Genomic DNA, 72,089 nt, shown 5'->3' on the forward strand with positions numbered 1-72,089 from the left:
CTAGAACCTCACGGCCACACCGGGCGGCAGTGTGTGTGTGTGTGTGTGTGTGTGTGTGTGTGTGTTGCGACCATAGTGGTGACGCGGTGCCAGACTGAAGCGCCTAGAACTGCACGGCCACACCGGCCAGCTGTGTGTGTGTGTGTGTGTGTGTGTGTGTGTGTGTGTGTGTGTGTGTGTGTGTGTGTTGCGACCATAGCGGTCACGCGGTTCCAGACTGAAGCGCCTAGAACCGCACGGCCACACCGGCCGGGTGTGTGTGTGTGTGTGTGTGTGTGTGTGTGTTGCGAACGTAGCGGTTACGCGGTTCCAGACTGAAGCGCCTAGAACCTCACGGCCACACCGGCCGGCTGTGTGTGTGTGTGTGTGTGTGTGTGTGTGTGTGTTGCGACCATAGTGGTGACGCGGTGCCAGACTGAAGCGCCTAGAACTGCACGGCCACACCGGCCAGCTGTGTGTGTGTGTGTGTGTGTGTGTGTGTGTGTGTGTGTGTGTGTGTGTGTTGCGACCATAGCGGTCACGCGGTTCCAGACTGAAGCGCCTAGAACCGCACGGCCACACCGGCCGGCTGTGTGTGTGTGTGTTTGTGTGTGTGTGTGTGTGTGTGTGTTGCGAACGTAGCAGTTACGCGGTTCCAGACTGAAGCGCCTAGAACCTCACGGCCACACAGGCCGGCTGTGTGTGTGTGTGTGTGTGTGTGTGTGTGTGTGTGTTGCGAACGTAGCGGTTACGCGGTTCCAGACTGAAGCGCCTAGAACCTCACGGCCACACCGGCCGGCTGTGTGTGTGTGTGTGTGTGTGTGTGTGTGTGTGTGTGTGTGTGTTGCGTCCATAGTGGTGACGCGGTGCCAGACTGAAGCGCCTAGAACCGCACGGCCACACCGGCCGGCTGTGTGTGTGTGTGTGTGTGTGTGTGTGTGTGTGTGTGTGTGTGTGTGTGTGTGTGTGTGTTTGGTGCTTATGTGCGCACAGTTGTAACTACAAAGGCTCTAAGTGAAGAGCACAGGAAAATGTCACAGGCTGATGACAGTCGTTGTAGTTGGATTAGGGCATCCTAGATATTTTGAATTACTTTGCGTGCTGGCTACAACCGTTGGACAGCATGAAGGGCAATCAGAGAATCGAAACAGACAAGAAATTTAGTACTGGAAGAACGGCTCATCTACTCCACCTCCCACAAGGCCGCAAATAATTCTGCGTCCAATACGTAAATTCTTGAGGATATCGGACCTTGAGGATACGATCCGGGAAAATGACAGAGGAACCCCCTACTTAGACCCATCTGTAAAGAGAGATACATACTTGTGGGCCACATATAAAAATATAGCTTTAAAAAAAGACGCAGGAGTGCAAGCTCGACCGTGCTGCACTAAATCTAACATTACGGTGGGCTGCTGCTGTAATCAGGGTGGCAGACGATTAAAACCCTGGATTTGGGGTTGTACCTGCTCTTCACTGACTCCAGTACATGCTGCATACGGATCCCAAATGGCATTGTGGCATCTGGACGGTTGGAGAAAAAGAATGTCAGTGGAGGATGAGCAACAGTGTGGTATGCAGGAGACGTCGGGGCTGCGAGGAGTTTACAGCCTGACACACCACACTGCGGGCGGATGGTGAATGCCAGTTCCCTGGCCTCAGTGCACAGACTGTGTGTGGGACTGGTCCTATAAGCGTCCATGGCCAGCCGAATCCCCTCATAGTGGACAGCGTCAATAGTCTTTAAATAAGAAGGCCTCACCGATCTGTGCACGGTGCATCCAGCCGCAAACTCACAAAGGCCCTATAAAACAGGAGTAGACTAGTCCTGTCTGCTCCCCAAGACACTTCCTTCATGGTTCTCGCTTTTAGGTCTCTCATGTGTTGCAACAACGACAATTTCGGCTCATAAATGGGACCTAGAAACTTCACTGAGTTTCGAAAATGTGGGATGGTGTCCGTCATACGCAAGGCGGACGAGAACGATTCAAATGAGCACACTCACTTATCTGGACAAAACTGGAACTCTATCCCTATAGCCCACTCTTCCTACCTTCGCAATGTAAGTTGCTGCTGATGACTTGCTGTTGCAAAACTGGAGGAGGAACAGAAAATAGAAAAATCATTCACAAGTAAGGAAAACTGTTCCTGACTGCTCACAGTAGGGATGGTACTGTTTTTGGCTATGGCAAGGAGGGTAACATTCAAAATTTTGCCCTCATTGACACTATTCTCCTGATCAAAAAGGTCTGACAGCGTGTCACCAGATCGGTTCCTAAAATGCTGATGAGACAACAAAGACCGTAATAAGGTGAACAGGTGGCCACGAAGTTGTGCGACAATACTGTGTCTCAAATTAGTGTCACATGCCTTACAGATATAAGAGAAAATGCTAATACACTGACATTTGCGTAGGAAAGCCTGCTGAATAGCCGCCTCTTACATGGGCAAGTTGTCGACAGTGGACAGAAGTCTCCGGAATCCACACTGAGAGCAGCAAAGGAGATGAAATTTCCTGGCAGATTAAAACTGTGTGACCGACCGAGACTCGAACTCGGGACCTTTGCCTTTCGCGGGCAAGTGCTCTACCATCTGAGCTACCGAAGCACGACTTACGCCCGGTACTCACAGCTTTACTTCTGCCAGTATCTCGCCTCCTACCTTCCAAGCTTTACAGAAGCTCTTCTGCGAACCTTGCAGAACTAGCACTCCTGAAAGAAAGGATACAGCGGAGACATGGCTTAGCCACAGCCTGGGGGATGTTTCCAGAATGAGATTTTCACTCTGCACCGGAGTGTGCGCTGATATGAAACTTCCTGGCAGATTAAAACTGTGTGCCCGACCGAGACTCGAACTCGGGACCTTTGCCTTTCGCGCGCAAGTGCTCTACCATCTGAGCTACCGAAGCACGACTCACTCCCGGTACTCACAGCTTTACTTCTGCCAGTATCTCGCTCTCCAAGCATCCATGTCCGCAACTCGTGGTCTAGTGGCTATCGTTGCTACCTCTGGATCGCGAGTTCCCAGGTTCGATTCCCGGCCGGGTGAGGATTTTCTCCGCCCGGGGATTGGATGTTTGCGTTGTCCTTATGATCTCATCATCATTCGGGAAGTGGCGAGATTGGAACTGTAAAGATTGGTAACATGTATGGGTGCTGTTGACCTCGATGTTGAGAGCTCCACAAACCAACAATCATCATAATGAGAGTGACTCATGAGTTGTACTTCGGTCGCTCTGATGGTAGGGCACTTTCCTGCGAAAGGCAAAGGTCTCGAGTTCGAGTCTCGGTCGGGCACACAGTTTTAATCTGCCAGGAAGTTTCATATCAGCGCACACTCCGCTGCAGAGTGAAAATCTCATTCTGGAAACATCCCCCAGGCTGTGGCTAAGCCATGTCTCCGCTGTATCCTTTCTTTCAGGAGTGCTAGTTCTGCAAGGTTCGCAGAAGAGCTTCTGTAAAGTTTGGAAGGTAGGAGGGGAGATACTGGCAGAAGTAAAGCTGTGAGTACCGGGCGTGAGTCGTGCTTCGGTAGCTCAGATGGTAGAGCACTTGCCCGCGAAAGGCAAAGGTCCCGAGTTCGTGTCTCGGTCGGGCACACAGTTTTAATCTGCCAGGAAGTTTCATATCAGCGCACACTCCGTTGCAGAGTGAAAATCTCATTCTGGAGCAAAGGAGATGTCTGGTCTCTGACAACCGACCAGACGACGGATAACCTTTCGCTTAGGCTCTTTCGTACACAGAACGTAAAGGTGGTACTCCTGTAACTACTGGAAGGTGTGCTGTCCTTTCCTGGTTTGAGGAGAGGGATCACTACCTCTCCCCACGAGTTGGGGAAGTTGCCAGTCTGCCAGATAAGCTCAAAACGTGCGAGGATCATTTCCTTTAACACTGCCGGCAAATGTCGAACCATTCAGTACCGGTTATGGTCGTGACCAGATGCAGTGTCATGAATCTCGGACAGTGTCGATTCCAACTCCCCCATGGAGAATGGACAGCTATAAAACTCAAAATTGTGGGTCCGAAGCCCAACTTGCCGTCGCACAGTAGCGATGAATTGCCGGGTGCTGACTTGCATCGGCAGTAGTTTTAGCAAAATGCTCTGCCAAGGTGTTGTTTGGAGACAGCCCTGCTTCTGTACCGCCACACCCATGGCCGTGACTGTTGCAACACTGGACAATATACTAGACGGAACGTTTAGAGGGGCAGGAAGCTCCACAATGTCAGCAACCACAGCTTTTTCTGAAGTTCTTGGGGGAAAGACAGGCTTCGAGCCGGCCGCTGTGGCTGAGCGGTTCTAGGCGCTTCTGTCTGTAACCGCGCGATCGCTACGTTTGCAGTTTTGAATCCTGCCTCGGAAATGGATATGTGTGATGTCGTTAAGTTGGTTAGATTTAAGTAGTTCTAAGTTCTAGGGGACTGATGCCCTGAGACGTTAAGTCCCATAGTACTCAGAGCAGGTTTCGAAATAACAGCAACAGCACAAGTGCATGGACAAACGCAGCTACAAGTGCGGACACCAACAACCTCCTATTGTGTGGATACATCGGCTTTCCACACTGGTTAGTTAACAACTGAAGTGAAGGAGGTAGCGAACATTGGGGGGCAGCAAGGTTTTATACATTTTTATGACCTCATTATCTCGAATTATCTTCCATTCTTCCAGGTACACTCTGCAATCCCAATGCCGTTTACTCGCAGAATGTGCGCGTAAAAATTACCTTTGTAATCAATGGGCGAAACAATATGGTATTTCTTAATCAGTAGCTTCCGTCGACGGAACGTTTTGTTGTTTGAATAATTATAAAGAGGCAACATTTGGCAGTTGTAACCTGAAATATTAATTCGGAAAAGCAATACAGAAGTGTCAGATTTTAATCTTTAGAAGGAATCCGTGTACGTTTTAGTACATGGCTGGGTCTAAAAACTGTTAGGAAGTATATCACTTGCCAAACGTCAATAAACGAAGTATAATCATCTCTGCTGTTATCTAGTCAAATGAACACTTTTTCACCTAAACGTTTGAAGAACTTAATTATTATTAAATAAGGAGAAACATATTCGCTTTAGCAAACACGGTTATATTTCGCAATAAAGCATGTTCACTTTGTTAACCATTCGCACACCTATTCTGCGATCGCTACGAATTAATATAAAAGAAGGTAAGGGGAAGGTTACACATTTTCTGACGACTGTTTCTGCGTGTTCTATCTGTACTTACAGGTGGCTTGGATTTTCAACCTGCGATCGGTCGCGAAATGGAAACCACAGTGAAAATGAAAAATTTTTATTTGGAATATTTAGTTACAACTTCCAGATACTTCCGTACATGGTTGTCACTCTGTCGTACACATTTGTCGTTGAGTTCTGCCAACTTTCCAGTACCCATTTCCTCCAAATTTCTATGCCAGTCTGCAGCTCGTTGTTTGTGCCAAAAGTTGCCTCCATAGTCAGCTGTTCATATGAGCAGAGAGGTGAAAATCAGAGGAAGCCATGTCCGGGTTTTATGGTGGGTGATCAAACACGTCCCATCGAATACGCTGGAAGGGCGTCTTCGTTGCATCTGCAGTATGCTCCCGAGAACTGTCATGAAGAAGGAAGCACATGATAGTTACGTAACGTGGGTTGCATGAAATCAGGCGAAACCCCTCAGCAGGATTCACACTTGACAATAGAGTATATTTTCTAGGCATCTTTGCGTGGTCACTGTGCACTCTGAACTGACAAATGCGATGTGACGCGATAGACGGGCGTGCTAGACACACTACGCAACACTTATGTACAAAGCTTCTCTAGATATTTAGCGCGGTTTCTAATTTCGCACCCCGTCAGAAGCTGCAAAAGAAATAACCCTCATACGTCACAGCTCGTAGTTAGTGTGTGACAATATCTGTAAGTGTAGTGTTAAATGATTTATTATTATATGTGCATCTGTGTCATTAAATTGCCACTTTTCTATTTTTGCTATACATTTTGTTGTTCGCTTATGTATTATTCAAGTGCCGAGTATAATCTAGTTGTATCTTCTGTTATATATTTGTTACTAAGTTGTCCAGTGCGTTCCACGGCTACTTGATTCTATCACAGTCAGATAAGCGTCCAGTGTATGTTTCCTTACATATACAATATGCTCAAATACTATGTGAAAACAACATACCGATCTAAAAGACAAAGGCATAGGTACATGACACCTGCGATCGAGCGAATCATGAAACTGAAGCTAGTAGACTGATACCAACATACTAATTCTCAGGTTAGTTTTATTTGTGTGTTTTTAACTCATACTATGATGACTCAGTTCTTCATATTAAAAGAAAATAATACAGAGAATGGACTACAATCACATTCCTATGACTTTGATTAACTATTACAAAGTACGTCATTCGTGAAGAAACAACGAAGGTAAGCAGCTAGTACTCTCACAGGTCCTGTTTTTTTTTCAGTACGATCTTTGTGGTCGTACGTCTAAATCACCTTGGTCCGACAGTGCTTATTTTGATTGTTTACCATGTTTCATGTTTCAAGTAAGAGATTATGGTCACAGTATTGCATTAGGCCCTCTTGAGGGTATTGACTTTCACTAGCTGTCAAAGTGGACACTTTGTCGTCAACTTTTTAAATTATATTTTTTTATCCATTATAACCAGAGGGACGACGTTTCGGTCTCAACATTTATTACATCAGATAAAATGTGCAAAATTGGAATAGCAGAAAAATATTGCACTGGAGTGCTTCAAGGAAAATGTTGTGCACTAAAATTTACTGTTACGGAACTGCCCCTGGGTACATGCTGTGTGCGACTTAATCACGCACTATCTTATATAAAATCCTTGAACTCCAGCAAGCACATTCACATGACTAAGACTGTGGCCTATTCAAGTTTGAACTGAGTCAAACACCTAGATAAATATTTGTGTTTTCCTGCTACCAGTCACATATACTTATATTAATTCGACACACGGCATCGCATGGCGAGGTTTATTTTCTTTATCGTCAGGCAACAAATCTGACTTAAAGATAAAATGTTTTCGGCTAGTTTTGTTCACTTGATGTAGGGGTGTGCCTCAGTATTGTGGTTCGCATACAGCAATCTGGAGCACCACATATGAAGGTCTCGCTATATGGTGGTACGACATGCAATGTGTGGTTTTCATGAGCAATAAAAAAGGCGAAAATGATGTTTATGTTGATGTCTGTTCCAATTTTCTGTACAGGTTTCGGAACTCTCGGAACCGAGGTGATGTAAAACTATTTTGATGTGTGTATTAGGACATGTTTTAAAACAGTTATGCCTCGTCATATTTCAAGAGCATGTTTTCCGCATGTACGTCACTTATATATTTTTTATTATAGCCTACTGTACTGTTTTAAGATTTAGGCAGTTCACTATTTGTGTTTGATTTTTTTCCTATGTTTTGCTGCAGATGTAAAGATGGCGGTCGCTGACCGAAACTGATAGCCTAAGGTCTTAACAATTTTCTGATTATAGTCGGAAATAAAAGAAATTTGTTCTACAGTTTCTGGATCACTATTCTATTCGCCACCACGTCGCAGCTTGTGAATCTCATTTAGTTAACAAGTAGTAACTTGATAGGATTCAAGCGAAAATGATGGTAAGGGACTTGTTAAAGATTATAGTACTATTTCCTATAAATTGAAACTATAACATTTCCATAAAACAGTCACCACATTTTCATTTTCAAATGTCTGTCTCCCGTACAAGGATACCAATTACGAAATCAGTAGCTTTCTTCTAGAAGCAGCTAAGTATTCTGCGAATATGCATATGCGTCTCGTATTAAGTAGACAGACAAAGCACCTAATATTGTCTACGTCTTTGGACCATTCTTGACGTAACTGAGGCTTAGTTATTGTAGCCTGCCTGGAAATATTTTCATTCAAGACTTCGACTTATACGAGACCCCTTGCTGCTGCCACACATGCTAATTGTTGCCTGGCTCCAAAAATTGCACCATTTTTAAGCAAACAGATCGAATTCTTGCAGGACACACCATTATGTAACTTTACTCATTCGCTGTCTGTTAGTTATTCCGCCCAACGCTGCTTGCGATCTGCACTCCTTGCTCAGAGAGTAGGGATTTCTAGAGAAGTGCAAAAGACGTGGCCAAAGGCGAAACCTGTAGTGACGGTACCCGCTTGGGTCAACCCACTGCACACTTCACCCAAAGGAAAGTTCTTCCAGGTACGGAAACGAGGGAAAAAGTGTAGTAGTGAAATTCGTAAGGGCTTCTATATTTTGGTGGTTGTATAACACAGTTTTCTTTACGATTAATTATTCTTTCCTCGGGAAGAGAATAGACGTTCATAATTTTGAGTGTTGCAAATATATTTAGCTAATTGCCAAATATTTATACAACAATCTTGTGACATCCTAATAATAAGAAATATGGTCCGTAGTAATGTAGACGTTTATTCATTAAATCGAGAGATTAGCTGATTTCGATGAATAGTTATTTTCAGGCACCTTGGTATCACCTTCTTTTGCAGACAGTTTTTACGGAACCGTATACATCCGTTTAACTTCAGCATCTCTGTCCTAATACCCTTTTATTTAATACAGTATACCACGCCGAGCTAAGCAAAGTTCTTAAAATTTTGTTTTTTAGGTATCCACAACCTCTAAATGGTTAATAAAAGAAAACATGGTCAAATGACAAGTCATCGAAAGTAGCTAGATGCACAGTTTAAATTACAGCCTACTACGGGCAATGCTTTCATTTATCAAGCAATTAGAGGGTGTTGCGCCCCACAGAAAATTAAATAAATCGTGTGGCATCTCTTTCAATATACCAAAAACTCTGAAGTTATCGTTAATAAAGCATTGATTTTACTAAAAACGCATTACAAAAAAATAAATGTAACGCTGTTCGGTTGAGCAGTGAAGCACATACTGTAGGAAAACTGGAAAAGAAGAGAATCTAAGCGTGTGAGATGTGGTGCTATTGAAGGATGTAGAAAATCACGTGGACTGATAAAGAACGAGAAAGTGCTCCCTAGAATCGGCGAAGGAGGAACGCACGAGAAACAAAATGAAGGGACAGGATGATAGGACACAGGTTAAGACATCACGTAATAATTTACTTGGTACCAGAGGGAGCTGCAGACTGTAGAGGGAAAAAGTTGTAAGAGAAGTCAGAAATTGGAATACATCCAAGGAATAATCGAGGGGGTATTGTGCAAGTGCTACTCTGAGACGAAGAATTTGACATGAAGAGGTTGGCACAAGAGAGGAATTTATTTCGTGCTGAATCAAACCAATCAGAAGACCGATGACTGAAAACAACAGAAATTAAAGCGAAATGCAATAACGGTTTTAAGACCGTTCTAGTTCTTTCAGATGGGTATTGAGACTGGCATTCATAGATGAAGGACTGTTCCTTTCTTCACATTCAACGTATTTGAATGAGTTTCATTTCTGTAGATGCTAGGTGGTTTTTTTAAACCTAGGAGTGGAAACTAAAATTGATGAAATACACTCCTGGAAATTGAAATAAGAACACCGTGAATTCATTATCCCAGGAAGGGGAAACTTTATTGACACATTCCTGGGGTCAGATACATCACATGATCACACTGACAGAACCACAGGCACATAGACACAGGCAACAGAGCATGCACAATGTCGGCACTAGTACAGTGTATATCCACCTTTCGCAGCAATGCAGGCTGCTATTCTCCCATGCAGACGATCGTAGAGATGCTGGATGTAGTCCTGTGGAACGGCTTGCCATGCCATTTCCACCTGGCGCCTCAGTTGGACCAGCGTTCGTGCTGGACGTGCAGACCGCGTGAGACGACGCTTCATCCAGTCCCAAACATGCTCAATGGGGGACAGATCCGGAGATCTTGCTGGCCAGGGTAGTTGACTTACACCTTCTAGAGCACGTTGGGTGGCACGGGATACATGTGGACGTGCATTGTCCTGTTGGAACAGCAAGTTCCCTTGCCGGTCTAGGAATGGTAGAACAATGGGTTCGATGACGGTTTGGATGTACCGTGCACTATACAGTGTCCCCTCGACGATCACCAGAGGTGTACGGCCAGTGTAGGAGATCGCTCCCCACACCATGATGCCGGGTGTTGGCCCTGTGTGCCTCGGTCGTATGCAGTCCTGATTGTGGCGCTCACCTGCACGGCGCCAAACACGCATACGACCATCTTTGGCACCAAGGCAGAAGCGACTCTCATCGCTGAAGATGACACGTCTCCATTCGTCCCTCCATTCACGCCTGTCGCGACACCACTGGAGGCGGGCTGCACGATGTTGGGGCATGAGCGGAAGACGGCCTAACGGTGTGCGGGATCGTAGCCCAGCTTCATGGAGACGGTTGCGAATGGTCCTCGCCGATACCCCAGGAGCAACAGTGTCCCTAATTTGCTGGGAAAAGGCGGTGCGGTCCCCTACGGCACTGCGTAGGATCCTACGGTCTTGGCGTGCATCCGTGTGTTGCTGCGGTCCGGTCCCAGATCGACGGGCACGTGCACCTTCCGCCGACCACTGGCGACAACATCGATGTACTGTGGAGACCTCAAGCCCCACGTGTTTACCAATTCGGCGGTACGTCCACCCGGCCACCCGCATGCCCACTATACGCCATCGCTCAAAGTCCGTCAACTGCACATACGGTTCACGTCCACGCTGTCGCGGCATGCTACCAGTGTTAAAGACTGCGATGGAGCTCCGTATGCCATGGCAAACTGGCTGACACTGACGGCGGCGGTGCACAAATGCTGCGCAGCTAGCGCCATTCGACGGCCAACACCGCGGTTCCTGGTGTGTCCGCTGTGCCGTGCGTGTGATCATTGCTTGTACAGCCCTCTAGCAGTGTCCGGAGCAAGTATGGTGGGTCTGACACACCGGTGTCAATGTGTTCTTTTTTCCATTTCCAGCAGTGTATTAGTACCGTTTTGTGGTAGGTGCAAATTTCTCCTAAGAAGCCAGACAAATACGGTCTCAAAATTACGTGCCTTTGTGATGCGCTAACATTCTATTTATGCATTGCATTTTCCTACACAGTTAAAGGGACAAATGGAAGCACATTATCAATCTCAACGTAGGATATTTTAAAATAATAACACCAACTGAGGGGAGCAGTAAATGGAAATGATCGTTTGGCGTCATTGGCTGGGAGTCCCCTTACATTTGACGCCACATTGGGCGACCTGCCCGCCGGATGGGGATGAAATGATGAGGAAGATAACACAACAGCCAGTCCCTGTTCTGAGAAAATCCCCGACCCAGCCAGGAACCAAACTCGGGCCCCTTTGTACGGCAGTCCGTCACGCTGACCAGTCAGCTATCGGGGCGGACAGGGAAGCAGCAGACAATAGGGAATTGGTTCATGTCACTTGAATTCTGTGATTACATGAAAACAAAACCTTGGCTGCCTTAGGTTCTCTGGAGCTAAATAAACTGCAGATGTCGGAAGAATTCAAATCAAACAGAAAGTGTCCAATATAATCTTCATTATTTGGGCATAACGAAGGATAGACGGTGAATTGTTCATATGCTCCTTGGCAAGGTCGAGCTGTTTTGTTTCTTTCATTTATCCATACTATCAGAAACTTAGTACTCTAAAGAAAAAACTTGAAATGATAATTGATTACAATGTCACAAACGTAGGAGTGAATTCAGTGGACCAAATGTGTGCCAGCTATTCTGTAGCACAGCAAACATGTAGATGGCCTTGTATGTACTTTATGCCATTTTCAACGTAGTAGGAGTCAGTGCTGCTATTTTACTTCGGGGCACCAAAATAATTGATCAGATTGATGATTTAAAAAGAAGAGAATTGCTACAGAGGCTCGGAATGGATTTAGTAAGGCTCATATACAACATCGAAATGTCCAACCCCTTTTCGTGAACTGAGAGATGTTGTTTTTAAACTTGGTGGTACTCTTAGTGCCTCAACATTTTTTGATCGAGAGCCGATGAGGAAGGCAAGATGATACATGTGTGCAAGAGATACAGGCATAGAAAACCAAAATGGTCCGAAATAGTGTGTGAGAAATGCTCAAAACTTGTTTGTCCAGATCAGAAACTTTCAGGTCCGCCTGCTTAGCTGGGTGATAACGTGTTCGCCTCCCAAGCAAGCTGGCCAGGTTCGATTCCTGGCCGGGTTGGAGATTTTCTCCGCTTGGTTACTGGGTGTTGTGTTGTGCTCATCAATATTTCATCCTCATTACCCGATGTGGGGTCGACTGAAATTAGACTTGTCCTTGTTGGCCGAACTTCCCCGGATAGTGGCCACTCGGCCAGAGATACCATACCCTCATTTCCATTTTTACAGACTTTCGCTATGCTAATGAGGAGGTATTGAATAGAATTGGGGAGAAGAGGAGTTTGTGGCACAACTTGACAAGAAGAAGGGATCGTTTGGTAGGACATGTTCTGAGGCATCAAGGGATCACAAATTTAGTATTGTAGGGCAGACTGGAGGGTAAAAATCGTAGAGGGAGACCAAGAGGTGAGTACACTAAGCAGATTCAGAAGGGCGTAAGTTGCAGTAAGTACTGGGAGATGAAGAAGCTTCCACAGGATAGAGTAGCATGGAGAGCTGCATCAAACCAGTCTCAGGACTGAAGACCACAACAACAACAACAACAACAACAACAACATAATTATTTTAGTCGTATCTATAATGTGGAAAAATGTTTACAATGCTCAGTTATAGAAGTGCAGCTTGAAATAAAATTACGTAAAATTATAATTTCTTTTTACTTATTGGGGTACTCCAAGACCCCACTAAAATTGTCAATGGTTAAAGGTGAAAGGTTGACTTGTCCACCTGCACCCAGTTTCAAGGGAACCTATCGTTGCCAGACGGCCCTTAGGGATCGCGGATACAACGTACACGGGGCAGACCTGTCCGTGCTGCGACGAGGATGTGCGGGTTCGCCAGCCAGCCCGCCGCCGGAGCATAAAGCGCAGAGTTAATGTCGCGGAGACGGCGCGCCAGATAAAACGCCGCGAAGACAGTTTTCCGGCCAATTAAACAGCGCGGCGGGACTTCCCCGGGCCCGGCTGCGCTGCGCTGCGCTGCGCTGCGCCTGCGCGGGCCATACTTCTCCTGGCCTTCCGTAACCTGCTCAGTGAAACCCCCCCCCCCCCCCTCCCTCTCCCGTGGGGGCCGGCGCGCCGAGGCGGACAACGCCAGTTTAACGTACTGGCGAGGCAAACACACCGATATCTAAACGGCAACAATAGCAGGCGAGCGTCCGTGGAGAATCGCCCAGAGGCGCCAGGCGGCAAAGAACTTATTACGCTGCCGCAAATTTCTCCTCTGTAGCCAGTCGAACGTAGTGGTACACGTGTTGCATCAGCGCAGTGAAGCGGCACGTAAGCGTCAAGTTTAGTTACAAATTCCGAGAAGCGTCGGCGCAGAGGGGCATACGACGTCTGTGCGTGTGCGCGGAACAGAACCTGTGTTTACAACGTCTAGAAGTGTAAACAAGAAAACGTTAAAAAATTGCGACATGCTGCGATAAAATACCAGCATGCTTTTGTCTCGCCGACTGATGTTATAAGAATATGGGACTGGAAAGAAATCTACTAACAAAGATTCTGGTAAGCAATTTCCTTTCTAATACAAATTCACTGTCCAGTCAATACTGGTGGCCGCTGTCGGAGAATTGACACTTGCGAACGAGATTATCTCACTCGTCCTACATCCGGGTGAAGTGGGGCTCAAATCCCTGCCCAGCCATTCGGATTTAGATTTTCCATGTTTTCTCTTAGCCACTTAGGACAATTTACGTATTGTTTCCTCTGAAAAAGACCGTTACATGTGTATTCCACAAGGCACCTTCCGGTGTGTATCGGAAGGTATTTGTGGTGCCAATATCAGTGCCTCGTTTCACATTCCATTCGGAAATGTTACCTGGGAAGAAATAATGTCGGTAAACTTCTAATTTGTAGAGTCATTACTCTGATGTGATGCTTTTATCTGTTTTTCCCTGTTTATGCCGGTCACTTCGTCCCTACAGAAATACATCGACCAACTTCCGCTATAATCTGTTTTGCATATTTTAGTCTTTATCTGCCATTATTATTTTTATTCGGTGTTGTTCTTTCCGTCTGTGAGATGGCCATTCCTAGATTACGCAGCAGATGTCCCGCAAACCTGTTAATTCGCACACTGAGGGTATTGCATAGGCTTCTTTTTTCATTTGTTCTTTTTGCTACTTCCTCAGTCCCTTCTTTGCCCATCCACTGGTTGTTCTTCCACGTCAGTCCCAGATCCCAGAAAATCTCTTTTCTGAAGAAAGCGTGAAAGGATGGTGTTTGCAAATGAATGTTGTTTAGAGATTTAGCTACGTGCTTTCAAGTGCTACTCGACTTGCATAGTTCAAATGGCTCTGAGCACTGTGGGACTTACCATCTGAGGTCGTCAGTCCCCTAGATTTAGAACTACTTAAACCTAACTAACGTAACGATATCACACACATCACTGCCCGAGGCAGGTTTCAAATCTCTTAGCAGCAGCGCGGTTCCGGGCTGAAGTGACTAGAACCGGTCGGTCGCAGAGGCCGGCGACTTGCATGAAATCTGTGAATCTAAGGTCTAAATCTGTCCTAGTGATACTACCTCACAGTGCCATTGATATTTATCCGGTGCACATCGGATAGTTATAATATCAGGACACAAGCTCAATGGTAAGTCATCACGCGTGGAATGATCTAATGTGCATCATGATAAAATAATGTCATACGTCTCGTAAAACGTTCATTACGTCTTTGGGACAGGTTAAGGTTTAGGAAGGAAAGAAGTTTGGATTTGTGCGTAATGGAAATAAAAGATGGGCAGACGGTAATTACGAAGCACGGCACTTTCATTGGTTCTTAAAGCAAGAGAATGCAATGAAGATTTACAAAGAGTGGTCGGAAATGTTTAAACATATGAGAAAACCGTTAACAATATTAATAATACAATCTCAAGTGAACAGTCATTTAATAGAGTTAATAAGACATATTTATCGATATGGGATTGCTATTACAAACATAGTTTGCATTGTACACGTGCCGTACAATCATAGGAAATATTCGCACAGACTCTCAGACAAGTGTGGAGTCTATAGATACTGAACTATTATAAACCACGAATGCAGCAAGAGGAGAGCGATCACTAGCATGTAACAAACAGAATATCGTGAGGAAGAAAAACAAAATCCGAATTCTGTAAATGAAAAATGAGAAGAAACTCTTTAGACACGTCGGCACGTATCATTATGCCCATAATCTCGCATATCACAGCTGGGTGAAGAGAAAGGACGCGCGGTACGGTTCGATCTCCAAGGCTACTTCCAACTCTGGAAGGCAACATTTACTCGGATGAAACACACACGAGATGAGGTACACGAAATAACAAAGTTCCATCGCCGAAGGCGATACTCTTCATTTAAGAAGTTCAAAATCTATTAAGACTGTCTACGATGCCACGTCGCCGGGGCGACTGCAGACATGTCTTCGGCCTGGCATCTCATTGATTGGAGTAGAACTGTCTTCAGTGATGAGAAACACTTCTGCCAGCCACAGTGGCCGAGCGCTTCGGTCTGGAACCGCGGGACCGCTACAGTTGCAAGTTCGAATCCTGCCTCGGCCATGGATGTGTATGGTGTCCAAAGGTTACCTCGGTTTAAGTAGTTCTAAGTTCTAGAGACTGATGACGTCAGAAGTTAAGTCCCATAGTGCTCAGAGCCATTTGAACCATTAGAGTACCGCCTGATGGCCAGCGAAGACGAGTCTGGAGACACCCTGGACAGAGTTGAGGTACCAATCTGTCGCCCGCCATGAAACCCGACAGCCGTCAGTGATGGTGTGGAGTGTCGTTTCATTTCACAGCAGGACCCCTTTTGTTGTCATCCATGGCACCCTTACAGCACTACGGTACGTCGACCGTCTCTTACACCCTTTTGCTGCTCCTCATGGCAGATCATTCTGAGCTTACATGCCAGCCTGCACACGGTGTGAGTTTCTACTGTTTATATTCGTGCTTCCCAAACCCTACCCTAGCTAACTAGGTAACCGGATCTCTCCCTACCTGGGACGTTTGGAACATTATGGGCAGGGCCCTCCAAGCATCCCTGTCCGCAACTCGTGGTCTAGTGTCTATCGTTGCTACCTCTGGATCGCGAGTTCCCAGGTTCGATTCCCGGCTGGGTGAGGATTTTCTCCGCCCGGGGATTGGATATTTGCGTTGTCCTTATGATCTCATCATCATTCGGGAAGTGGCGAGATTGGAACTGTAAAGATTGGTAACATGTATGGGCGCTGTTGACCTCGATATTGAGAGCTCCACAAACCAACAATCATCATAATGAGAGTGACTCATGAGTTGTACTTCGGTCGCTCAGATGGTAGGGCACTTTCCTGCGAAAGGCAAAGGTCTCGAGTTCGAGTCTCGGTCGGGCACACAGTTTTAATTTGCCAGGAAGTTTCATATCAGTATACACTCCACGGCAGAGTGAAAAATCTCAATCTGGAAACATCCCCCAGGCTGTGGCTAAGCCATGTCTCCGCAATATACTTTTTCCAGGACTGATAGTTCTGCAGCGTTCGCAGGAGAGCTTCTGTGAAGTTTGGAAAGTAGGAGACGAGGTACTGGCGGAAGTAAAGCTGTGAGGACGGAGCGTGAGTTGTGCTTGGGTAGCTCAGCTGGTAGAGCACTTGCCCGTGAAAGGCAAAGGTCCCGAGTTCGAGTCTCGGTCCAGCACACAGCTTTAATCTGCCAGAAAGTAACAATCATCGACATCATCATCAAAGCACCCAGGGATTTTGATGATATAACACTCCAGTCGGGCAGAATCTGGCACGGTATCCCTCAGGAAGACATCCAACAACTCTATCAATCATTGGCAAGGCGAATAATTGTTTGCAAATGGGCAGGAAGTGGAGCAACTCGTTGCTGACTTGCTCACTTTGTGAAGGTCTTTTTCTTGAATAAGTCATCAAGTTTTTGTGAAATTGTTTGTGTGCACATAGGGCTACCGAATTCCCTCCCATTCCGATAATTCCTTCACATGTTCACCTGAAGATGTGGCTTTTAGTGCCACGAAACTGGTACTGGCCCAATAATAAAGGACTAAATACAGCTGAAGCGATTGTTAATACACAATAATTCCTTCATGCACGTCCTTCATTTATTTTCTGAGAGTGTGTAATACTTCTGGCTCTACAGCCATCATTTTTGTCTACAAGAAGCTCGTCTTAGAGCAGTTAAGAAGGCAGCACTGTGAAGATGACGCAATGTAGTGTGAGGTGCCGGTGACAGATAGTTTATTCGGTACACGTATCGTGAGAAAGACCGCCTAAACTATAGTCCTTGTGAGAGACTGGCTGTTGTCTTCGTAAGTAGCGCGGCAAAATGATAAACTTGTGTTTATCAATATTAGAAAAACTAAACAGTGAATTTACTTGCATTTCATATAAAAGCATCTCTCAATATCAGGCTGTCATTTCATTATTTCAGATGTATTGATTACCAGCATAATAATAAACAATTGCTAAACAAATAGGCAGACGAAGCACTTCGGAGATATTCGGATCGCGCCTAACTTCAACGGCGCGCGAGGTATTTCGGTTGTAAGATCAGACCAAGTTAGGCAGTTTCGGAGGACAGGAATGTTCTCTGCTGCAGTCGGTATCGGTTAAGAACTTAACTGGCAACATTTGGGTTTTTGGAAGTGTAACTGACAACTGGTTTGTTGTGTAATTATGCAGACACTCAGTTCATCATTTTGTTTATTCTCTATGAAAGTGTGAAGAATGAAAATTGTTTGTGTAGACTATAATTGTGTAGTTTCTCGTATCCTGATAATAAAGCGAGTTGCATCCGATTTAAACAAACCAATTCAAAATTTGATTATTTGTACTAGCTCCGTGCTAACAGTTTACTGCAGCCTCAAGATAGCGAATTCACGACCTTCGTGCTGTTTCCTGCACAGGGGCAACAACTATGGAAGTCAGCGGGTTGCTAAACGTTATTCAGAACTTATGCATTCCACTCCAGGCGATGGAAGCAACTAGGCATCTTGCGTGTATTATAATCTTAGTAGAAATGAGATTATGAAGTGGGGTAATTTTCCAGGGAAGGGCATTATCAAACACACGTAAATCCCTATCACCATCTCTATATCTCTCTCATTGACTTGCCATACATTACATCCCTGGCAGGGATATCTGTCAAGTCGAAATGCTTTGGAATTACGATGTAAGTTTCATCAACGAAAACTGAACTGTAAATGACCAACGAGACTGTGTAAGGTCTGTGGTATGTGTGAACAGTTGATGACCAGAGAACTGTATAAGAACCGTGATCAACGACCTATATAAACAACATAGGCTGGTTATGGCAAAGAAGCAACTTGAAAACTGAGCCGCCATGTCTTGTAACGTCAAGATGCAGCCTACACTTCGTCTGCTAATACTGAATGTTGTTGTTTACTACGCATGGCGTTAAAAAAAAGCCAATCTGCACTGACAATCTGATTTCTCTACTGTAAAACATATAGTGATGAAGGGTAAAAGAAATGAAACACACTTCTGACATCGATTAATTGAAAAGTTTATTACGAAATGTTGCAGTTCATTTCGCTGCAATGCCATATAGATTAGGGAATATGATCCTTATTGGGATTTTGACTTAATACATCATGATGAAATGGTGGGCAGTAGTTAATGCTCTTGCTTGCATGCCGTAGGGAAGGAATAACGATAAGCTTTACCTGCGTCCAAAGGAATAGGGTGCCGATCTGAACAACTGTAGTAAAGGCGCACTGCGACGTTGGGCTGGGGGAAGCGCGTGTTTTCTGTGGAACCTGGGGCAGACATTTCCGGATGGCCGAGTTCCGCGATCTCATTGTGCAGGCACGTTAGTTGGCGGCAGTCGGGAGGCATCTACATCTACATCTACATCCATACTCCGCAAGCCACCTGACGGTGTGTGGAGGAGGGTACCCTGAGTACCTCTATCGGTTCTCCCTTCTATTCCAGTCTCGGATTGTTCGTCGAAAGAAGGATTGCCGGTATGCCTCTGTGTGGGCTGTAATCTTTCTGATTTTATCCTCATGGTCTCTTCGCGAGATATACGTAGGAGGGAGCAATATACTGCTTGACTCCTCGGTGAAGGTATGTTCTCGAAACTTTAACAAAAGCCCGTACCGAGCTACTGAGCGTCTCTCCTGCAGAGTCTTCCACTGGAGTTTATCTATCATCTCCGTAACGCTTTCGCGATCACTAAATGATCCTATAACGAAGCGCGCTGCTCTCCGTTGGATCTTCTCTGTCTCTTCTATCAACCCTTTCTGGTACGGATCCCACACTGCCGAACAGTATTCAAGCAGTGGGCTAACAAGCGTACTGTAACCTACTTCCTTTGTTTTCTGATTGCATTTCCTTAGGATTCTTTCAATGAATCTCAGTCTGGCATCTGCTTTACCGACGATCAACTTTATATGATCATTCTATTTTAAAACACTCCTAATGCCTTCTCCCAGATAATTTATGGAATTAACTGCTTCCAGTTGCTGACCTGCTGTATTGTAGCTCAGTGGTAAGGGATCTTTCTTTCTATGTATTCGCAGCCGCATCCAGGTAGACTGACTAGCGCCGCGAAGTCGCCGCTGCAATGGTGAGTGCATTGTAGACCGGCAATAAAGCAGAGGATGGGCCCTTGTTAGGCAGGAAGCCGACAAAACAACTGTGAGCGTTCTGCATATTTCTGTGGGACAGGCCCAGACGTCCAGTCTCTGTTACAAAACATATTTGTGAAAGCACGAGGCTTTTAGCGAGTTTATGGCTGCTCTTTGGAATCTTTGTAATGGACATAACTGGGGAGATAAAAAGCTTTTATGGAGGAATGTAGTTCCATCCTGGTCATATTGTTAGCAAAAGACTCGGCAAATACATGGGAAAGAGGCCACGAAGCTGAATCTTTTCTCCCTTTCTCCCAATTAACTTTAGTCTCTGATTGGTCAAATCGGTGTATGCAAAGCAAGGCCGCTCTCCCAACTTCGAATGCCGGGTTCCAGCTCTTGACTGCCTTGTGGTAAAGTGGGGGAAGTCAAAGCTGTGAATGTGCTTTGCTACCAAGCTAAGGAGGAAGCGGACAGAAAGAGAAGAGAACTCACTCTTGTACTGGCGATTCGCTAGTAAAGAAATGCAGGTCTACCTAAATGGTGAGACTTGTGTCCTTTGTTAGTGTGTGACTTAGAGCCTGTGCCAGTCACCTTCTGACCCATCGGAGGTACTGCTTCTGGAACCACACACACAACGAGTCGTGCACGGGTGTCCGTATTTGTCCTGAGTCGGCCGTCTAAACATTTGACGCATTCTGTCACGCATAGTCGTGGTACGGAGTCAAACTGGTTTGGCAGACGAGCAAATGGGTCCACCTGCACTCTGGAATCCACCGGGCTTTCAGAGGCTCATAGGGAAGAACCTGCATTCCAAATTAATCGAACGCAAGACTGCGTACTTGCATTTTTCGGGCGTGCACCATTAACAACAGATTGCGGCCGTCCATGACTTCAGTGGCCGAACACATTTTGGTGTGCCATCCTCACCAGCAGGAGCGAAAAGTATTCGCTGCTATGCTGTAGGGCTCCAATATACACTCCTGGAAATGGAAAAAAGAACACATTGACACTGGTGTGTCAGACCCACCATACTTGCTCCGGACACTGCGAGAGGGCTGTACAAGCAATGATCACACGCACGGCACAGCGGACATACCAGGAACCGCGGTGTTGGCCGTCGAATGGCGCTAGCTGCGCAGCATTTGTGCACCGCCGCCGTCAGTGTCAGCCAGTTTGCCGTGGCATACGGAGCTCCATCGCAGTCTTTAACACTGGTAGCATGCCTTGATAGCGTGGACGTGAACCGTATGTGCTGTTGACGGACTTTGAGCGAGGGCGTATAGTGGGCATGCGGGAGGCCGGGTGGACGTACCGCCGAATTGCTCAACACGTGGGGCGTGAGGTCTCCACAGTACATCGATGTTGTTGCCAGTGGTCGGCGGAAGGTGCACGTGCCCGTCGACCTGGGACCGGACCGCAGCGACGCACGGATGCACGCCAAGACCGTAGGATCCTACGCAGTACAAATTAGGGACACTGTTGCTCCTGGGGTATCGGCGAGGACCATTCGCAACCGTCTCCATGAAGCTGGGCTACGGTCCCGCACACTGTCAGTCCGTCTTCCGCTCACGCCCCAACATCGTGCAGCCCGCCTCCAGTGGTCTCGCGACAGGCGTGAATGGAGGGACGAATGGAGACGTGTCGTCTTCAGCGATGAGAGTCGCTTCTGCCTTGGTGCCAATGATGGTCGTGTGCGTGTTTGGCGCCGTGCAGGTGAGCGCCACAATCAGGACTGCATATGACCGACGCACACAGGGCCAACACCCTGAATCATGGTGTGTGGAGCGATATCCTACACTGGCTGTACACCTCTGGTGATCGTCGAGGGGACACTGAATAGTGCACGGTACATCCAAACCGTCATCGAACCCATCGTTCTACGATTCGTAGACCGGCAAGAGAACTTGCTGTTCCAACAGGACAATGCACGTCCGCATGTATCCCGTGCCACCCAACGTGCTCTAGAAGGTGTAAGTCAACTACCCTGGCCAGCAAGATCTCCGGATCTGTCCCCCATTGAGCTTGTATGGACTGGATGAAGCGTCGTCTCACGCGATCTGCACGTCCAGCACGAATGCTGGTCCAACTGAGGCGCCAGGTGGAAATGGCATGGCAAGCCGTTCCACAGGACTACATCCAGCATCTCTACGATCGTCTCCATTGGAGAATAGCAGCCTGCATTGCTGCGAAAGGTGGATATACACTGTACTAGTGCCGACATTGTGCATGCTCTGTTGCCCGTGTCTGTGTGCCTGTGGTTCTGTCAGTGTGATCATGTGATGTATCTGACCCCAGGAATGTGTCAATAAAGTTTCACCTTCCTGGGACAATGAATTCACGGTGTTCTTATTTCAATTTCCAGGAGTGTATGTTTCTCAGCATCCTGTTCTTTCGAACCATATTTTTCTTTCTGGAATGGCACAATATAGATGCTTTATGGTGATAACTCGGATTCACGCGTATTAAGTCAGATAAAGCGATTAGTGTTCCGGTTAGCGTCGTGTGTCGATCTCCAGCTGATCACTTTGTCCACCGTAGACCCTATGTTAGTGAAAGCATTTGTCAAATAAAAATGTTTGTGTGACGTTTCCTTAGTCATTTTTGTTGTCTTTATGTTAAGGATGAATAAATCTATTGTCATTTACATTACTTCTCCCTGATTTATGATTAACAATACCTTGCCATTTTATTATTGAAGTCTAGATTTGATGCGTAAGTAGAAGGCTTTCAAGTGTCCGCACATTCCATCATTGCCAGAGTCAGAGCTATGTGTCGCCGGCTAGCACACTAGAGATAGTATAGTTTGCACGACCTTGTTGCGATGATGACAGATGCCTCGCCCAACGGCTGGCCGTGATTTTGTTCACTCCCAGTTCCTCTTAGACATTCTGCAAGCGCCTAGGAGTATTTGTGATTCTCTGATTATCTGTCAAAAGAAAATCAATTACTTTCTGCGTGGAACACACCTTTGTTACAAACGCTGTTTTGAAGATTACGTATAACGCCGCCACCAATCGGAACCTCACGAAACTGTAGAGGCTGAAGCAGGAACATTCCACGACGTCCCACAAAAAATTCCGCACTTTTTCAACCGAAAAAGTATGTTGCTTTACTTATTGAACGATCTTCGTACATGAACAACCCCTCATATGTGTAACGACGTCCCTACACAAAGCATACCCAGTAAGTGGCTGTAGAATGAACGACTGCTCTCGTCCGAACAGCCCACGGACTGCGCAAGGGCCACCTGTTCGTCGCTGGCAAAGCGGCGGCCGCGCTCAAGCCAGGCAGACAGGCGTGGCGGGCACTCCAATTACTCAGCTGGTCCGTGCTGTGCAGGGCTGGGCGCAATCTGCGCTGCTGACTCACCGCTCGCTCATTACTCTGCGGCGGCTTAGCGGGCGCATGCGCAGAAGCGGCCCGTCTCCGCTCGCTGTCGGCCGCGCCCTTTGATAGTGAGGAGGGGTGGGGGGAGGGCTGGGCAGGAGATCGCAACAGCGCTGCTGAAGTCTGTGCTGAAGAGGGGCGTCAACAGTTTCAAAGATCGTTCGTCGCTGGGGAGAAAGGGATTTGGCGCGATCGTCTAGATACTGCCGCCTCCCCTCACAAAAAACCACAGCGTCAATTTTCACTTCCGTTCACTTCAAACTTCGGGATGACTTATGTCGTTCTATACTCCACGAATCTGAGTACGTAGAATTTAAAGAACATTATATGCAAATACAACATGGTATACAGAAACGGTAAGTGTTTCCATGGAAAACTGCTGTTAACACTAAAACCACGGGACCCTTTCTATTCCTAAATCCCCTGCAGCATCACATTGCCCACATTGACAGAGCTTCCTGTTATCTTCGTTAACATACTGTAAATTGTAATAACAAAAAATGTGCTTCTGAAATGAACGTAAAACTGAGTTGCTATTACTGATCTGAGAGTAAAATGTTATTCTGAGGCTCAAATAAAACGTTACTGATATCTCTGACCTAGCAAAGTTGCTAGTATTCAAACGGTTCAAATGGCTCTGAGCACTATGGGACTTAACATCTGAGGATCATGAGTTCCACAGACTTAGAACTACTTAAACCTAAGTAACCTAAGGACATCACACACATCCATGCCCGAAGCAGGATTCGAAACTGCTCGGCCACCCCGGACGGCTACTAGTATTCAACTTGGAATACTTGGTAGGGGATTTTTTTACAGAAATTTCGCAATTAACAGTCCAGGGGTGATTACTATAGGATCATAAGTCAAAAATTAATTTGTGTTTAAATGACATTTACTGTTTCACGACTCAGGGGTTATCCACTAAAATGACTTCGACCTTTGGATCGTCATGACATCAAATATATCAATTACTTAAAAATCACCTAAATTACAATTTGTGGACTACCAATAAGAGAATAAAACGCTAACAACTTCAGCTCCTCGCCGATCCGTACAATTAGCAGAACCTGCACCGCTTGTGCAGTTCATACTTGAGAAAACTGTAGCGGCACGCGCCTCGTGTGGGTTCAAAAATGTTTCAAATGGATCTAACCATTATGGGACTTAACGTCTGAGGTCATGAGTCCCCTACGCTTAGAACTACACTAGTGGCCATTAAAATTGCTGCACCAAGACGAAATGCAGATGATAAACGGTTATTCATTGGACAAATATATTATACTAGAACTGACATGTGATTACATTTTCACGCCATTTGGGTGCATAGAAGCTGAGAAATCAGTACCCAGAACAATTGCCTTGATACGCCTGGGCATTGAGTCAAACAGAGCTTGGATGGCGTGTACAGGTACAGTTGCCCATGCAGCTTCAACACGAAACCACACTTCATCAAGAGTATTGACTAGCGTATTGTGACGAGCCAGTTGCTCGCACTCCATTGACCAAGACGTTTTCATTTGGTAAGAGATCTGGAGAATGTCCTGACCACGGCAACACTTGAATATTTTCCGTATCCAGAAAGGCCCGTACAGGACCTGTAACATGCGGTCGTGCATTATCCTGCTGAAATGTAAGGTTTCGCAGGGATCTAATGAAGGGTAGAGCCACGGGTCGCAACGCATCTGAAATGTAACGTCCATTGTTCAAAGTACCATCAATCCGAACAAGAGGTGCCCGAGACGTGTAACCAATGGCACCCCGTACCATCACGCCGGGTGATACGCCAGTATGGCGATGACGAATGCACGCTTCCAGTGTGCGTTCACCGCGATGTCGCCAAACATGGATGCGACCATCATGATGCTGTAAACAGAACCTGGATTCATCCGAAAAAATGACGTTTTGCCATTCGTGCACCCAAGGTCGTCGATGAGTACACCATCGGAGGTGCTCCTGTCTGTGATGCAGCGTCAAGGGTAAATGCAGCCATGGTCTCCGAGCTGGTAGTCCATGCTGCTGCAAACGACGTCGAACTGTTCGTGAAGATGGTTGTTGTCTTGCAAACGTCCCCATCTGTTGACTCAGGGATCTAGACGTGGCTGCACGATACGTTACAGCCATGCTGATAAGCTGCCTGTCATCTTGACTGCTAGTGATACGAGGCCGTTGGGATCCAGCACGGCGTTCCGTATTACCCTCCTGAACCCACTGATTCCACATTCAGCTAACAGTCAATGGATCTCGATCAACGCTTGCAGCAACGTCGCGATACGATAAAGCGCATTCGCAATAGGCAACAATTCGACCTTTATCAAAGTCGGAAACGTGACGGTACGCATTTCTCCTCCTTACAAGAGGCATCAGAACTACGTTTCACCAGGCAACGCCGGTCAACTGCTGTTTGTGTATGAGAAATCGGGTGCAAACTTGGTCCCGGCGGAAGTTGGAGTCCTCCCTCTGGCATGTGTGTGTGTGTGTGTGTGTGTGTGTGTGTGTGTGTGTGTGTGTGTGTGTGTGTTTGTCCTTAGGGTAATTTAGGTTAAGTAGTGTGTAAGCTTAGGGACTGATGACCATAGCAGTTAAGTCCCATAAGATTTCACAAGCATTTGAACATTTTTTGGTTGGAAACTGTCGTCATTTCAGCACGTTGTAGGTGTCGCCACCGACGCCAACCTTGTGTGAATGCTCTGAAAAGATAATCATTGGAATATCACAGCATCTTCTTCCTGTCGGTTAAATTTCGTTTCTGTAGCACGTCATCTTCGTGGTGTAGCAATTTTAATGGTCAGCTGTGTACTGAAACCTAATTAACCTAAGGACGTCACACACATCCATGACCCAGGCTGGATTCGAAAGTGCGACCGTAGCAGGTTCGCGGCTCGGGAATGAAGCGCCTAGAACCGCTCCGTCACAGTGGCCGAACCTGGCGTGGGAGTAAATTAATACAGCAGTAAGCGCATGCAAACTACAGTACAGTGTGTAGAGAAATCCTGAGAGATCACGTGAATTCTTGCATTATTTGCATTTACAGTTCATATTTTTATTTGAGGCTGAATTCTAACTTTGGATAACAATACAGTAGAAAGTAAAACTGGACACTGAGATCCTTGAGACAGCGAGTCATGACAAAACTATTCCGCCTTGCATTCAAGATACGTGATACAGGTAAAATACCAACAGATTTCAAGAAGGCTGTAATAATTCCAACAAAGGAAGGTGCTAACTGGCTTGAATATTACCAGACTATTGGTGTAACAAATCATGGCAGTAAAATACTGACACAATTTACCTAAACAAGGATGGAAAAACCTGTAGAGTACTACCTCAGAGAAGATCAGTTTTAGTTCCGGAGAAATATAGGAAGATGCGATGCAATACTGACTCTGCAACGTACCTTTCAACATAGACTGACGGAAGTAAAATCTACGTTTATTGCATATGTAAATGTGCAGCAAGTTTCTCAGAGTAACGGTTGGACTACACTCCTTGAAATTCTGAAGATGCCATCGAGAAACTTATACAGAAACCAGACTGCAGTTATAAGAGGCGAAGGGCCTGAAAAGGAAGAAGTAGTTGAGACGGTAGTGAGGCGGTGTTGTGATCTATCCATGGTGTTATGACATCTGTAAAATGATCACTTAGTAAAGGAAACCGAGGAGAAATTGGAACAGGGAATTAAAGTCAGATAGAAGAAATACAAACTATTTGCTTTTGTTGACGACATTTCAATTCTAATAGAAACGACGACTTGGAATATCAGTTGAACGCAATCAAAGAGGATATAAGATGAACACCCACAGAAGTAAAACAAGAGTGATGGAGTATAGTAAAATTTAATTAGGCGATTCTGAGGGAATTACATTACAAATGAGACACTAAAATTAGTGGATATGTTTTACTGTTTGGGCATAAAATTAACTAACAATTTCCTAAGTAGAGAGGATATACAATAGAAAGAAAGGAAATTCTGGAAAAGAGAAAATTTTAATGTCGGATATAGTTTTATATATTAGGAACTCTTATTTGAAGTTTTATATAAACTGTACCCCTTTATGGAAGTGAAATGTACACGATAAAATGGTTAGACAACGTGGGAACAGAAGATTTTGAAATGTGGTGCTACAGAAGAATGCTGAGGATTAGACAGGAATATTGAATAAGTAACAAGGAGGTACTACGTCGAATTGAGGAAATTTATAACACACACACACACACACACACACACTCTAATTCAAAGAAGTGATCGACTGATAGGAAAAATTCTGAAACGTCAATAAATTGTCATTTTGGTGCTGGAAAAAAGTGTGGGAGGTTCAAGTTATAGTGGCAGAGTAGAAAACAATGACCAGATTCGAATTGATGCAGGTGGCAATAGTTACAGAGAAATGGAGACGCTTCCACAGGTTAGACTCAAGTGAAAAACTGCAGCAGACTAGTCTTTCAACTGAAGACTACAATACGAACAGCCACAAAAAATATCTTTGTTTTTGTCACGAACGTTGAAACTGAAGCAATTCATTAGTTTTACTTTTTGTGATTGGAATGACTGGGCATAAACACAATTAAGAAAAAAACACTGTTTTCTTATGATCGCGTGTTCTTGAGGAGAACATTGCATTGCATCTTGGTTACTTTCCTACTTTTTGGACACTCAGTTTCATACAGACACGAATCGTCTTCTTATGCCATTCTGATGTCCTGCACTACTGTATAAGTTTCCTAGTCGCTGGTTCATCTTCGTTATTTGACCGACGTCTGATTACAGATAATGCCTTTTGGCTTCTACTTTTCACGTGTTCACGTCATAATTCTTCGCTGAGACTTTGCAAAAACTGTTTAATTCTGATAACTTTTCCCTGTAACTGCTGTGAAAAGAATCCGTCTATTTTGCTAACCGTGTTTTGTTTTGTTATAAGGTTCGACAGTTTCTGGAGGACGTTTCGAGTCATACCCAGTTTCAACACTTGTAAGAAGCGTAGCGAGAACGAAAACATTTCTATTTTTCTTACTTTTTTAAACGTACAAATTTATATGTCCAAGATTCGTCACAGCAGTTTATCAAAGTGGAGCATTTCACAATATTACTGATATTAGCATCTATCTATTCCAGTGGATCACTGTACCAATTACGGTTATACTATTTTCGATAAATTTTCGGCCAGACGCAATGATGTTAAAAGTTATGTTTTTCATATTCCTTCTGCTCCTAAGCAATAACGCCATGACAAAGTATTCCAAAATGGTATTATTTCTGGTCGTCATTCACACTTTCCCAGATATGGATATCCAGTGAACAGTTACTTGATACTTACGTGTGCTGCTAAGAAAAAATTGATACCAAATTTATCTGGCTTGCTGGACATGTACTGCGTTACTATGCATCTAGCCTTAGTGCGACAAAGCCGTGCGAAATTGCAGTGATTCCATCTGTCTCGCGAAGGGAATCGCACCAGCTGTTATTTCCAAGCTACCTTTCGGCTTCTGTCAAAGCGCGCAGTTGTATAGAGGATGTTTGTTTTAACTTGAGACAACTAAATAGCTTGAAAGCGACGCAGCGTACGAAAAACAATCTTCTAGGTGAAAGGTCGCGGCACTGAAGTAAATTTCGAAAATCAATATGATCCATTAGAAAACAAAGATTTATACTTACATCGTAAATGAAATGCAGAAGCAAATGCTTTTGTTCTTAATTGCAAAAAAAGGTATACTTGATAGTTGTCGGTTACAGCGCTATCCACCACGAATGGAAGACTTCTGTTTGTGTAAACCGTAAAAAAATTTTTGGTGTAGAACCCGAATATGCAATAAAATGGGTTGTTTCTGTTTGAAAATACCAAGCTGACCTCGCCAACGCAGGAGGACCGACACACTTCTTGCCTCCATTACTAATTTCAACTTTTCATCTAGAACAGCTTTTTGTCGTGCGATGAGTCGTTTTCTAGATATTTCGTCTTCTCAAAATAAAAAGAACACCAAGAATATTTTGGCGCTGTGTCACCTGCGAAAGCTGCCAAGAATTAATGGCACTGTAAATTTTAATGTTTTTCTTTGAAAGTGTCCCGATGTCTGGTGTAAAGCGTATTGCTCTTTTAGTTCCACAGGCACGTTCAAGATGTGATCAAAGCCGCCCTTTTTATTCTTTCCTTTTAGAATTCCGAATAGAGCAGAAAAGATCATGAAGATAACTAACATCTACGTATTCCCTCCACTGTGCTTCTCCACTGTGCTGAATGTCAGTTGTTCCTGAATGGTACAATTCGACAGGGGAATTTGTCTCGGTGTTGTGTAACTCCTACCGAGACATCCCAACTGTTTTCTCTTGATTGATTAGTGTCTGGAATATAATAGCTCCTAGTTCCTACTTGGATTTTAGTTGTACTACTTCATGACTCGCCCCCTAAAACTGACTGCAGATCTAAATATTCCAATACTTCTTTGTATGACAGCTAATGAGCAATTTTCCTAGCTATATCATGAAATAAACGTAATTAAGCACTTGAGGTTTAGCGAGTTTAGAAATTTTGTCGGTTAGACAAGTGTGTCGAATGAAGGGATTACAAGTACGCTCAGCGCTATTAAAAATATCTTTCAAGTTGGTTTTAAGGAATTAAAAGAGGACATGAAATTTTACAGGGTTAAATTAAAATATAAGTTAGGCACTGAACTTAAGGCACATAGAGATGCGTTAGAGACCAGTCTTGAAAAAACACGGAGATGAGATGACATTCAAGTTTGAATATAGTCTCAGTCTCCTAGAATCAAAGTTGGAGGCTAGCTTTAATGAGCTGAAACTAGATAGTAAGGAACTGCGAACTAAATTAGAATCTAAAATTTCTAAATTACAAAATCTTGAAACAAGCCATTTGATTCTAATATCTGATCTTGATACACAAACTCAAGACTTCATAAAGGCGGCCAAGTGGAATTAGCGAACCTATTATTGAGTAACGAGTAATGGTATCTGAACAATATCAGGAACAATCCTTAGAAGAATCCCTACATCAGACGAACCAGTGGATAGACCGAAAGGTGGGTGAGGTTAAGAACTAGAGCTTAAATAATGTTACAGTGTTTAAAATGAGTTAAGCAAAGATGGATGAACTAAAACTACATAACTTTACACAATATGAACTTGCAGGTGGTTTGCAACCAGTAACATTCCTAAGGTCTTTCCAAGGCGTATTGCATCTGGGACGGATGGAGAATCGCAAAATTAGCTTTTTCGTAGGTTATCTGCGTGGTGATGCCACCCAATGGGGCTTCCGGAATAATGAAAATTTTACGATCTTTGATGTGTTGCACGTAGTCTTCAACAACTGTTTTCGTCCAAGGGTGCCGATACCAGTTTGAGGCTCAAGATATTAGGACCAGGAGAATACAGAAACAAGTATGGGGGCTTCCGACCTTATTTTGAAATATATATGAATTTGGCAATGTATATGAATGATCTTCAAGGCACTAAGTTTGTATTTTGGTGAGTTTTTTAGCCTGTAGTGTGAAATAAAAGGTAATTGGTTGGGGTTTATAGTGACATTCAAGGGTTACTAGAACATCTTGATCAGTTAGATGGTCTGGAGAAGAGTAGTTCGAAAGAAATTCCTTTGAGGCAAGAATATACCAGAACGGATTTTCATGGGAATCTGGGGAGAGGAACCAATGCCCAGACAGAGAGCAAGTTATTAATTATCACCTGACAGAGGGCCTACCCAACTATATGTGGAGTGGCTGGAAATAATAATAACAATAATAGGACAGTATATCGGAAACATCGTTGTCCCTTGGGAAATCAAAGTACTGCCAGCAATAAGCTGGAGGTTGTTGAATTTGAGAGAAATATGGGAAACTAGAGGTAGTCAGAAGGAGGGCACCTATTCTCAGCCAAGACTCAAAGAGCGACCAAGATTTTAGAATGTAAAATGCTCTGGTATTTTGGTGGCGTAAAAGAGTGCTTGTTGGGTAAACTGCATAAGAGGATGAGGTTGCTGGATAACGATATCCGTCTGATAAGTGAGACTATTTTTGTGAAAAGTTAAAAGATAAGAGTGAGGTGAGTGTATTGCCATTGGTGGGGGTGAGAATTTGTAGGAAGCAACCGCAAGAAAAGAAGACGTAGGGTTGGGACAGCTAACAAGTACACTCATTATAGATGGACTAATTGTGGTTCGTGACTTTTAATAACATGGAATCGTTTAATCCCAGTACTATTCGGATAGATTGATTAGATAAATATAGGGTACAAATGAATTTCTACCAACCAATGCCGAAGGGTCAGGTAGATGGTGAAGAATTCAAGGCAAAGTTAGAAGGGAAGAATGAGGAAATCTGCTGTCAAGTGTGATGGATAAATGGTTTAAATGACAGTGAGCAGGAGACCTATTAGAAAGGGCAGAGATAAAGAATGATAGGCTTGTTGGGGTATCAGTTGAGGAGGTATGTATGTAAACTGATACCTCAAAAAGAGATAGAGGTGTGGGAGGGACTAAAGAAAGAAGATAGAGGAGTGGGAGGGACTTAAGAAAGAATTCTGGACTCATAATGAAATGTTTTCAAACAAGTTGTGTTATATTAAGGACTTTGGATGTCAGTTATCAGTCAAAGACCATGAGCCATATTTTATTTGGCCATATAAGATTGCCTTAGCGAGGAAGAAATTGATAAGACAGGCAATCGAATGTATGATAAAATAAGGAGTAACTGAAACCTCCACTAGTTATTACAACATCGCCATAGTGGCAGTGAAAAAACTAATGGAACAATATGATTAGTACTGAATGCTAGAATTGTTAATAAAATATGTGTAACAGGAAGAACCTGACTCTTACTGATTGTTGATATCCTGGTAGGGTCGCCACTTTTATGTTCTTCAGGAGTAGTTGGCCTGAGGAATCCTGAGAGCTTCAAGACATAGTCACTGACTCAGGGAGAAACTACAGAAAAAAGTAGCTTTAACTGAAATCTCAAAGTATTGTGGTTATAGTAATTGTTAATAAACTCTGGATTGGGTCAGTGTTATCTTACTATTCAGAAGAAGTCGAGGGGAAAAATTTGTAACAACGATAGTCAGCGAAAATTTAACCTAAGTAGTAATTTCAGTGCTACTGAGCACATAAATTTCCACTTCCTCGTAATGACTTGAAACCATAAATAAACTGAACTTCCAGGAAGCTCTCTTCCATAAATGCGGTCTACCAATCATGTCACAGTTTGTAGCTGTAAGATAATGTGTATTCTTCAGTTCAATACAAGTATATCGACAATCGTGTACCTATCTAGAATACTGTCATGTTACTTACTCAGAGGCGATATCCATTAAATCTCACTACACGGTGAGTAGACAGCAGTTCATCGGACCATACCAAATGACTGCCTGAATGGCTCGTTACCCTGAGAAACACCTGTGCCCTTTCTCTCTCTGCGCTTTTCTCTGCTGTGTCCGCTGCTACAGGCGTCTTCCTACAGTTTGCCGAGGCACACCCGGAAGCAGACTGATCCTTCCTTGTTGCTGAACGCATTCCGGGCAGCGTGCTCTCCTTTCACTGCAGCCGCCTTTTTGGGGTCGTCACCTTTGTCCCCGAGGAGGAGACGCACGCGTAAATCACGACAGATAAGACCACTCACAGCCTACGTAGACGCAGGCATGCGGCCTATAGCACGTGGCTTCCTATGGTAACACTGACATCTATAGAAGTGTGCACGTAAGAAGGCGGATGCTCGGGCGATGCGTAGTGGCAGAGAGCAGCGGACCGCTTGACGTTCCAGCGAATAGTACCGTTGTGGCTCGTCTATCCGGAGCGTGTGATTTGGGAAGCGAGTAGAACATGGAGCGTTGATATTCCTGTTTGACCCTGTATGGTGAACGTATTTATCCACTGTCTACCTACATATCTACATACATACTCCAAGCCACCCTCTGGTGCGTGAGGAGGGTACATTTCCTTTCCAGTTCCTCTCGCAAAAAGAGCGAAAAAAAACCAACTATCTGTATGCCCTATCTCTCTGATCTTATCGTCATGGTTCTTAAGCGAAATGCACCTTGGCGGCAATACACTACTGGTCATTAAAATTGCTACACCACGAAGATGACGTGCTACAGACTCGAAATTTAACCGACAGGAAGCAGCTGCTGTGATATGCAAATGATTTGCTTTTCAGAGCATTCACACAAGATTGGCGCCGGTGGCGACATCTACAACGCACTGACATGAAGAAAGTTTCCAACCGATTTCTCATACACAAACAGCAGTTGACCGGCGTTGCCTGGTGAAACTTTGTTGTGATGCCTCGTGTAAGGAGGAGAAATGCGTACCATCACATTTCCGACTTTGATAAAGGTCGGATGGTAGCCTATCGCGATTGCGGATTATCGGGTCGGGACATTGCCGCTCATGTTTGTCGAGATCCAAGGGCTGTTAGCAGAATACGGAATCGGTGCGTCCAGGCGGGTAATACGGAACGCTGTGCTGGATCCCAACGGCCTCTTATCACTAGCAGTCGAGATGACAGGCATCTTATCCACGTGGCTGTAACGGATTGTGCAGCCACGACTCGATCCCTGAGTCAACAGATGGGGACGTTTTGCAAGACAACAACTATCTGCACGAACAGTTCGACGACGTTTGCAGCAACATGGACTATCAGCTCGGAGACCATGGCTGCGATTACCCTTGACGCTGCATCACAGACAGGAGCGCCTGAGATGGTGCACTCAACGACGAACCTGGGTGCACGCATGTCAATACGTCATTTTTTCGGATGAATCTAGGTTCTGTTTGCAGCATCATGATGGTCGCATCCGTGTTTGGCGACATCGCGGTGAACGCACATTGGAAGCTTGTATTCGTCATCGCCATACTGGCGTATCGCCCGCCGTGATGGTATGTGGGGCCTTTGGTTACACGTCTCGGCCTCCTCTTATTCACATTGACGGCACTTTGAACAGTGGACGTTACATTTCAGATGTGTTACGACCCGTGGCTCTACCCTTCATTCGACCCCTGCGAAACCCTACGTTTCAGCAGGATAATGCACGACCGCATGTTGCAGGTCCTGTACGGGCCTTTCTGGATAGAGAAAATGTTCGACTGCTGCCCTGGCCAGCACATTCTCCAGATCTCTCACCAATTGAAAACGTCTTGTCAATGGTGGCCGAGCAACTGCTTGTCACAATACTCCAGTCACTACTCCTGATGAACTGTGGTATCGTGTTAAAGCTGCATGGGCAGATGTTCGACTGCTGCCCCGGCCAGCACATTCTCCAGATCTCTCACCAATTGAAAACGTCTTGTCAATGGTGGCCGAGCAACTACTTGTCACAATACGCCAGTCACTACTCCTGATGAACTGTGGTATCGTGTTGAAGCTGTATGGGCAGATGTACCTTTACACGCCATCCAAGCTCTGTTCGACTCAATGACCAGGAGTACCAAGGCCGTTATTACGGCCAGAGGTGGTTGTTCTGGGTACTGATTTCTCAGGATCTATGCACCCAAATTGCGTGAAAATGTAATCACATCTCAGTTCTAGTTTAATATATGTGTCTAATGAATACCCGTTTATCATCTGCGTTTCTTCTTGCTGTAGCAATTTTAATGGCCAGTAGTGTAGAATCGTTCTGCAGTCAGCCTCAAATGCCGGTTTTCTAAATTTTCTCAGTAATGCTCCTCAGATGATTACCATTTGAATTCCCAGTGCAATCTGTAACACTTGCGTGTTGTTAGATGCTGATGATGAAGTCCCATACTACTTGACAGAACATAGGGGACAATGCGGGAGACCGGCACCGTCATACTAGGCAAGGTCCTACCGGAGGTGGTATGCCATTGCCTTCCTCCGACCGTAATGGAGTGTTGTTCCAACCAACTAGTAATACATCTAGCAGCTCGCCTCTGAATTGTTTCGACGTCTATCTTGAATCCGACCTGGTGCGGATCTCAGACACTGGAAGTAACACTCAGCAGTGGGTCTCACTAGTGTCCTGTGTGCCGTCTCTTTTGCAGATGAACCTCAGTTCCCTAAAATTCTCCCAAGAAACCTAAGTCTACTACAATCCTTACATGCTCATTCCATTCCATACTGATTTGGAACGTAATGCCTGGACATTTAATCATCATGACTGAGTCAAGCAGCAAAGTACTAATATTGTATTCGAGCATTATAGGTTTTGGTTTTCCTATTCATCTGCATTAACTTAATTTTTCTACGTTTAGAGCTAGCCGTCATGCATCACACCAGCTAGAAATTTTTTCTTATTCATCTTGTACTCTCCTAGAGCCACTCAACGACGATATCGTCCCATACACCACAGCATTATAAGCGAACAGCCGCAGATTACTACCTTGTCCGATAGAGCATATATATATACATATATATATATATATATATATATATATATATATATATATATATATATATATATATAGGCGCTACAGTCTGGAACCGAGCGACCGCTACGGTCGCAGGTTCAAATCCTGCCTCGGGCATGAATGTGTGTGATGTCCTTAGGTTAGTTAGATTTAATTAGTCCTAAGCTCGGGGCGACCTAAGAAGTTAAGTCGCATAGTGCTCAGAGCCATATAACTGCGGTCCTTCCACGCTTCTCTGGGGCACTCCTGATGATACCTTTGCCCCTGACGAACACTCGCCGTCGAGGACAACATTATGATTTCTGCTACTTATGAAGTCTTTGAGTCACTCCCTTGCTAGTGTTATAAAGTGAACACGACAGCTATTAGGTTAACAAGCGAGATCAATAATTCTCTATGGATATAAATCCATCTAGGAACGGTCAGAAGTAGAGGCAGTAGCCTGATGTGGTGCTTTCCTCGGCATTGCCAGTTATCAGGGTAGATGAGTGCCGAAGCGTTAGGTGTGGTCCAGATGGTACTCTCGCGACGTTGCTAATAAATATTCTCCATCCTTCTCTGTGCAGAAGTCCGTCCACCACAATGCAGATTGACAAAAAAGTGCTAACCAGAAATTTTGAATAAAAGTAGTTGATTTAAAAGTTGAATTACAAGTCAATTCAAAGCCTTTTTTTCATCACTGCTGAGGGATAAAGGGAAGCACAGGGAATGTGCAGACTCCATATAATACTGAGGATGTACGAGTTTCAGTCTCATGGTGGCGACCGTGCTAATTTTAGGTTGTTCTGATGACTATAACACCCTTGTTACTTTTATGGGTGAGCTGCAGACAATGGGAATGTGAATACTAATTTGTCTTCATTGTAGAATAAGTGGGCAAAATCAGTTTTCGACGCGTAGTGGATATCACATGAGGCGATCAACAAGTTCCCGCTCAAACACTGTGCAGTTCGTAATCGGTCTGCCAATCTGGCAAAATCGTCGTCAGCACTGAGGCAATCATCCCACCTACGCACCAGGTTGACGATACCAGTTTGGCAAAACACCCTGTCCCGCTGCATGAAAAAGTCCGTAACCACTTGCTGCACATCTTCGTTTAACAGGAATTCTCAATCCTTGATAATCGCAAGCGGAGAGATTATAGCTATAGGGCGGGTGCACGAGTATCTCTCTTGAGTTGGTGTAGCTTTTGCGTTACGACACTTGCGATGTGGAGACGTGCGTTATCATGAAGCAGCGGCACCCCTTGACACACCACACCAAAACTGTAGTTTCCGACAGATACGCTGCACCATACACATGCTTCATTCTCCGAGGGACTGTACCGGTTTTTGTCCTTCGGCAGACAAGAAAAGAATAACACCACGTTGGCCCCGTTTGGACGCATTTGGTAATAACTCGTCATAGTTGACGTTTTCGCAATCACTGCACGCACGGTTGAAAGACACGAATGCCACACTAATCCCTTGTCTATATGCTGGTGCCAATGTGCCCGCGTCGGAGTTTACTAGGTTGCACAAACGCTGGTGCAGCGCCCTGAAACGGAAACTTTTTGATCTCCCCTTATGTTTCGTAAATTTTTTCTGTCAGCCACTCAACTTTGTGCAGTCAGTAAAAAGCCCTCGTCAGCCGTTCATTGTATCTCCATTCGCTACTGGACTCGGCGAAATTACGTTGTGACTCGTAGTTCGTCTCATTACAAAGTTCCATACTGTATCTACACTCCTGAAAATGGAAATAAGAACACATTGACACCGGTGTGTCAGACCCACCATACTTGCTCCGGACACTGCGAGAGGCCTGTACAAGCAATGATCACACGCACGGCACAGCGGACACACCAGGAACCGCGGTGTTGGCCGTCGAATGGCGCTAGCTGCGCAGCATTTGTGCACCGCCGCCGTCAGTGTCAGCCAGTTTGCCGTGGCATACGGAGCTCCATCGCAGTCTGTAACACTGGTAGCATGCCGCGACAGCGTGGACGTGAACCGTATGTGCAGTTGACGGACTTTGAGCGAGGGCGTATAGTGGGCATGCGGGAGGCCGGGTGAACGTACCGCCGAATTACTCAACACGTGGGGCGTGAGGTCTCCACAGTACATCGATGTTGTCGCCAGTGGTCGGCGGAAGGTGCACGTGCCCGTCGACCTGGGACCGGACCGCAGCGACGCACGGGTGCACGCCAAGACCGTAGGATCCTACGCAGTTCCGTAGGGGACCGCACCGCCACTTCCCAGCAAATTAGGGACACTGTTGCTCCTGGGGTATCAGCGAGGACCATTCGCAACCGTCTCCATGAAGCTGGGCTACGGTCCCGCACACCGTTAGGCCGTCTTCCGCTCACGCCCCAACATCGTGCAGCCCGCCTCCAGTGGTGTCGCGACAGGCGTGAATGGAGGGACGAATGGAGACGTGTCGTCTTCAGCGATGAGAGTCGCTTCTGCCTTGGTGCCAATGATGGTCGTATGCGTGTTTGGCGCCGTGCAGGTGAGCGCCACAATCAGGACTGCATATGACCGACGCACACAGGGCCAACACCCTGAATCATGGTGTGGGGAGCTATCTCCTACACTGGCCGTACACCTCTGGTGATCGTCGAGGGGACACTGAATAGTGCACTGTACATCCAAACCGTCAACGTACCCATCGTTCTACCATTCCTAGACCGGCAAGGGAACTTGCTGTTCCAAGAGGACAATGCACGTCCGCATGTATCCCGTGCCACCCAACGTGCTCTAGAAGGTGTAAGTCAACTACCCTGGCCAGCAAGATCTCCGGATCTGTCCCCCATTGAGCATGTTTGGGACTGGATGAAGCGTCGTCTCACGCGGTCTGCACGTCCAGCACGAACGCTGGTCCAACTGAGGTGCCAGGTGGAAATGGCATTTCAAGCCGTTCCACAGGACTGCATCCAGCATCTCTACGATCGTCTCCATGGGAGAATAGCAGCCTGCATTGCTGCAAAAGGTGGATATGCACTGTACTAGTGCCGACATTGTGCATGCTCTGTTGCCTGTGTCTATTTGCCTGTGGTTCTGTCAGTGTGATCATGTGATTTATCTGACCCCAGGAATGTGTCAATAAAGTTTCGCCTTCCTGGGACAATGAATTCACGGTGTTCAATTTCCAGGAGTGTATTTACAGTCTATCTCTCTTTCTCCATCGAGTGGGTGAACCCATATATACTCTAAAACTGTACTGTTCCACCTTTTCTATTCTTCCCTTGCAGTTTGTCGGCTGGACAAAGGCTGGTTTACTCATTTGTTCTAACGTATTCATTTACCCTGTGAGAGTAGATAATGCCTAATTTGTTTTTGACTGTTGTGAAACTTCCGTAAGGTTATTGTAATTCCCAAAACTGTATCTCTCAGTTTTTAAGGCGCTGCGACATTTCAATATTTTGTTGCAAGCGATGTCTCAGTATATAGTGGCGTTCTGTGTTCCCCAAAGTCTCTAGATGTGTCTGCTTATAATTTTTCTTCCCAATCAAATTTAATAGGAATTGTTTCAATAGCCAACGTAGATTCGTACACTTGATGAACTTAAACTACAAATTATTGCTCAGAACTGTGTTGCCCTTCATCGGATATCACAATGAAAAATGAGAAACTTTAATGGCAGTTTTGGCGAAAATTAATTCGACGGAGGGTGGAAGCTACAAGACGTTAATAACTTCGGAGGTACTTCTATTTCTCTTTTACGATGTGCAAGCAGTGCTTATTAAATGAAAACTATGTGTAATAGCAATGTTTGAAGCAGGGTGCCACCATTACACGTGCAGTATGCTTACAGTCGTGCTACCTGGGGTAGCACTCTAAAGGACATGCTTCTTGCTTGGCATTAGCATCAACCACCGATGACAATGATGAACTCCTCTACACGTAGTAAAATCCACCTCAGTAATTCCGCTTCAGTAAAGCGCCTGACTGTGACGAAGTCATCCTTTCTGTCATATTCATTACCCCCGAGGTGATTCTTCTTTCCTGAGAAACTCCTCAGATTCTACCCACTGACGTTGCTCACTGTTCATGGGAGACAATTGTACACACTGTAATGTGTACTACGACAACCAGTGGTCACAGTCGTGTACTAATGAGAACGTCTGGGTCTCGGTCTCCATCCAAGCCACTTTTTAAATTTTTGATAAAACTCATCAGCAACGATGGCCGGAATTCCGGTATCAAGGATCACCTTCGTTATATGAATGGTCCTGTCATACCGAGCAGCGAAATAGGCAGAGTTTGGATCAATCGCTTGCTGCTGGTGTGGCAAACTCCTGCTAAAAGGTAGAAGAAACAGTCATGAAAGAGTATGAGGGTACAAAAGACAACGGCAACCATCGAATTAAGGGCAAATGCTGTGTATACACAGGACATGTGGCCTGTAATTTGATGCCAAAATATTCTGTATTAGATCCTCGTCGGGTCTCTGGGAGGGGACTACCACGCAGGATTAACTATCAGAAAGAGATTGACTAACCAATGAAGCCTTAAAAGTTTGCGGGATGGAGCGTGGAACGTCAGAAGTTTTAATGTAGTACGGAAGCTCGAATTTTTGAAAAGGAAAATTGAAATGTCAGTCTAGATACAGGTGTTGCCAGTAAAATGGAAACAAAATAAGGATTACTGGCCGGACGAATATTGGGTACTGTAAGTAGCAGCAGAAAATTGACTAACGAGTGTAGGATCCATGATGGATGAATGAGTTACTGTAAACAATACAGGACAGGATTACTTTCATCAGAAACGGCAGTAAATCAATGCCAACAACAGTAGTTCAAGTATACATACTGACACCGTAAGTAGAGGAAGCAAAAGGCAAAGTATATGAGGATATTGAACGTGTATCTAAATACGTAAGGGGAGATGAAAATCTAATAGCCATGTGTGTATAGGAGAAGGAGTAGAAGACAGATTTACGGAAGTGTATAAACACGGTAGGAGACGTGAAACAGGAGAACGTGTACTTTAGTTTTAAAATAAAATTCAGCTTGTAACAGCGAATACACTGACCAAACTCCACGATAGGGAGATGTATCGTTAGCATGGACTGGAGAAACTGGAAATTCAAGCTGCATACATCATGGTCAAATAAAGATTCCGAAATCATATTTTAGATTGTAAGGCTTAGGCAGTAGCAGATATATACTCAGATCACAATTTAGTAATGATGAAGAATTTCAGATAATCGTCCTTGCGGAAAGACATGAGTACTGAAAAACAGAGGAATGATGATGCGCCACTGTATTTCTCTAAGGCTGTAGATATTGTGCTAATGAATACCACGATAGACAGTGCAGTTGAAGAGGAATGTACATCTCTAGAAAAAGGTCAGTCACAGAAGATGGATTGTAGATGCAAGGACAGCATCTGCGAAGAAATCGTGTGTGCCGGAAGGAATACTTCAGGCGATCGACGAAAGAGGGAAGTAAAAATAACGAAATAATTTTTCCTTGCACTACTTACTTTCATATTATGCCGTCAGAAACTGATGAATCAGGAGTGAAAAAATGTTCAGGAGAAGTCAGGAATACAGCAATCACTTAAGACTGAAACAAATAGGAAACGCAGGGACTTCAAGGCGAAATGTCTGTATGAAAAATGCGAAGTAATCGAAAAATAAATAGATTTCTGAATTCCTGATTCAGCATATACAGGAATAATACAGTGTACGGTGAAAATTAAAAGCAAAGGCATTAATTGAAAGAATTAACTGTTATATGTTTAGGAGAGAGATAGGACAGGTAGAGAGAGTACACTGAAGGCGCCTAGGTGAGGTAACAGAAGAAGAATTGACGAGTCGATGCGGAAGACATAAGTGATTCGGTGTTAGAATCAGCGTGTAACAGAGCTTTGGAAGATTTGAGATCAAATAATGCGGGAGGCATAGATGACATTGAACGGCATTTCGAAGATCGTAAACGGAGGTGGCAACCGAACAACTATAGAATTTGTTTCTTAGAATTTTTGAGTTTGGTGCATACTATCACATTTTCGTAAAAATAGCATCCACACAATGCCGAAGATAACAAGGGCACATACATGTGAGAAGTATCGAACAACCAGCTTAACAGTTCATTAATACAAGTTGCTGACAAGAATAACATACAAAAAATAAAAAAAATAAAAAATACAAAACAGTTTGGGGCGTGGGGGTGAAAGGATGTCAGTGATAAGACTGTAATGCTCACTTAGCGAGAAGAAGAACTGTATTATCTGTAGAAATGAAGCAGTAGTCCGATAAGCACACGCTGCGAACTGAGAGTAAATCGAAGCAGAAATAAAGTAATGAGGAGTAGCACCAAATTTACATTTATCATATGGTTTTCTAAGCACAATATTAAATATAATACTCGTACAGATAATAAAACATGTAATTTACAAACAGATAACTAAACTTTTAATATAATTAACTGCCTCATTCGTTCCCATCAGGAAATTGTCGAAAGTACCTTGATAGTCAATGTCTGGATGTTCTGTAACTATGTGACGCAGGGTCTGTCTAGCTGCTCTACAGTCGCATGTTGGAGATGGAGCGTTACTCCATCTATGAATCGACAATGCTTCTGCCATGATTGGTACGTATTCTGTTAAACATTATCCATGCCCTGCGATATCGGCCAAAGGCGATCCTTCCTATGCAGGGCAGTTTTTGGCAATGTGGAGTGTAAGCCTATGTCCAGTCAAGTTTTTCATGAGTCTGTTAGGTACTTCCATGGAAGTTTTTCTACATGGTTTTCTTTATCGAAGCTGATTGCTTTCTAGGATGATCGCATCTTATTGGATGGTAAGTTGCGGGTTGTCATGTATGCGTTTAAACTCTTGGAGCAGAGCTGCTTTTTGTCGAAGTCCAGAGGGCGGAATGAGACAGGAGTTGACCTTAGTGTACCACTAACAAATCTCATTGTGTTGTTCAGCTCTGCGTCCTGAGTTTTTATGTGTGCACTACTGAGCTATTACAGGAGCACCATATTCCGCAGCAAAGGAGACTGGCCGAACTGCTGAAGTGTACAGATTTGCACCAGCGGATCCCTAGGTTGTCGCGCACAGCTTATGTAGGCTGTTGTTCCTAGTTCGTATCATCGCAACAGTGTTCTTCAGGTGCTTCTTTAGGACAGTGTTCGGTCCAATGCAATTCTTAGATATTTTGGGCGTTAATTGTGGTGACGTAGTCTGTCGGCAGAATGGATCTGGAGCTGTCTGTTCGCCGTTCTGTTGTACAAAGAAAGCAAGCTGTCTCCGTCTTGATGGCGGTTTGGTTTCAGTTTCCATCCCCGAAAGTACTCTGGAGCTGTCTGTTCGCCGTTCTACTGTACAAAGAAAGCAAGCTGTCTCCGACTTGATGGCGGTTTGGTTTCAGTTTCCATCCCCGAAAGTATGTTCCCGTTATCGGCAGATCGGATGTTAAGATGGGTTCCGTTTCTTCAAACTATCGATGTCCCACTGCAAGCACGCAATCATCAGCCTATTCACACTTACTAGATCTAGTTTTAGGCATACCATTATGAACAGATAAAATAGGAGCGAGACAAGAATAGATCCCTGATGTAGTCCATTATTTACCGTCTTTGATGAGCTTATCATGTGTCCCAGTAGCAGAAATGCAATAAATTGAACATCGCAATTGGGGACCGCCATGTAGATGAAGTGAAGGAAATATGGTACCTTGGAAGCTGAACACCACATGATGGACGAAGCGAGACGAACATAAAAAGCAGACCAGCGCAGACAAAAATGATACTCCTTGCCAAAAGCATTCTACTAGTACCAAACATCGCCGTTAATTTGATGAAAAAAATTTGAAATTGTACGTTTGGAGCTCAAAATTGGGTAGAGGTGAATAATAATATAACTAACTCCCGAACAGGCCTTGAAGGCCTAGAGGTACTGACCGGCCGCCGTGTCATCCTCAGACCACAGGCGTCACTGGATGCGGATATGGAGGGGCATGTGGTTAGCACAGCGCTCTCCCAGCCGTATGTCAGTTTCCGAGACCGAAGCCGCTACTTCTCAATGAAGTAGCTCCTCAGTTTGCCCCACAAGGGCTGAGGGCACCCCGCTTGCCAACAGCGCTCGGCAGACCGGATGGTCACCCATCCAAGTGCTAGCTCAGGCCGACAGCTCTTAACTTCGGTGATCTGACGGGAACCGGTGTTACCACTGCGGCAAGGACGTTGGCGGAGGTAAATAATGGGCTGTGAGAAAACCGGAAAAGAAAGGAATCGAAGCGGTTGAGATGTGCTGTAGAACGGTTGTTGAAAATTCGGTGGACAGTTAAGAAGTGAGAATGGTCTCCAGAGAATGGCCAAGAAAGTGGGAAACATTGACAGGAAGAAGAGAGGAGGATGCTGGGAGATGTGAAAAAACATGATGGGATAACTTCTAGGTAACTCGAGGGAGTTGTAGTGGTAAAATATGTAGTGCCAGCCAGAGGTGGAATACAGGCAATAAATAATTTAAATCGTTACGCTGAAGTGCAGCTTCGAGATGAAGATTTTGGCACCGTGGAAGAATTCGTGGCAGGCCGCACCAAATCAGGCAGAAACCTGTTCAGCTTCTCACCCCCTACCCCCAAATAAGGAAAGAAGTTGGACTATTCATAGACAGAGTATTACGCATTTTCTCAGACATAGTAGTTCTATTATTATAATAGCCCTGGGGCACTTTTGGGAAAGGTTAACTGTTAATGATGGTAGAGAGACGATTATGTCACTCCATACGAGGAACAGTCTATGAATGATATTATCCTTCATCCACATCGATGTGTGAATTCATCTTGGAGAATAGTTCGCAAAACCAAGCCTTCCTGTCAGACACTTTTATAAGAGAATGGTTTATAAACACGTATAGAGTCGAAGATAAGTGCCGCCGTGCGCGAAAGCTATTTCAGCAAACGCTTTGATTGGTGGAACTGAAAATACAGGCAGGCAAGCTAAATGTAAAAATGTCTAGTGATAGGTCTACTAACTACGGAAGAGGAAAGAGCTGTATCTCCACAATGTTCACCTAAATAATTCCCTGTCTGTAGCCTACTTCCACTTTCCTCCCAAGAATACCATTTCGTTCAGCTATTTACTGTCTGCATGTAAGCTAGCTTCAGTAAACAATCTCCATTAGAATTACAACAATTTAATCATCAACACTTCGCAGTACAACAGCTGCAGGCCAAACACCATTTTAATCATCATCAAATCAAGATAACCTATGTTACTTAATCTCATTTGCATATTTTTCATATTTAAAGATTTCATTTGGAGTTAGCGATTTTAAATTTGTGTAGTCCAAGGGGAACAGTATTTCTGCTTCCAGAGCACCCGTTAAGTGTGAAATGACAGTCACTAAATAAAATGAAATATGTACCTATGTTGTAAGGTGACGTCAAAACACACTTCTCGTTGATGTTAATTGATTCAGTGTATACGTAGCCACAGTGTTCGTTAATCTTAGTTCGTGCCTCTTCTCCTACCTTGACCTTCCCTTACTTACTGACCTGTTGCTGTCCCTAATTGTTCGTACTCTTCATAACTTTGCTGCCTATGTCATAGGAATGACAACGAATTGAACTGCTGAAATGTCTCAGGTCCATTCTTCCCATAAAGTGTAACGAGTAATTCTTTTTCAGTGTAATGGAGCTTAAGTGCTACATACTTTCTACTTGTATCATTGGAGTTTCCTCACAGCTGACGACATCACCAGAGCACGTATCGAGGCCCACGAGAAAGGCAGGCCGCGGAGCGTACGCCACGAAGGTAGTCGTGCGTTCGCTCGCTCGCTCAAATTAGCAGACAAACTACGTTTCTACACCTGTTAACTCGTAACTAGGCGTGTCCGTACTAACGAAAACTGAATCTTCTTCTGGAATCCGCTATTATGGAATCCTACTGTTATTAGTCCTATAATGATGGGAAGTCCATGGGACTACTTGTAATTTGTTACGGCTGTACTGGCGTACAATAAAATAAAATCATGCTAAAATTATTATCAGTTCCATAAGGTATAACTTCCAGCATGTAATGAGTACTGTTAAGCAGAAGAGACTAAATGCTATAAACAAGCCGTTATACCATTTATATCGAGTATAGGTCTTAAATTAAATTTTGCTGTAGTACTGTTCATCAGCAAGACTTCATAATAGCAGATTCCAAAAGAAGATGCAATTCTCGTTAGTACTTACACGACCAACTGCGAGTTAACGTGTTTAGAAACGCATTTTGTCTGCTGAGCTGAGCGAACGAGCGAGTTGAGCACTACCTTTGTGACGTACGCTCCGCGGCCTGCCTTTCTCGTGGGCTTCGGCGCTGACCAATATGTATATTACAATGGTTTTGCAGCAAACTGACACACAAGACATTGCGGCAACCTGTGCTACGTGATGCAGCAGACAACAGCAACAAAACAAACAGGCACCAAGGTGATGTTTGCAGAATCCCTCCAGCCATCAAGGCAAGCACCGTTCTGTCTAGCTATTCAGTCGCTGCGTGCCCAGAACATTCAGCCGATCAGCATTCAAAAGTAGCCATCGTTTGTGCGTCGACCGCTACTCGTACTTCGAGGAACAGTCTTTTATCATAAACGTAGAAACACTCGTTATGAATTGTAAAGTATGGTTGGGGACAAGATGAGCGTATATAGATGTCCCTAACCGATATTCAGTGGATGAAGAACGAGCCAGTCACACATATTTCCAGCATACCACTTCTGGACGACTGGAGAGCAGTTGCACAAATTTAAACACAGTCAACTAACGTTTTGGAGGATGACGGTTCTCCATATGACTCCGTTTGACGATCCAGATTTACGTTTTCCATGTATTGCCAACAGAGCTTAAGCAAATATGATGATTCCTTAGAAAAGAGAATTGCTAATATACTTGCCAATCCGGACTGTTGCTCTGTCTCTAATGAAGACATCGTCGGCAAGGCGTTAATATCTGACCTTTTTTCTTTTTTAGTTTATAGTTTTAGAGGCTTCTTAACTTTTAAGCAGTTCTCCTGTATTCCTATTCGTCAACTTTCACGATCATAGCAGTCTTCCTCTGTCAGATCTCTCTTCCTCTTCATCAATTACTCTCACTCTCGGTCGTCCATGCTTCCTGGCGGTGACCATTCCAGGATTGCTTTGGCTCTCTTCCTTGCTGCATTTGACGTACGTGGCCATACCACTGAAGACCTCTATTCTCAATTCTTTAAACGAGTGCTTGTACCATATCCCATTTCTTCACCACTCTGCTCTGGATATCCTGGTTGCCACAGCGTCCACTCTTTTGCATCGTATGTTGGTATATCTCCCACTAACGTTTTCAGAATCCACTCCTTTGTTTTGTATATTGCCCTGCTCCACAGAACTCCATTTCAAATTTTAACCCCTCCTCTTGCCTGCTGGATTCTGCGTCTCACATCTGCTCCTCAGCTTCTCGTGGAATGGATAATCGATCCTAAGTATTTTTCACTTTTAATACTCCCTTGTGATACTACTATATCTCTTTCATGTCCTCCCACTAATAGGTATTCTGTTTTTCTATATTTATTCTAAGCCTGCCTCACTCACACTATTTTATTTTGCCTTCCTAATTTTCAGGATTCCATAATTTTTCAGTTCCTTCAAGGAAGCACAGCCTGTTTGTTGCGAATAAGTATCAATTTGGCTTTTAACTGCGAATTGTCTCTAGTCTTACACGCGATCGTGATAATATTTACGATTAACTTGGCATGGTCATAACTCACTTTGATAGATTTCAATAAAGTACTCGATGCATTTTAATTTGACTTGGAGACGCCGTGTCATTTCTTGTCTACATATGCACTGCGAATTTACTGAACAGACACAACATACACTCTCTCGGTTTGCCTGCACAGTCAACAGGTACGCAGGTACGTTTAGTGGCTTCGCATATTTACCACGGAAACTTTGCTTGTAAACAGATATACCGGTACAGTTTCATCATCCGGAAGTTCTAATTTAACGGAATAGGCACGTCCACGCAGGCGAACCTGTCAGGTCTGTGAGAATATGGGTATTTGTTTCTACGAGGTGTGTCAATAAAGTAGTCAAACAGGTTTTTTCCCGATCTAGGACTGCAACCCTGCTGCCTGCTGCCGCCAGCAGTGTGGCATCTTCTTGGTCTTTCCCTACCACAGCCACAACTGGCGTGCACCTACAGTGTTTTAGTCAGAAGTAACTGCTTGAAGAATTAATTACTGTGTTTAATCCACGTCATAACAATGACATCTCGAAATGTTCCGCAGCGGTATGCCATCTCTTTCTGTGTGAAACTCCGTAAGAATGCCACAGTCACATGTAGAAACCTTCGCCAGACTTTTCGGAACGAGTTTATCACTGGCGCAACTGTTCCGTTGGTACAAAACGTTTTTGAAGGCAGAACAAATGTCGAAGATCATCACCTCTGTGGACGACCATCAATAACAAGAAAAGGTGACGACATAGATAGAGTAAACTTGTGCGAGATGATCGAAGACAAACGCTGAAAATGATTGCAAACGAACTGAAAATTAATTGAGAAACTATTCGCCTGTTATTGACTGAAAATCTGGGAATGGTATAACTTTGTGCCAAAATAGTTCTAAGCAATCTCTTACAACAACAAGTAGATCAACAGAGGACTGTTGCTGCTGGCATTAGACCCAGAATTACTAAAACGAGTTGTCAAAGGTGTTGAAAGCTGAGTCTCCCAGTGTTATCCCGAGACAAAACTTTAAAGTTTGCAATGGTATTTGAAAGAATTTGTAAGACTAAAGAAAGCGCGCATGTCGAAGTCAAAGCGAAATTTTTGTATTTGTTTCATTCCATGGGCATCTCGCACACAGAATGGTTAACTACAGTCTAAGCAATAAATCAGTGCTACTACTAACGGATCCGTCGTGCGCATCCACACATCGCTAAGAACTGGATCCTGCATCACGATAACTCACCATCCTATGCTGTATTGTGTTTGGGTAGTGTTTGATGTCAAATTCAATTGTATTGCTACCACAGCCTTCTTTTTCAGCCGATATGGCCCGTTGTGATTCTTTCTTTTTTTATTCCCAAAAATGATTTCAGCCATTAAAGGACCTTCCATTTGCAACAGTACATGACATCCAAACAGCTGTAACAAGTCCTTTTTCTGGGTAAACCAGAAGATGACTTCCTGAGAGGCGACCAGAAATAGAAACGCCGTTAAAGCAAGTGTGTACGGACATAATGGGGCTACTTCGGAGGCAATACCAACACAGTTGGTTAAAAATTAAGTTTATGTTTTTTTTAATAACCAGTCTCATTACTTCACTGTCGTACTTCATATTTATTTATTTATCGCTGATATACTCATGTGCCTAACACCTAGAAATCACAGCAGACCGCAGCTTTTCATTGTTTAAGTAGTATTGTTCCGTAATTTTATTGAATTCCGATTTCAAAGGAAAAAAATTCCCAAGCTAATCCCTTGATGAGTATTATCTGGTTAAGATCTCGGTCTTTTCCTTTTGTTTCATCCTAGGTCCCGCATGACAACATACATTAACAATAACAGCCGCGCGGGATAGCACCGCGTTGTAGGGCGTCTCGGCACGGTCACCGCGGCTTCCACCACCAGAGGTTCGAGTCCTCCCTTGGGCATGGGCGTGTTTGTTGTCCTTAGCGTAAGTTAGTTTAAGTAGTGTGTAGGTCTGGCGACCGATTACCTCAGCAGTTTGGTCCAATAGAAGCTTACCACAAATTAAATTAATTAATTAACAATATTAGTAAACATAACTGTTATTGTCTTCTGGATAACGAGTGTTTATGGAAGCCAGAAGACCTTGACCAGGCTGAACAGTCCAGATCTCGTTATTTCAACGTTTCCTTACAAGTTTATAATGGTGCTACCCCTGCTTTTCGCTCTAGGTGCTCCTCTTTACGCTGTCATCAACGCTGTGCATCCTCCGGAGCAGAGGTTGTGTCAACAACTCCAGGATGGACACGCTTCACCATGGCGGGTGACCAGACAGTCTTCTCCTCCTGTCCTCTGGCGGCTATTATGAAGCATTTGTGGAAGACAAATTCCCCAACGTTGGTCATCGAACTTCAACATCATTTTCTTTGGGCCTTTGACCCACTTCAACGCGGGTTGCCTAGTTACAACGGATTTTGCAAAGTAAATCTCAGAGGGTGGCCGGACGCCCGCTCTGCCGCCACCCCATACCCCCCAGGACGGGTGTACCCCAGCTGTCTGCGTCCAGTGGAAGCCAAGGAATAGTGCGAACGTTTTAAAATGTCTGTGAGTCATGTAACTGAGGCGGGTCCTGTGGACCAGCCCGCTACTCACCTGTTGGGATCTGAAAAACCGCCTAAAAACCACATCAACGCTGATTGGCACACCGGCCCTCGTCGTTCTTGTGACGGGCGGATTCGATCGGGTGCCGGCGCCTCCCTGAGTCCAGGAAGCAGCGCATTAGCGCTCTCAGATAACCTGGAGGCTGTCATCGAACCTCATGCAGTTCAAATCAAGTCTTCGCCGCGACTTTCTGTTAGGTTTACATTAATTTATATGATTAGTTCTTTATGGAAACTCAGAAATTATGCTCACTTTGCCTTGAAGATAAACCTCGTACTCTCCCGAATACTTCCCTGCACTTTTGCTTAACTTACGCTGTGTAACGTAGTACAGATATCTCCTGATTATCAAGGTTAATGTTGACCCAAGACTATATGGATAACCCAAAAACACGTGAAATAGTACAGACATTTTACAGGAGTCTTCTATTTCCTTCTTTTTGCGAAACATCTCACATTTGAAAGCCCCCTGCAGTACTTACACGTTACTTTCCAGAAAAAAAGGGGTTACAAATTGTCAGACTTAATAGATACTACGGAATGAGTTACTCAAACATATGGACATGAAATCGACTACAGAGTTTCCGCATACATTTTACAAACACTGGCTTCCTACATTTACCTTAAGATAAACTGAAAAACAAGAGAAAAACATTTAAAAGTACGACTCCCAGCGGGATTTGGGGCTCGTGCTGTCTTCCAGCGCTCAAACAGAACCACTTCCATAATACTGTAGTCTTAACGAAAACGTTTGTTCTGGTTATAATAGACTACTTCAGGTTACCTTCGTAGATTTAAAAAAGAAGCTTATGAAGCAACTGATCAAAGGACTCTCTTTTTTAAATCCTGAAAAAAATTGGCTTCGATAAGCAAAGAATGGCTGTTGTCTGACGGGCTCTAACTAATACCACTTTCAAATTAAAGTTTACGGGAGAGATTTCACGTGTGTTTGAAATCAGGTTGGGAGTTGGGCGAGGAGTGAACTGTTACCTCTCCTTTTCAATTTTGTACTCGAGAAAGCGTTCCGTGAGTGACGAAAAACAATTAGTGACAAATGTATTGAAACTGGAGTGACGTTCCACAACAGAGACATGAATTTGCTACTGAGTGCCTTGCCTTTGCAGATGACGTAGCAATTTTTTAATGATGTGCTAGATACAGCGGCAGAACAATTAATAAACTGGAGACACAATCAGCGAAGACAGAATCCCCGATCTCCTTCGAGAAAAGTGAATTTGTTACAAACGTGAAGTCACCACTCAGAGTGCTAGAGGTAGAAGAAGAGGAAAGCAAACGGACCTCTGAAAAAGAAGCTTTTGAATCACGAAACAGGAATATCAACCAACAGAACTTGTTAACAAGAAGAAATTAGTACCAATAAATGCTATGATATGACACTGTCACACAGCAGTACGACCAATGGCCCTGTATCTCGCAGAATCCCTTACCATGACTACGAGTATAATAATTTTCAAAAATGGTTCAAATGGCTCTGAGCATTATGGGACTCAACTTCTGAGATCATCAGTCCCATAGAACTTAGAACTACTTAAACCTAACTAACCTTGGGACATCACACACATCCATGATCGTAGCGGTCGCGCGGTTCCAGACTGTAGCGCCTAGAACCGCTCGGTCACGCCGCCCGCCTATAATAAGGTTTTATGGAAGAACTGGTGAATTCAGGAACGACACAATTATGAACTCTGCATACTAAAGTAGGAGATTTTTTTGTGACCACATCGCTCGTATTAGTCCCTCAACGTTCAGCAGTCGGATCTTACACTATCTCCTCAACAAGAAACCCAAGAAGGAGTGGATCACCGAGGTAGTAAAAGATGTGCAAGAAGTCAACACTGCAGGGCATCTGTAAACGCATTCCGCTCAAGATGAAACTCCAACAGCATCTGGGTTTCCAAGAAAAATACAATAAGACAGAAACCAGGCAAACGTGGATTGAAGTGATGAAGGAACAACATAGAGAACGGATGCTGGAATATTGGATTACAGGTACGGCACGGCCCAAGGAAAAGGAAAAGTGTATTTGAAACAGCGTTGTCCAAAGACAGGCAATACGGAAAGCAGAATACTAGGATGAAGAATGCTTTGCAGTTTGTTTCCTGAAGTCTCAAATATCGCCGAACTATAAGGGGCTGGCAAATGAAAACGGGGCAGATGGGAAAAAAGTAAGTAAATTGTTTATTGTTTCAGAAGTAATCACCATAACTGTTAACACATTCATCCCACTGATAGAAAAGATGGTCATTGCCTTCATGGAAAAATGTTTGCGGTTGCCTACGGTACCGCGGTTGTACCCAGGTGCGCACGTCTTCGTCCGAAGCGAATCATCTATCACGAATGTCTTTCTTCAGGGCTCCAAAAATATGGAAATCGCATGCGTGGGGACAGAGACTGTATGGAGGATGTGTAAGAACTTCCCGGTGGAAGTTATGCAGCGTACTCGAAATAACCTCGGCAACATGTGGCGATGCCCATGTCGGACGAAGAGGCGCACACTTGGGTACATAGGTAATCGCAAACATTTTTCCATTATGGCACTGACTGTCTTGTCACACAGTGAGACAAAAGTATTAATAATATGAAATAATATACAGGGTAAAAGAAAACTAGTACAATCCCAGAACACTATGTGGGAATGAAGCAAGCAAGCTGTTGCTGTTTGATATTATTATTTACGGGTCGTCAGATGCATGTGGCTCAATGATAAAAACTCTCCTAAAGCCTCCAGGCAGCCGACAGGTACCTGTAATTTAATCGTCACAAGAAAAACACTGTTCCACATGCATACAGAGTTTTTCAGGAGGAATGGTAAATATTTTAAGAGTTGCTAGTATAGACGAACTACAACGAAAAATGACAAGCAACATGTATCCAATTTTTATTGAGTCCTGAGATACGGTAGAGTTAAATGCATTTTCGTTTCGTAGTTCGGTATACCGATTGCTATTGGTTGCTATGGACATATTTATCGAATATTAGCAGTAGAGTGTTGATGTTCACGTTGCAAAATTGTGCTTTAGTTTACACTGTGGGTTTCGTTGTAATTTGTTGGCCAAGTGTACTGTACTGTAGCGTGTAAACATGCCACACGTATGCCGATATTGTATTTGTATACGGGTTTTGTAACGCAAACGCTGTTGTTGCTTGCGGAGAATATGGCATACGATGTCCTAACCGCAGACTAGCACATTTAAGAGTGTTTACGCATGTGTTCAGTATACTGCGTAACACTCGTACAGTGCCCAGCGGTCACACTGGATCTGAACGTGTAAATGAACAGATTGTGGATGAAGTAAAATACATTACTCAGTCGACAGAAGGTAGTCCTTGAACGAGCACACGTAGAATTTCTGTACGTGTCGGTGTTCCACATACAAGAATGTGGCGGACATTACATATGCACGGGTTCCATCCCTACCATTTACAGCTCATTCAACACATTCGAACAGAAGATAAAGATGTTATCACCACGCTTAGTGGCCGCGCGGTTTGAGGCGCCATGTCACGGATTGCGCAGCCTCTCCAGCGGGAGGTTCGCGTCCTCCTTCGGGCATGGGTGTGTGTGTGTGTGGTGTTATTAGCATAAGTTAGTTTAAGTAGTGTGTACGTCTAGGTGATATCAGCAGTTTGATCTCTTAGGAATTCACACATTTGAAAGCTTTTGAAGATTTTGTAACTGGACACTTGAAAAATGTCAGGTAATTGCATTTTTATTCTTCACTGATGAATCCAATTTCACTCGTGACGGCGTCAATAACACTCGCAATTCACATCAGTGGTCTGAAGAAAACCCACACGCCATTCAAAAATGGTTCAAATGGCTCTGAGCACTGTGGTACTTAACATCTGAGGTCATCAACTCCCTAGACCTAGGACTACTTAAACCTAACTAACCCAAGGACATCACACACATCGATGCACGAGGCAGGATTCGAACTTGCGACTGTAGCAGCAGCGCTGTTCCTGAGTGAAGCGCCTAGAACAGCTCGGCCACAACGGCCGGCAACATGCCATTGTGGAGACATATTTTCAAGAACGCTTCTAAGCGAACGTTAAGATTTCAAGGGCAGACCGAGCCCCCTGGAAACTTCTGAACGCCTTTGCTCAGGTTAAAACCTAGAGGCTTCTAATATATAGCTGTTGTATTTAATCCATGGGATTTCAGCCGTTTTAGAATTAAAGATGTTTTCTGTCGATAGTCAAGCTTAGAAGTTGCGCTGTAATGTTTGAACTACTAAATAAAGTGTTATGTTTGGAGTGTAACTGAAAGCCGCTCATTCTGGCCCCCTTCCACAATTCCTACTACTTGTCCTGTCTTGCGGGTTTAGCAGGGCGTCTCAATGAAGTTTCGAACCATCTCATTACAGTTATGCGTATTAATGGTGGGTCACAAGATACTGGGAAACACGGCGTAACAGGACGTCACTTCCGAATATCGCAAATGAAAATACTTTATGGGGTTTGGCAGAAACAGTTGTGTTATTAGATGCACCGGACACGTTAACGAGCTTGTCAATGGTCAGTTGAAATTCACTGTAACTAAAACGTTAAGTTCCGAATCGCGAAAGAATTTAGAAAAAAACTCATGAGTTTGTCTGTGAAAGAACTCTAATTTGTTTTTAACTTCACACGATGGTAAACTGTATTAAAGTTCTAGTACAGCAGCGGGAACACTCATCATTTCAGTTGCCTTCTCACATATCGAACGAACATCAACAGCTCCCCATCGATCTCTGATAGCGGGAAGCCGCTGTAACTCCCCCCTGAACAGCCTCTGCCTTCTTCTTTAGCTTTCCGGAACCGAAAGCACAAAGCCTTTCTGACTTCCTGCTTCCCTAGTTCCTGCTTCTTTAAAACCTAATTTCCTCCTAAACTTGTGCCAAGGTACCAGGGCTCGAAAAATGGAAATTTTTCCTCAAAAGAGTCCCCCCGCCCCCCCCCCCCCTTTCGACTTACGCGCGTCAGGGCGATATACGTCTCTAGTCGTGTTGCTTCTGCACCCCCCTCCCGCCCCCCCACCCCCTCCCCCCTCCTCCATATTTCTCTACTGCATCTCAAGTCTCCACACGATTTTAGGTGAACACACCCAAGGCGTCAGTAAGTCTGCTGGCAGGATAACTTCCAGTTTAATCACTAAACTGTCAACTCTCCCCTGGTGTCATTGTGTGGCGAGTGGACGTAAAACGGACATTACCTTACTACCCTTCTTCCCGGCCTTGATTCAGTCAGTCAGGGATGGGGCTGTCCCCAACATTAATGAGAGGTGTGTCGACTACAATGTGGCTTTAACGGGAAGCCGGCCGATGTGACCGAGCTGTTCTAGGCGCTTCAGTCCGAAACCGCGCTGCTGCTGCGGTCGCAGGTTCGAATCCTGCCTCGGGCAGTATGGCCAAATTTGAAGCAAGGCTGACAATATCGCTTCCGCCGGATGTTATTCTTGGAGCGTAGTTCCAAATGCGGTTAGTTCCCATTTTGGATAAAACCTCCCAAACAACGCTCCAGCAAATAAGGTTTACTGAAATCGGTGTAAATAGGGACGATGGCATCGATAACGACTTGGGTCAACGGGTTCACTAACCCCGAGGCGTACCGTGCACGCTCGGCATCAAACGCCCACAGAATCGTTACGTTTGGAGTTCGAGCATAATATTTTGGAGAATAAACCTTCAGTGTGTATACATTCGAATTCCAGAACAACAACAAATCCGATTTTCTTCGAATGTCACCCCTTCGTCCTCCCTTACTTCGCCGTGACAAGTTTCCGTAGTCAGTGAGAAACCGACTGCGGCGAACGGCGTCGCTTTACTGGAGACTGTTGTCCACGGAAATCCACGGTACCACCTTACTGAAGGGCCGCCTGAGACGGCTGTGAAATTTCGGCTTTCCGAAGGAAAACGAAAATTATTGAAATCTGGTTTCGCTGGACAGAGCGGATCAGGTTGTGGGAAGGGGCCCAAATCAGTTGCAGCTAGCTGCACAAACATACAAACTTTACTTGCTAAAAACACTTAATCACACATACCCTTAAAAGAACTCAGAAACAATACGGCTGAAGGCCAGAACAAAAGTTATTAAAATTGCGGCAATGAATACACACAGCTGAAAGCCTTAGTCACAAAATAGAAGAACTGAGGGCTTAAGGCCTGGATAACAAGAACTGCAGTAAGGATATTTTAAGAGGTTTTTAGACAAATACCTTTCAAATTTTATTTAAGTAGGCAGAATGCCTAATTTTAAAATATTTAACATAAGATTCGGCTGAAGGCCATCTACTGAAGATAGAACAACTCAAGGCTTAAGGCCTCGATAATAAATTAAGATAGAGAGAAAATTTTCAGATGATGCTTTTTTTTCAGACGACTGAAGACCAAATCTTAAAATATTTCACATAAACTTTAGCTGAAGGTCACATACTAAACATTAAAACAAAGTAAATTAATACATGGCGGCAGGCCTTGCACAGTACTTGAGACAAAGAAAATCACAATCCCAAACAACAGAACAGTGGTGCTCATAAATGTTCCAAGGGTTGGCGTGGGGAGGAAACTCTAACATAAGTTTAGGTGAGACAGGCAGCCAAGCATAACACTAAATAATCGGTTGGCAACACGACCTAGGGACGGCTGAAGAACCAACCAACAACTTAATCAATTCCCTTCCACTCAACTAATGACACAACAACCGAAAATATCAGCAAGGACAAATATTGCAGCAGCACTATGTCTTGATAATTGGCATCTAAACAAGGCACAAGGCAAAATAACCACTGAAAGAAGAAAAAAAGGAGAACAACATCAAGCTGTAGAATTACACTCCATGCCGGACAGCATCAACACAGCGAGGAAAACACACTGCCGGAAAACTATGCTAACGAGCAGGGCAGGTAACTGGAACATTAACAGCCACAAGTCAGAAGATACCGCTGGTCCAATTCACTATTAAGTTACAATTATTTCAATAGTTAAACACCATACAGGAAGAAAGCTGCAAACTTTTACAAATCGAGCACACCATACTTTGCTTGAGAGAACAGCCCAGGAAGCAACAACTGGCAATTATGAAGAGATGTCACAGCGTTTGAGGTTTCGTAACAGGTTAGCTGATTATTCAACTCCAGTACCCAGGTTCGTTGGGCGACGAACCTTGCAGCTCTCGCAGCTAGTTCCACACAACTTCGACCACCCGTGCATACCGCCAGCGGTCCCGGTCTGATCGCACGACGTGGAGAATTCCTCGCTGCTCTCTGGCAACCGACCGACAACCCACACACACCACCACACGGAAAATATAGTGGTCACACCAAAGATGGTACAGCGGTAGTAGTACTGATAAACACAGCTGCTACCACTGACGGAGGTAAGTGAGCAACTCGTTCAGGTAGTAACTGAGGGAACAATAAGACGCCACTCTCTGATGAGAAAATGCCAAAAAGAAAAAAAAGGCATCAGCGCGAGCCGGTGACGGCTCAATTATCATTCAGTTATGGCTGACTTGCTTGTCCTTTTGACCTCTTAATAAATCAGTTTGCCTATCTACTATTAATAAAAGGATCTAATTATGATGGAAATCACAATTGTTTTAGCCCTGTTCACGGAAACGAATCTCAGTGTACCCTTAATCACAGCAAGCGAATGCCTCAGTCAAAGTGCATTTTGTGCGACACACGCTAGCATCTTTCAATGCTTTTTTTTATTGTTATTAATTTACCTCTTTCTCATTTAGGGGCAACTTCGAATTTTCATATTCGTTATGTAAGGATAGGAATGAGAAAGTGCGGCCCAGATTATCGTTTATTGACCTGTAAAACCTAAAGAAAACAATGGCACACACTCTCTTCCCGGAGGTTGGCGATACCTGCAAACAAGTACCAAGCGGCAAACGCCAATGAGAAATTTAGAAAAAGCAAAGAAATATGAGAGGGATTGTACAGATTTCTCTCAAGTGTACTTAACTTTTTTTCCATTCGTCTCGTTTCCCTTACATACGAGTATACGGATTATCAGCCAACTGCATAACCCACCCTCAGATAATCGAGAGAGTGCTGTACATTATTGTGATCTCCTGTGTGAACTCTTTCGCATTTGTGATGTCTGCGATGTGCATACAGTGACGCTAAGATGGTACGGCGTTCCACTTTCTCCACAGCCACAGTTACAGCAAAGTCGTCATCCTATTTCGTTCAGGTACGTGGGGCAAGAAAATGAATCACGTCTCTAGCGCTTACAATGTACCACAACTGATGACTTTTGCCGCAAGCTGAGAAAGAGCTCGTAGAACGTGTGCAGCTGAGATAGGAATCTTTTTCCCGGTCAGTGGACGTGGTGTTTCCCTCAGCGGCGGGCGCAGCGCGATGCATCTGACAGCGTCCGCCATCACTGGCGGCCCGCTGCAGCCGGCGCGGAAGACGGCGTAATGGGCCGACCCATTAGCGGCGGATTAGCCGCGCTAATTACGGCGCTGATCAACTGTCGTTAAACCAGTGGCAGGCGGCGGGCGGTGGGCGGTGAGCGGCCGGCTTGTTTACACGGGACGAGGCCGCCGTGCGCGCGCTGACCGCGCGCTGACACGACGCCAGGGCACGTCACGTGACGCGGCGCTGCGCTGTTTGCTGCTGGGGGAACGCCGCCTACACCGGCTGCGTCGCTCTGGAAATTCGTCGGAGGCTGCGCTTGATGTTTGCGGGCTGACGTATGTGTGTAACCTACATGTTTCATCGGGATTCAAATCACCTCGTATTTACGAGTGTACGGATACAGGAACGCGTGATACATAGAAAGACAATTATACTCACCATGTTTAAAAAAACCTCATGTCTTCTGTGCCATATCCAAGACAAAGGTGTGCGGCCATTTTTCTTCATCGAGCAGACTGTGGCCGGCCGCTGTGACAGAGCGGTTATAAGCGCTTCAGTCCGGAACCACGCTGCTGCTGCGGTCGCAGGTTCGAGTCCTGCCTCGGGCATGGATGTGTGTGATGTCCTAAGATTAGGTAGGTTTAAGTAGTTCTAAATTGTAGGGGACTGATGACCTTAGATGCTAAGTCCCTTAGTGCTTAGAGGCACTTTCAGGAGACTGTGACTGTTCCGTATACCTGTACACAGTTCGTTAACTAAGAGTTTGGACGGCATTAAGAGGAGTTAGAACAAAAAATAATTTTCCCCTTTTCGGATTTTTATCTCATTATAAACTTTGCAATTTTCCGAATAAACTGATTTATATATCACTTACAAACTCACATGGAAAGTATTTAATTTTATTTTTTAAAATATAATTTACATTGGTTGAAACTGTTAAAATCGTTCCGTCCATTACTTCAAGATCTAATAAAATCGGAAATTGTTTATATAGAAGGCTGTGGAACGCTATGTTATAAAGGTTAAATTACCTGCTTGTATTGGTAACACTGTCAAAAACAGAATCGCATCGTTTCATAGTGTAAACACGCGTTGTATGTCGAAGTGCTAACGTTTTTCTGAGGAAAAGTGATGTACAGATTGGTAAATCTCTGAAAAAGTTTGACGCCAAAGCGAAGTGTTTTTAAAGAAAGTGGGTTTCATGCTAATAGATTTTCTAATAAAGGGAAACATTGTGTTCAACATGTGGCTTGTAAAGTTACAGACAATGAAATAAGGCAAACTCGCCAGGATCTAGAGATACACTCGTTAGTGCTTCAAAGCCTAGTGATACACTGTTTCCTGAAAACGAAAGTGATTTAAATGGTAGGTTAAATTATATTCTGGTAGATTTATGCACCCTAATATGGGTGTTAAGTGAATGTCTGTGTCGTAAAATACGTGGAGGGTCAGTTAGCTTAAACGAAGACAGTGAGGTATCAATTGGACTAGCCACGAAACTTGTCGTTAATTGTGTCAGTTGTAAATATACTAATTCATTCTGGAATTCTGATAAGTGGAAATATAATTATTTTGAAATAAAGGTTGGGTGGTTTTATGGATTGAGTGCTACTGGCAGTAGAAACAATGTGTGCCGTGATGAATAGGCCACGCCCACCTTGAAAAATCGACAAGTGTGCAGGATTTATTGGGGCTGCTGTGGAATCTGTTGCCTGTGAGTCAATCAAGGGTGCTGCAAACGAAGCTGTGGAAATAATTGATGGTATGACTCACATACCAGTAGCCTTTGATGCCACTTGGCAGAAGTGCGGCTACAGTTCTAAGTATTCGGTTCTACAGTGACCAGTGTGGATACTGGAAAGGTAATAGATTTGAAATTTTAACCAAACATTGTTATAAATGTAAATTACAGAATGGAGAAGGGCATACCTGTGACAGAAATTATGAAGGAACACGTGGTGGTATGGAGACCTCTGCAGCTATCGAAATTTTTAGCCGATCTGTGAACTAAAGGGGGAGTGTGTTACACTAAGTTCTTAGGTGATGGAGACTCAAAAGCATATAACAGTGTAGGAGACGCTCAACCTTATGGTGAGAAGATTAAACAAAAATGGAATGTTTTGGTCATGTCCAGAAGTGGATGGACACAATGTTGAGGAAGTTGGAAAAAAGCTCGAGAGACAAGAAACTTTCTGATGGTAAAACCATGAGAGACAGACTGACAGACAAAATGATTGATGAACTACAGCAATATTATAGGATGACCATTAGAAATAATACTGAGGATTTGTTGAAAATGAAGCAGGCAGTATGGGCTTCCTTCTTCCATAGACTGTCAACTGATGAAAAACCAGTATACCACCTTTGCCCTCCTGGACGTGAATCATGGTGCAATTACCGCAATGCCCATTACTCAAACATTTCATACAGCCATAAACACTCCATCCCAGCATCAGTCACGGAGACATATTTAGAGAGACCTGGAAAATCCCGAATTACTGAAGAAGTGTCTGAATGGTCACACTCAAAATGACAATGGGTCTTTCAATAATCTTATGTGGACTCGCTTACCAAAAAATGTTTTTGTTGGAATGAAGACACTAAAGTGGAGGGTCAGTGATGCTGTTATTGCTTTTAATGATGGCAACATTGGTAGGGTAAAAATGTTACAACATATGGGAATAAATCCTGGAGCAAACTGCATCAGAGAACTTGAACGGATGGACAAGGTTCACAATGATAAAGCACAGTATGCCGCACAGTTGGCCACTGAGGAATCCAGAAAGAAGAAAAAGAAGAAAAAACTTGGAAAAAGATTAAGAGGACGATATACTGTATAATGCAGGGTGGTTCTGAGTGACTAAAAATTAAAAAATTAAGCATATGTTAAGTGAGTTACGGTCTTTTGAAACTTGAGGCCATTCCTGAAAATTTACATTTTCTGTTGCATTTTTCTCTAAATCTCAGAAACCAGTTCGAGTAGAGTATTAAAATTTTCAGGGAGTAGTGATATACATATCCTGCGTCAAATGAACTAAAAGAAGGACATAATGTCATGTGTAATTAAAATTAGTTAGGATAACGTACAAAAAAGTACGCAAAATTGTAACTGTGTAATTAAAAAGTTTTATTTCCGAAAGCGGTGTCTGAAGTGCAATTATTGTTGTTCCATAGACGCAGAACATACAGTTTAATGTCCTCTAAAAGTTTCATGTCATAGACGCAGAACATACAGTTTAATGTCCTCTAAAAGTTTCATGTCAGTGGCTACAGTGGTTCCTGATATACAGGGAAGCCAAATCACAAAATTTAACATTGTCGGGAGAGGGCTTTCCAACTCCCCTTACACATCGCCTTAGTTCTTTCACAACCCAATAGAGGGAACATTTGTGTTTTACCCAGTGTCCATAAAGCATTAGTTTACTTCGAATTCTTGACTGAGATACGGAAGAAGGCACACAAGTGTAGCTTACGTGTGGCCTTTTTAGGGCTGTTTTTCTCTGTAGCTACCCCAAAAATCCGAAAATGAGTCATGCTGTGTGTCTAAATGTGTGGGGAAATCAAAGTCATTTGTCAAAAGTGGGTAACACTCTATAAATTGGTTAAAAAAACTGGATGACTTTGAAGAACGTGGCTGAATCGGTAAAGTGACTCAAAAAGCAAACATAATGATTAGTAGCCATTTTTCTGGAAACCCATTCGTAACATTGCACCAGAGCTAGCAAAATTCGCTTCGAAACAGCTGTCGACGCAAATTCAGTGCATTTGGTGGTCTGTTCCACTTGAATACGCGGAAAACTGAAGCATACCTCTGAGATGACATGCAATTATCGACGCAGTGTGTGACTGGACCTATTATTAATTGTAACTGCATTTTTAGTTGATTTATCTTGCATGTATATGTCTTAGTTTGTTGTCAAATACGGTTTTCTACTTTACCCCGCCCGCAATGTTACTTAACAGACTGTATGCTGCAGTTATGGGTGTCGCCACAACTGACTGCTGTCTCTTCAAATTTCTTCTCTAAACAGGATGGGCTCCGCATCACTGGAGCACAATATTGTCCGCGCCTCTCTCAGCAGAGATCTTGGCATCACTGGATAGGGCGCACTAGTCTGTTTGGGCCACCAAGTTGCTGGATCTCAGCCAAGTGATTTCTTCCAGTGAGATTATGTTAGGGACAAAGTTTGTATATCCCAGTGGCAACAATGCTGCAAGAACTGCGAAATTCTCACTGCTGCTGTGACGGACACTGACGGAAACATGCAGGTAGACGTAAGGACGGAACTGGTTTACCCTCTCAATGTGTGCCGGGAATTCGTAGAACGTGTCAGAAACTTGGTGAGTGTATTTATCTTTGTACATCATATACTTGATGAACAGTGCTTTGAAACCCGACGAATCAGTTAGGCTAACCCTGCATGACTAAAATGCTATCTTAGAACCCAGAATCACGAACTCCGTACCAGTTGCAGCGTAGGGGCAGCAAAAACTCCATTTTCAAAATTTCGCGTAATTACTGACAGAACCTAAAAATTTAAAATACCTTCGTAATCTGTAACCCAGTGAGACAAATACTGGTGTTATGGTTAGAAATTGTGTGTTCATCTTGCGGCAGAAAATACACGGCCTTCGTTCAATCAGTATTTGGGAATGGGAGGACTTAGCGACTTCCAGCAAACTTTACACGTAATTCCAAACCTATAAGAAACGTTTCCTCGCTGACACCTGCCACAAAATGATGAAGAGAAAAAATTATCGCGTATTACATTTCGCTGTTCATGTAGTCAGGCTTCAGCACCAGGCAAGACGTTTTAATTTATTACTTTTTCACTACTAACGCTACTCGCAACACAATTAACAGACATTATCGACATATACCACTGAATGTGCTACTGATTTATATCATTGTACTTAGAGGTACATGACGTCATAGCCGGCCGGTGTGGCCGTGCGGTTGAAGGCGCTTCAGTCTGGAACCGAGTGACCACTACGGTCGCAGGTTCGAATCCTGCCTCGGGCATGGATGTGTGTGATGTCCTTAGGTTAGTTAGGTTTAAGTAGTTCTTAGTTCTAGGGGACTGATACAATGAAATGTCGTGTGACCAGTGCCTCCCGTCGGGTAGACCGTTCGCCTGGTGCAAGTCTTTCGATTTGACGCCACTTCGGCGACTTGCGCGTCGATGGGGATGAAATGATGATGATGACAACACAACACCCAGTCCCTGAGCGGAGAAAATCTCCGACCCAGCCGGGAATCGAACCCGGGCCCTTTAGATTGACAATCTCTCGCGCTGACCACTCAGCTACCGGGTGCGGACAGGGCGACTGATAGCCACAGACGTTAAGTCCCATAGTGCTCAGAGCCATTTGAACCTTTTTTTTGAAGTCATAAACATTTATATGCATAAAACACTGGCTTTTAGTTAAAATGGAGGGCAAGTTACCCAGTTTATATATCCTATTGTCCATAATGAGAGAACTTATAAGGGAAACTTCCCATGGTACCCTCCTCAGATTTAGTGGTAAGTTGGCCCGTTGGATAGCCCTTCTAAAGCTGTACACACATCTAACATGAAAACAGGAAGAAGCCCAACTGAACTGTGAAAAAAGGAAGCAAAATAGAATCAGTGGACGGGCCACCCTCAAGATTTCCGACATCGAGCGACTTTAACGACCGTCGTGTCGTGGTTGTGTGGTCACGGTGTTTATATTCACAAACTCACGAACTGACCGTCCGGTCATTAACACGTCTGTTGGATGTATTTAAATTTCTGTATTTGTCGTGGTGTAACGTCCGTCTGCAACAGCGACGTGTAACGAAGCGAGCTCCAGACATAGGGACGTAGGTACCTCCTATTTGTTCTACGCAGGTACCATATGTTATGCCTCTCCTGTTACGTTTTGAAAATCTTGACTTTTGTATTCCTTAGTTGTAATATAGGTCACACCCGTTTATTTGTTGTTTTCACTTCTGGGACAGGTCTAAGCGGCATCTTGCCTGCTCTCATTATTCATCACAGAATATGAGTTATGGGGAAGGAATACATTACCGTCACAAGTAAATGTGATGAATAGTGGAAGCAGGCAAGATAGCGCATAGACGTCTCACACAAATGAAAAGAACAAATAAATGGATGTCAACTATGTTAGAACGAAGGAATTGAAGAGTCAAAACTTCCAAAACGGAAGGCGAGAGGGATAACGTGTGGTGCCTAGGGACATCACACACATCCATGTCCGAGACAGGATTCGAACCTGCGACCGTAGCGCTCTCGTGGTTCCAGACTGAAGCGTTTAGAAACGCTCGGCCACACAGGCCGGCTTTTTAGAACAAATAGGAGGTACATACGTCTGGAGGTCCCTTCGTTACACGTCGCTGTTGCGGACGGACATTACACCAAGACACAGACACAAATCTGAATACAACGAACAGAAACCTCAATCACCGGACGGACAGTTCGTAATTTTGTAAATAAAATGTCTGGGGGCACGAGGCAAATTTGAACTCGCGTCTCCCACTTCGCAGTAGATAACAGCATGACTAGGCAACCATGAGACGACGTCATTAACTTTGCTCGATACTGCATATATTAAATTTTGCTTCTTTTTTCCACAGTTCAACAGACGTTCTTCCCGTTTTCATGCTGTTGCCGTGTTCAATTTCTGACGGGCTATCCAATAGGCTATTGTACCAGTAAATATCAGAGGCGTGCGATAGGGAATTTCCCTTGTTATCAACTTACCAACAAACTTAAAGCATGATTTCAAACCCTTCTTTAACTGTTTCCTGCTTAAATGCTTAAAGTCAAATGATTAAAACATTGACTCATTTGTAAAGTAATCAGATGTTTGAAGCTATTTTGTACGTTGGAGCTAGATTCTTTAAGGAATCGTGTTTTCCTGGTTCGTAACTCCTTTATCTTGGCACTGCTCTGCTACCTCTGAAAGTAAAGGTCGCCGGCGCGCGAGTGTGGGTCCTGAATGTGGTGTCACTTCGTGTGACCCACATGGGTACTAGATTTGAAATTATTATTATTGTATGGTATTGGAGAACATACACCAGTACATAGAGGGTGAATTTAAAGGTAAGTGTTTAAATCTGACAATTAGGTCTCAGAACTCGGAGTAACATTATGCACATCTCTCAGACCTCCTTCAAAATCAAGGAGAGAGCAGGTCTCCACACTCTCACAATAATTCAATTTTACTATCATTTCTACAACGACGCTCTCCAGTTTTACTTATAGTAAGTGGGGATAAAGCCCTACGTGAGGTAAAAAGCCGCACCGAGTTTTTGAATGAGTGCCTGCGATTCAGAATTTGGCCACCAGGTGGTAAGTCTGTCTTATTGTAAGTTATCTAAAATAAATATTTAGGGGAAACAGTCTTCCAAAAGTATTGAAATCTGCGCTTCTAACGTAGACACCCAATAAAGAATAAAAAAAAAAATGGCTCTGAGCACTATGGGACTTAACATCTGTGGTCATCAGTCCCCGAGAACTTAGAACTACTTAAACCTAACTAACCTAAGGACATCACACACATCCATGCCCGAGGCAGGATTCGAACCTGCAACCGTAGCGGTCACGCGGTTCCAGACTGTAGCGCCTAGTACCGCACGGCCACACCGGCCGGCAATAAAGAACAAATGAAAGAAGAAAGGACAGGGAAAGAAAAGCTTGCTACCGAGAAGGAAACACGTGCCAAAGAAAGAAAACGACTTAAGCTATATTTCATTACACCAATGCCAAAAAAAGGATGAAAACAGAGCAAACAACGATCTGGCTATTCTTCAGAGTCAGATTCAGACTTCTCACATCACAGCAGTAGCTCGGATTTAGATCGGGAATTACGATTTGGCGAAGAAATATCGGAAGATGAAGAAGAAGAAGAAGAAGAAGAAGAAGAAGAAGAGGAAGCAGAAGAAGAAGAGCCGGGGACTTGAAGGAAGAACCAGAGGGCCTAACAACGTACGCCATTTTCTAGGTACCAAGATAGCTGGGCCTCAGTATTTGAAATCTTTCAGTGTACCCTAATAATCCACCTTTCCTGAAGAAGAAACTATTATTAAAGTAAAATTATTTTGAACGTAATTTTCAAATTTACGAGATATTTCAGTTTAGCATTCTGTTGGGTAATTTGCTACAATACAACATTGCTAGAAATAGCTATTTCAAGTTTTTTTATGCAGTCATCTATTTATATCCATGTTTTTCTCAAATGGAGAAAAGACTTGCACTGCGGGGCTTTACCCCCATTTATGGGGTAAAACCTATGAGTTTTTGTCTTAGCTAAATTATAAATGTCTCTGAGCTCGAATATAGGTGATATATAGGTAGCAACACAGCCTATGGCTTCAACTTCAAATGCAGGTAAATCTATCCCACACAGGCCACAATATTAGAAAAACAGAAAATTGCGGGGATATACTCCTTCTATACTAAGTGACAGACCTGAAGATATCATTACTGCAATCGTCCACACGAATTTTGATCTATCTTCAATGGAAATACCGGCACAAAAACTGAGACTTAAAGTAAATGTAAAAAAGTCCCAACAGAAATGAATCAGTTCCGAATCCGGCGAATAACTGCCTCCTCCTGTTCTCGACCCTATTCCAGTACCTCATTAAAAACCCAAAAAGTTCCTGAAGATTTTTCCAGAGGGCGTGAAACGTAAAGTTGTGCAATCACTCGTTATGCCGAACCTCCACTTGTAATCCGCCAACGAGTGGACGACAATGGACAGAAACCTACATGGAAGAGAGACGGGCAGCTCTCGCCCACTTGGTTACACATCATCGTTCAGGACTGACTTACACAGAGAACGTCGTTTAGTCAACATTGGACAGGCAGTTGTTGTAAACTGCATTTACTATGTGCTGTGAAGTTTACGTACGATTATTTTCACTTTGCCAGTGAGGGCCTCTTTTTTGTGTGTTATATTACAAGCAGTGTTGCAGATTTAATTATTCAACTAGTCTCAAAGATAAGTAAACCTTTTAACTCATATTGTGTCACTTTGTTAATAATTTGTTGAGGTGTTGTAAACATGACTCTGGGACACAGCTGTTTAATAGTGGCTGGGAGAAATTGCCTCAGCGTTGTACTGCACCAGAAGCCGTTTCACGATCCCACAAACTCGGCCTACCGTAACAACAGTGGGGACTCGGCTTTCACAGCAGTAGCGACGAGGCCTTTATTGAATTTGCGACGAGGGTTTACAAAAATAACAGACTTGGTGAAAGCGAGAAATTTTCGAGAAACATACTCGAATTGATCTTTAGCGACTTTTAATGGTCTAGGACTGAAGCAAGCCGATACTCGTCTCTTCAGAGTCTACAGCGCCACGTCCCCCTTTCGGATGTTATTATTTAGACAGAAAATCTTGCCGACCGTGGTTGGCCGAGTGGTTCAAGGCGCTTCAGTCCAGAACCGCACTGCTGGTATGGTCGCAGGTTCGAATGCTGCCTTGGGCATGGATGTGTGTGATGTCCTTAGGTTAGGTAGGTTTAAGTAGTTGTAAGAGCGGGCCAAAATAAATTTCCCTATTCCATTTTTCTATCTTATTATATTATTTGTTTGTTCTAGAGAATCAGCTAAACAAATTTTAAGAGCCATTACTGGACAAGTGATCACGTAGGTTAATTCTGCATGGGTTCATTTTGTGCCTTGTATATTTATAACGAGTTGGGCAGATATGTTTTGTGTTTCTGATGTGCCAGAACACGTTCTGCCGCTGATGTGTTTATGTTTCAGATAATTGGCAGTGGTCGACGCGAGAAAACTCCGATCGGGGCATCACGGTGGAAGAGGGAAATTTAAGGACCTGGACCGGTGTCTATGGTTACGTTGTTAGTGCTGGAGCGTTGAGGTTCTCCGAAAGCTTAATTGTAGCTCAAAGTTGAGTCTAGTTTTACTTCAGTTTCTGTGAATATTCTGTATCTATTAGAACCTTTGGGTCCGCTCCCGTCCATCACTAATTATCAACGTAAAATTGAAACGGCCCCATTTTAAGACTGTTTAATATGCTATTATTGTATTCTGGGGATGAAATGTATGTGAACCTCGTACCTCTAAGTAATACTAAAGAGAAGCCTAATTGGGTGTATTATTCTCATAATACTTTTAATTTGTTAGAATTGCTTAAGATCAGTCACTGGAAGATGTCTTAGTGTCCAGAATAAGAATTCCCCAGGGTGTGGCTTAGCCATGTCTCCGCAATATCCTTTGTTCCAGGAGTGCTGGTTCTGCAAGGTCTGCAGGAAAACTTTTGTGAAGTTTTGAAGGTAGGAGACAAGGTATTGGCGGAATTGGAGCTGTGAGGACGGGTCGTGAGTCGTGCTTGGGTAGCTGAGATGCTAGAGCACTTTCCCGTGAAAGACAAAGGTCCCACGTTCGAGTCTCGGTCCGGCACAAAATTTTAATCTGCGAGGAAGTTTGATGTCTTAGTCGTTGGAAGCAGTTTTAGAATCTGATATGAGTTATATGAAAGCCAGTTTCTATGTAAGTCATGAAGCATCTTTAATAGGTTTGGGTGATTCAGTTATGTCAGTTAAATATGATTAATAGTGGTTTATGAACATTGTTTTAATTAACGAAAATTGTATGAGTAAATTTTGAAAGACCTGTGTCCATCCGACGGAAATGGAGTAATTTTTAATCAGAGTCCTGCTGGTGGTTCCGAAGGGCAGGTGCCTTTTATTATAATCGTTGTTACTGTTAATTTCATTAAGAGTTTATGTTTGTATTAAAGAAGTGTATGGCAACTACAAACTGGTTATGTGTTTAATTTCGATGTGTCGAAAGGGAGTAACACATCGCATGTGATAGCACAGTAGAAACACTGTAAAGAATACAGAACGTACACAACTTCAACATGCATAACAGTAGATGAAAATGTTCTTTGTTTTTGCGAACTTAACAGATTTGCACACACTTTCCAACAATTGGTTAGTGCGTTCACTAAGGGGTTGACCACCTCCGGAAGGAATACGGGGCTGACAACGAGTGACCATGCTGTGGATTACGCCATGTATGCCATCAGACAATAACGCATGTTCTTCCTGCGGAGCTACTCGCAAGTATTGGAGAGTGGCTGGTGGATGCTCAGGTGATGCAACCCGTCCGCCTAGCGCTTCCCAGACAGTCTCTACGGGATTCAAATCGGGAGAGCGAGCAAGCCAACCCATGCGTGCAGTATCTTCCAAGGAAACGTCAGCCACTCGTGCACTATGAGGTCGAGCATTAGCGTTCGTCAGTACGAAGTCTAGGCGCGCAGAATCCCATAACAAACGCATGTGAAGTCCCAAGACCTCGTCACGATACCTGACATCATTAAACATTTCCGGTTCATTCGTACAATTTCAAGAAGAGATGTTGGAGTGATCAACATAATCCCTGCCCACACCATTAGCTATCTTCCTCGATATCGGCTTCTTTCCAAAATGTTTATCTCGAAATCGTGTTCCACATCCCCTTCAGATGCGAATCCGTCGAGACTCACTCTCCAGAGCAAAGGACATCGGCCCATTGCTCGACTGTTCAGGTGGAATGCTGACGACTCCATCCTACACGTTCTCTTCTGTGAAGACGCGTCAGAGGCACACATGCACGAGACATCCGACAATAAAGGCCACTCTGTCGAAGCATTCGCTGCACCGTTTGCCTCGATACAACACGTCTAGTGGATGCTGCGAGGACAGATGCCAGTTGGTGCGCAATACTAAGGCGCTACCATTGTGCCCTGACAGCCAAACAATGGTTCTCTCTTTCTGATGTCTCATGTAGTGGGCCATGGCATAACCTGTCGCTATATGCGAGAAACAACAGAGGGATTCGCGTTATGCCATCGGGCCACATCAGTTTGTGACTGTCCTGCCTTCGTTCTTCAGAGAGTCTGGAAGGCGTCTTCTCTGTGTCATACCGCACCGTCCGTGACTGTGCACATCCCGGTTGCGGATGTGGGACTACCCAGCAGACACTACTCCATTGGATGGGTGCTCTGACGTTATCATTGGCGTGATTTTCCGTTGACCGAAATGCCGAACACGATCGTAGGGATATCTGTTGGCAGTTTGTATGGTTATAGCGCGAATTTAACTTTGGACACCAGTGTATAAATGAAATGTTCCAATTCGTGGAGAGCACAACATTTCGACCTTGAAATGTTAAACATATTTTCCTTTCTTCTATCGCATAAAATGGGACTTCCTGTTCTACTGGTGCGTTTTGCGACATAGATTAAGTACAGACAATTGTGTTCCTCAGAGTCTACTGCAATAGCTCTGCCGTGTAAAACCGAATGTAGAATTGGCGTGCCATCGCACGCCTTCGTTGCTCCCAGACAAATGATAAACTACTACTGCGATTCGTTTGTGCAGAAAGGAGATGAGGCGTTCTTGAGGAGGCTGGAGGCGGATAACGGGCAAGCTTCTACTGCGTTTATTTGCACGAGGAATTCGCACGTTATAGTGTTAGACGGGTTCCTTCCTGCTCCTCAGTGAGGACTGTACGAGGGAGAGGCAAAGAATAGATTTCACCATCGTTCTTTAAACGTTCACCCTGTCTCGGCTGCAGAAAAGCGCTGAGACAGCCACCGCTCCGAAGAATCAGCATAAAACCCAAAAAATCCCAAGAGAGGCAGCTGTTGCCGAAGTCGCAGTACTGGCTGTCGCGCCAGGTAATGTGAATCTGAAGTTTAGTAGCGTCGCAGACAATCACTGGTAGAAATCCGAAAGAATGACTAAGATTCCAAGGAGCGGGGGGCGGGGAAAGGAGGGAGGTAAGTGCCCACTCTTGCTCCCTAGCCTCCCACTCCCCACTGAAGACGCCATGGCCCATAGCTTGTAAGAAAAAGCTGGAGCTGTTCCTTCTGTCTCCCTCGTAACGTTTCCCCAAGAACTGACGTATACAGCCAGTCTTCCCTCAGTCAGTCAGCAAAGCAACTAGTGTCATCTGCTTCCACATACGTTTCGTGCTCTGTATATATCAGCATATTAATCACACAGCCAACAGGTTGCAAATAACTGTTTGGTACATTGGCCTGGGTTTCGACACCTATAAGTATGTCTTCATGAGAATGACAGAAATCCTATAAAATAATATGTAGGAAATTAAGTTTGGCAAAATTGTTAACCAAGATGACAATCGCCATTGCATACAAAAGTTACTTACGTAAAATTACGTTGAGAGAAAAGGAATGGTCAAAGTTTCGAGCAGATATGCTCAATTCAAAAATTAAATTCAAACACGTTCAAGCATTTGGCACGTATGCCTTGCTAGGAACATCATTAGATTGATCAGCCCAGTGGCTTACATTGTTGACTGTTCAACTTCTATTGTTTTCGTGGCAGCAATGTAAACCGTTGGAGTTCGACAACGCATAAACCTGTGTTCAGTGTATGCCGTCTTTACAATCTGGAGATGGTCATTGTATGGCCGAAACCGTTTATAACTCTGTCATAAGAATGTAATTGCGTCTATAAATAAACAAAAAAAAATACAAAATATTCAATCACGCGCTCCATGACAAAATGTCGTTTTTTTCAAAACCATTGGGTAAGTTATTTTCAACGTATTGGCAGTGTGATTGGTGTGCTGAAACTTATGTACGGCTGCTGAGAGACAGCCATGTTTAAACCTGCACTTTATATATTATATATTACGACAAAATGTCGTTTTTTTCAAAACCATTGGGTAAGTTATTTTCAACGTATTGGCAGTGTGATTGGTGTGCTGAAACTTATGTACGGCTGCTGAGAGACAGCCATGTTTAAACCTGCACTTTATATATTTCCTTTCCCACTGTCTTCAACAACTGTGTTTAACCACATTCCGCTTTCTGTTCCCCTCCGAGCTCTTCTTTCATGTAAACTGTTTAGTTTTTTTTCTTTTATGAAACATAGCAAATAGTAGTATTATGTGCAGACGGTAGCAGAGCCAGGATGGGGAAGGTGTAGGCACATTTATTTGGTCCAAGCCTTGTCGACACAAATTTATTATTTAACAATAATTGGT

This window comes from Schistocerca gregaria, chromosome 5 (genome assembly GCF_023897955.1).
Source record: "Schistocerca gregaria isolate iqSchGreg1 chromosome 5, iqSchGreg1.2, whole genome shotgun sequence".
NCBI lineage: Eukaryota > Metazoa > Arthropoda > Insecta > Orthoptera > Acrididae > Schistocerca > Schistocerca gregaria.